Source organism: Poecilia formosa, unplaced genomic scaffold, assembly GCF_000485575.1.
Source record: "Poecilia formosa unplaced genomic scaffold, Poecilia_formosa-5.1.2 Scaffold86, whole genome shotgun sequence".
Lineage (NCBI taxonomy): Eukaryota > Metazoa > Chordata > Actinopteri > Cyprinodontiformes > Poeciliidae > Poecilia > Poecilia formosa.
This window is the reverse complement of record NW_006800025.1, coordinates 130,705-202,793: the sequence shown is the minus strand read 5'-3', so window position 1 is coordinate 202,793 and position 72,089 is coordinate 130,705. Positions and strand designations below refer to the sequence as shown.

The window sequence follows — 72,089 nt, the reverse complement described above, 5'->3', positions numbered from 1 at the left end:
AAACTGGGGGTGTTTTAACAGGAAGCTGATTTATGATGTCCTGCACGTATTTTTTTCTTTCTTTTTCTCTTCCAAGCATGCAGCTTTAGTGTAAACACCCTGACACTGCACAAGCTGGTTACAAGCGAGGCAGATGGTTTCCAACTCCAAGGGAGTTCTGTTTTTACATTCCCCTGTCACTGGGAGAGCTAAAGAATGCATGCTGCACATGGGTAAGGGAGTAATCACTCATAGTTGTTTTATTTTCATGCTGCAATGATTCAGCTTTCATACTCAATCACTAATGTATTAGTTGTCTGTATTGCTAATTAATAAGGGAAGTCTATATCTAAAGAATAAAGGACATGTCATTAGATTTACAACTTTTGATTTTGAACTGCGTGGTAGCTTGTAGCTTAACTTGGGTATCAGATATCAAACAATGACCTCCTGAGATTAAAATGAAAACATTAGGCCTCTGGCTCAACTGTGAGATCTTACATTGAAGATTTATGTGGCAATTTTTTTTTTTTACTAAGATTTGAGTAAGAAGTTGGTGACAAGCAAAGTCTGTAATTCACCACAGTTGAGAAAGACTGCTTAGAAAAACAAGAATTCTGACTGCATTTAGAAAGACGTTGTTTTCCGGTGACATTTTTAACAGCACTGTAGCTTATGTGAACAAAGAGTTAGTTGATCACTTCTTCTGACCACTGTTCTACCAGACTACTTTGTAATATTTGCCCATGCAGTGGTTTTGTAAAAATGATGGCAGTGAATAGAACGAAGTAACAAAAAGTGACACTTTTCACACACATAATCAGTTCATGTCTGAGTCATTATGTCTTAACTAAGCTGTCATGAATTAGCATTTAAACCATATTCTGAGAATATGGTTTAAATGCTAATTTTTCATTAGAAAAGTGCTCCAGTATTTCAGCAAACAGAAAATAATTAATATGTACATACAGAAATGTTGTTGTGATACTATCTATCACAACAACATCTGCGGTTAGTTTACTTATGATTCTATGTTGCTTGGTACTAAAATGTCACTTAAAGCAAAACATGAAGTCAAAACACTAACATGCAATCTGTGGTTAATTTTGATCAGACTTAGAAAAACAAGCCTTGTAGCTAATAATTATGGGCAATACTGCGCCAACAAATGATCTTACCTGAGATGCTTAATTAGCACATACAGTTGTCTGAATAGCCTGGCTGATGACTCACTGCTAGAGCTATTTGTCATAATCATGGTATAATGTGTTGCATCCTTGTCTCTCAGCTCTGGATTGACAATCTGTGTGATGATCTGGGGTCAAAAAAATGTTTTGAACAGAAAGATTTGTCTTGGTTGGTGAAGACTGTCCTTAGAGAAATTAACCTACTTTACCTTTTACTGTTTTCAATCTCAGCTACTTTTTTACTACGTGCAGGATCTTCAGGGAAAGTAAAAATACTCAATACCCCAATATATCACCAGGTATCCACTCAAGGGCTGTGTGGTAGGGCAGTGGCCTCTTTATTTAAAGGTTGTGGGGTCAAATCCCAGCCTGGGGTCATTCCTACTAGAAAGTCATTTTTTTGTCAAGGAAACCACCTGTTTTCTGTTTAAAACAATTGAGAGTCACAGTCTGCTGTTACATGCCCTCTCTAATTTAGGCCCTTAAAAGAACATTTTTAGACTCTTGTAATATTGTTCTCCTGCAGGTAACATATTTTAAACTGATTGCCTCCACATTTTTAAATGCCTCTAATATTCCCTCTGCTGTGCCTGAAGTAATAAAACAAAGTAAAAGGATATTTTGGGTACGGGTTAGCTATAGTTTAAGAAGATCAGCTTTATCTCTTACATGTCAGCACTTGCTTGAGCTCCTCATTTGTAAGGTCAAATTATATTTCATATTTCAGTAGTGAACTTTGATGGTGTCAAAGCATGAAGAGGGAATGCATTAAAACTCCCACTGAGGCATGCAACCTTTGCCTTCCTTTAGTACTTGCTCACTTTTTCAAAGCATAGAAACATAATTTCAGTGATGTTTCAAAAACCTTCGGGACTTAAGGTTTCCACTGAAAACTTTTTGAATCCACTTTTCTCTGCTGACAACGTTCTGGAGTCAAAGAGACTCTTCCCAAATGAAGACCCGTCTAAGCTTGTTAGCATGGGAGTATGTTCCGGTGAGAGGCAAATGACCGGCAGACCTGGCTGCTGTCCAGATGGATGCCTCTGCTCCAGTGCTGTTGACTTAGTCAGCCATGAGTCAACAGTTCCCAACAGAGGGGGACAGCAGGAACGGGGCTTCAGAGGAGAGGAAGTGCGGTGGTGTTGAATGATTTTGTGGAGCCTAAGCTTCTGGGATGGGGAGGGGGCAAACAGGAAGCAGATGCCTGAATGATTCAGAGGGTCAAAACATAGCGATGTGTAGCCACCAGTGTGGGTGGCTGTAATTACACTGCTTTTAGCGTGTTTGTGACACTATTTTGTTGGTGTTTACGAGTACATTTGTCGCTTCTATTTATTTTATTCACACTCAGAATGTTGCCGCATTTAAGCGTCTGATATCTATTTAATCATCTCATCTTTTTGTCTTATACAGCATGGTTGGCATGTTTTAGACTGTATTGTTATTCTTTCACATACGCACAGAAAGCAAAAAGCCACCACTTCACTCACCTTTAACATCCGTGGCCTCGTCTAATTTGACCTGTTGGATCCTGTCCTCAGAATTTGCTGCGAAGGCAACCTGCCCTCTGATTTTCAGCACACTCACTTCCAACCTGGCTCAGGTCCACACTCTCCATCAGCAGCTGCGGAGCTGTGTGATTATCTCGATTACACTCCTCCAGCACACTCCTGTGGGCTCAACTTTAATAAGAGGGAGCGCAAAAGAGTAATGACTCTGACTTACATCTTTAAGGCTGATTTTTTAAAATTTATTTATTTATTTATTTTTTTACCAATCTAGAGCTAACTCCACAGCCGTGGTATCATTATAATATAGCATCATTATCCACAGTAGCTCAATCACTGTGGGAAAGTCCTGAATAGAAGCAGATTGTTTGTTGACATCTTGTGTATGCCAGTTACAATGTCACTAGCTTTTAAGACTGGCGTCTCTGAAGGGCTCACAATTGCCAGCGGTTATACCATTAATCTGCTCTTCACCACATTTCTACTTTGTGTTTCGCTTCAGATTGTTCTCAAGGCTCACAAATACCAGTGAGCGCTTGTAATGTTATTTTATTACTGTCAAACAGCTTGAGCTCCAATATACTAAGAAAATTAGTCAGCAGTGTGTTTATGCATTGGGAATACTAAACTACCCAGCCTTCTAGTCACTGTCTTGTCCGTACCACACCACACATTACAGTTTAGAGCAAAACATGAAGACATGTGAATTTCATTCCTAATCACGCCACAGATTTGCCTAAAAAATATTTTAGGCAAAAAAAAAAGAAAATAACTCTGATTTGTCTTTCCAAACTCAAACATCTACTAAGCCTTCAAAAAACTTGAAGCTTTAGTTTTTCTGAGATATTTAGTTGCGATGCCAGTGCTTCACATCTGTGTTGTGGTTGACCAACTTCCAGCACCTGTAACTGGATATTCAGTGCTGAACAATTGAATCACTCATTCCACAATTCTTCTGCATTTATTGGTCTTGCCTCAGAAGCAGCGTTTCCTCATCCCACAGTTTTTCTGTTGTCTGCTGATTAAGCTTTGGGGATTGGGCTGAATCTTGCTGGTCTGGATCCCAGATGTTAATCACCTACTGGTGTGTTTGAAGTTGATGTCTCTTTAAATTAACTATAGTGCCCCTTTGTCATTGGCATAAAAATCCATGATTTATTAAAAAAAAAAATGGATATGTCCAAACTGGTTCATGTGATAAATTGCCTTGACATAATAGAAACATATCCATATAATGATTGTCAAGTCATTGTGATCCAGTGTGCAGCTTGCATTCAGTGTTTGGAGGTTTTTTATGATAAGCTGTTTAGACGTGATTATTTGATCGCCCAGGAGCTGATCACTGCGCAAGTCTTTGTGATTTTGGTTATTCTTTGATCAATTCATTCAATAGTTGCACTATAACTTGCATTTACTAAATGTTAATGAGAACTGAGAGGGAAAGATTTGTTTTTCTCCACGATTGTCCTGCAGATGTTTGTTACTTGCTGGTAAATTAATTTAAAAATTTTAATTTGAGCATCTTGAGTATAGGACTAGTTCTATTTCTACAAAACAAATACCTAAAATGTAAAAACACATTTTTTTAACATAAAATTGGTTAAATGTGATCAACATAAAAGTTAAACCACGACAATTATTTTAGTTTATTTTTTAACTGTAATGGGCAGCTCACTAAAGTCACATCAGACTTTCCAAGTTTCCCTGTTGACTGTGGGCTAGAAACACTTAAGACGGCCTGTAAGTGCAGTTTTGCAAGATGACTGAACTCGTTTATGTGTAAGCCAAGTGGGTACCTCTGAGAAGCCCTGAAGGCATCTCAGCTGCTCATTGTAGGCTGCATGTGTGGTGCTGCAAAACCTTCTGGTGTATGTGAATCAGTGTTTGAGAAGGCGAAAACATTTTTTTGTTGTTGTTTCAGAGTTGTCTTAGTCTTGTCATAGAGAGATTTACTATGTATTTACACATTCCAATACAATTAATTAATTAAGACATCAGTAATCCCCCATTTATTAAATGAATGCCTCTTCTCTGAATCAGACCAAGTTTCCCTAAAATATTATCTGTGGAGTCTACATTATTTTCCAATCATACAAACAGATTGAAATAAAAAAAATAAAAATAAAAAAACTCTGAAAACATTTTTGGTGCTCTTCTTGATGGCAGTTCATATCGATCCGCAGTGTCATGTGGGCTGATGTCATACAAACTGCTTTCTTGATACAAAAACAAAACATGTTCAGTGGGAACATGTTGAATGGAAATGCGGTTGCTGTCAGTTTGCTGCTAATCTTTGCAGTTCCATATTTATGTTTGAGTGAATGACTGACAACATAACTGGCTCCAGCTCGCTCCAGTATTGATGCCGTAGTGAAACCATAATAACTACCCTTACTGTTTTTAGTGTCAGCCTCAAGCTCAAACTGTAAGTGTTGGTGGCTGTGGCCATGCCTCATAATATTTTCTGCTGCTCTATAAAAACAGCTGTAAACGCTTTCCTGCCTTTGCAGTTTAACGCTGTGTGATGTCCACCAAAGTTTCTCAAAGAAAAAAAAAAAACATAACGTATGGATGATAAAGCTCTGACTTTCAATCTTGCTTAACAAAAGTACCTTTGTAACAATTTTAGTTCTCTTGTTTCCTACAGTCTATACATGGAGGATTCTACTGAAACTGATGATCAGACTGAAAGCAATGTTTTGCTTTACTTCTGAAAATAGTAACCTGTGTTTCAGTGGCTGAGCCTCTCCAATCAAGATTTGTTTAAATTCCTAAAAGAACCACAAACACAGTGCAGCATTGTTCTTATTTATTTTGGGATATATACTTAGCATCTTTTACAGTTTCCTACAGAAGAAGGCCATCATTATTTCTCTTGCACAAACAGGCTTGGAGTTTTGGTGACTATAATCTTTGCTGCAGGCAGGGGAGGGTAGATGTGGGAATAAATAATTAGATTTTGCTTCAGCAGGGCCTTTTCTCTCTTTACATGGTGCTTTTCTCTCATTGCTACTGCAGTCTCACAAAGTGTTAATGGGACTGGCTGCTAATAAACCCATTGTTGGGATCTAATCTGAATTCTCAAAGGAATCCACTGCTGGGCTTTGCCCCCTACATCCTGTGTATCCAGAACTGTAGGATTGTCGGAGGATCATGATCTGTCACATAGTTTCCATCTGTTGGACGTGCACCAAAAGCTATTTTTACATTTGCAAAGGAAGAAGGATTTCCAGCATGCATTTCCAATGCTGCTGCTCAGATGTGAACGTCCCTACAAAAAGGAGCTATTTATAAGGGAAGTTTCAGAGCACTTTGATTCAATTTTAAACTGTTGGAATTTATTCTTTACTCAGGTTGTTTTATAAATATCTAAAAATACCAATGCTGATGAGAGAGAAAATAAAACATAAAATTTAACCTTTTGAACCAAAGACTAACTTAGACATCCTAAACAAACTAGGCAGCTGGTTATAATCTAGTTTTTAATCACTCAGGTGGAAAAAATGTGCAGGTGATGTGCTTTAATCCTCATTATTAAACTCAGAAGAAGGAGTTGGATAGATGGAGGGGAGGTCAGAGACAGCTATGTAACTAAGGAGGTAGAGAATGTCATGTGAAATAGCCAAGGTGTTGAGGTATTTGTTATCTCACCCCCAAACTTCTGCAAGCAGTGACCTCCTCCGCACACTCTGTCTCCGTCAGCCCCTCTGTCATGAGTAACAGAGAGTAGAGAAGGTCAGGGGTGAGGGTAGACACTGGGGGCCTTCTGCTAACACTGGTGTCACTGTCGTTTGCATGGATGGATTACCTCAGTACAATCACTTACAGCTTCCTGTCTCAGACCCCCTACTGGAAACTAAACAGGCCTTTCCATCAATCTCTTTTACTTCAGATCTGCAGGACGTGATGTGTTAGAAGGCTTTCACGTCTTTATTAAAGTCTAGATATTAGTATAATGAGCAGAGCGAGGGTTTCGCTTTGTAATTCATTTTTATTTTGAATTAATTTCATTTTTGATTTTGGTGTCTATGATTGATGCGTTATGATTTATACATGCAGAACTCAAGCACAGTAGTTTTGTTTGTTAATGCAAATTATATAACTAAGGTTCTCCATAACAAAGAGATTAACAAATTTAAGCCACCAGTTTGCACTATAAAGAAAATGTTCATTTGTGCCTTAAAAAAAGACACATTTGGTTATTTTTTTAAGCATTTTTAAATCATAGGATTGCAGTTGAACCAATAGCCTCTTTTACAAAAACACTGTGGTCATAAAGCCACAAGGAGCAGCCCCTTTTTAAGGTTTATAGAACACCAATCAGGCCAGCCATGTCCCACACACTAGTTCTTTCATAAATGAAGCCAGCAGTGCGCACTCAAAGGAAACCTGCAGTGGGACATAGTGGGGTTGATTGTTGAGATTAACATGCGTGTCAGTCATCTTTTTTCTAAACTGTAAAACACACTAGTGGCAGATGATTCGCTCATCAGTTATGTTGTATTTTCAAGCATGAAATATTATAGAATCAAAACTTCACTCAAGGCCTCTGATCTGTTCTGCCACTTGTCAGCACAACCCACAAGAATTCATGTGCGTGATAGTCCTGGACTATTTTTGCCAGCCAACTGTTTTTCTCAGACCTTCCATCATCGCTCCACCACATCCTGGAGTGAAAAAGCCTGTGCTGAGTCAAGTTGAGTTCCTCGGAAGTGTGTTTCTTCGTATAGTTCTGTTGTGCACTTACAACTCCTGACTTCTGACTGCTGAAAAGATAATGAGGTCTTTGAAAAAAAAAAAAAAACTAGCAAAACTATCTGAGGTGATGCCACACATGCATTTTCCTTGTTCACTCTAAATAACAGAACCTAAAATTTACTAAACCTATTTGTTTGCTTTTGTTGTGTTCAACACTTCTGCAGTTGCAGTGACTTTAATTCAACGAATAGATTCTGATTTCCCCCCAAATAAGGCATGAACTTTGCAAGAGCATCAAGAACCCAGTCATGGAAAACTTATCTATTGATCGATAGATGAATACATAATTCATATTTGCATTTCTGTATTTGAGTCCTTTGCTGCATTACCCACATTTTTACGTCTTCACTTGGCCAGAAGCTATTGGCTGCTCCATAAAAAAAATAAATATTGTATCATGGGAGTTTTGATTCATCTTTCTTTTGTGCAGGCATGTTTCTGCATAATCTTTCCTGATTCATTCCCCACCCAGCAGAGGTGAGTGATCCATCTAAATATTTGTCCTTTTGGAACTGAGCATGGATGCTGTGATTGGAGGTTGGGGTGATTCAACCTCTTTCTGGAGCTAAAAGAAAATACTTTTTTTGGCTTCTTTTCTGTCTCGTGTCTACTGTTCAAACATTCTTTGGAAGTTAGAGAGATTTTTCAGACTGTCGCAAAGTGTTTATTTTCATATTTGATTCCATTTTAAGCTACTTCAAAAAATCTTTAAAAAGAAAACAAGAACTAAGTTGACATTACCACGGTCTAACATTTTAGATGGGTGAGAGTACAAGGCTCTGTTTATTCATACAGTCTTAAGCAAATGTATTCATACACAAAAGCATTTTGCCACCACTAATTTCATAGTATTTTGAAAGAATGTAGTCTTGTAGACAACAAAAAGTAGCACACAATTGTGAAATGAAAAGAATGGCTATGTGGCACTAGTTGATTTGCAGTTTTGCTGCTCGTTCTATTCTCAAAAGATAGACTGAACATTTCTCTATAACAGTGCTTCACAAACCTTTTCTCCTGTGCCCTCCCAGTGGTTTCCAAACATTTTCTGGGCCCCCCCCTATGGATTACAAATAGCTGTCTGGTTGAACGACATGTGTGAAGTGGGGCGGAGGGATCTACTTTTTTGGGGAGAAAATGAATGTACGTAGCTGGACATAGACAACATCGGTAGCCCACAGGCTACTTGTTAAGCTTAAGGTGCTGTATTGATATTAGCTAGTCATCTTTTAGCTAACATTACCTGCATCCAACAGCTTTACTTAACTCAGTCAGTTAGTTTGGGGGAAAAACTGTGAAAAGTTCTTTATGTTTTGCTGGTTTGCTGCCATAACTCTAACACACCTGCGTAGCTCTCCCCAGCAGCAGCAGGTCTCCTTCACAGGTGTAAACAAAGCCCGAGCCTCGTAGCGCTCATGTTGCGTTTAAAGGCGGCTCGGAAAAACAGGTTACCACGTGTTAACAACGGATTAAACAGTTTTAACTGCTGATAAAAGTAACAGAGGACACAGATATGGGAAGTGTGGAAGCCTCTACTGTATCAAATTGACATAGGAATAACAGAGAGTTGGCCATTCTAAGGTAAAAACCGAGCATATACAGCGTTCATGTTTTGTTTTGTTTTTTTTTTTCATCTGGACGGCTCCCCCCACCTCCCTCTCCCTGCAATCCCACAGTTTGGGAACCTCTGCTCAATAAGATGCTGAAAGTTTGGGATATTGATTCATAATTTAAAGACGGGCTTTTACAAAAATGATTTTTTTTTTCTTCTGCTGCACAGTGACACACTAAATTGTGTTGATCTGCCACAGAATAAATGTACAATATGTTTGTAGTACTGTATATAACTTGCTCAATCACTTGTTTATTTTCTTATCATATCTCCCGTTAAAGAAAACATCGCCAACAAAAGGAGGGAGAGGAAGATAATTACTGACATTATGCTTAGAATGTCAAGGCATGGACACAAGAAGTTTCAGATAATTCATCAAAGTTAAACTAAATTGAAGCTGGAATTAAGGACTTGGATTTTAAGGGAGTCTTTGCCTCAAAATAAAAGTAGGTTGAAGATTTAATTTATTTTTTTATCACTGCTATGAGGATCTGGTTTATCTCCAATGATCTGGAAATAGATCAACATTTTCAGCCCCTTGACAGATAGTTTGCTTTAATTTATCTAAACTAATGATTTTTGCTCTTAAGGATAATCTATCATGGGTAATCTTATCTTTGTATATATAAGTACTTTTGTGTTTTCTTGCATACTCTTCTGCAAATGTTACAATATTTAGGCCTGGAGTGGAAAACCCCAGCAGGAGAGAGATCAGAGTTATGATCTCAAACCAAACGCCACGCACAGGAGCCCCTTGCTTCCAGATCCCATCTGCCCCATTAAAGCTACTTCTGCTGGCAAAGGCCTCCAGTGCACATTATATGGGGGTGGGTGGGAGGCACAGAGGCCAAACACGGAGACATGTGTTTTCATGCCGTGGAAAGAAGGTGTGGGAAGAACATGAGAACACCGATCTGGATTGCATTAATCTACTGGAGATTTAATGACCAGTTTGTGAACGCCAGAGAGATTGTACGCTGTCAGGCTGGATGATTAGCTGTATTAACCCTTGTGTTATCATGTCAGTATTCTTGCAAGCCAGATTTGCTGTAATATAAGAGAGAAGGATGTACATTATGAAACACAGTCTTCTGCTTTCATGCCACATTTGAATTATGGTAATCTTGCAGGCTGCAGAAAACAAACCTGCAGGTATGTCTTTCTTATCTCAGATCTCAGTTCAGTTTTTGCTTTGTGTATTAGCAGGCAAAGCCTTGACTTTCATCAGGTGTCCATTTACTGTTTATTCACACAACATCCTTACAATTGAAACCACCAACAAAAGCTCTGCATGGCAACCTTTAGAAAACAACTGGGTGAGGCGTCTTGCATGAAACTCAAACTGCAAACACTAATCCATGCGAAAGTCTGTAATTTGTATTATTATGGAATTTGTTTGGCCTGCAATGCTCCACTTCATCCAAGCAGTGAGCTTTGAGGACGAGTGGCATCTTGTTTAAATCTCGCCACCAGCTCTGGATTTACACACCTCACTTCTTCTTTCACCCTTTTCTCACCTGCAGGCGGACCCTCCCCAGTCTGCCTGAACGTATCCCAGCCTGTCCCCACCTCTGCAACAGGCTCTCATCTAGTTACACGCTTTGGTTTGTCATCACATAATCCAGGAAAACGTGTCTTGAAAGTCACAGGTGCCCTGTAATTAGACTTCTCTCATTTCTCTTTTATTCCTGATTTTTTTTTTACCCCTTCCCCTGTCATTTGTGCCCTTCTCTTACTGCGCTTCCCCCTAATGTTTTACCCCATTCGTTAACTTATTCCTCAAACAGGGGAATACAAATCAGCCCCAGGGGTGAGCAGATGTCTGCCAGCCAGTCAGAGATGCAAGCAGGAATATGATCCCTGAAGCAGCACATGGAAAGATTTAAATCCTGGCATGAGGGAGCCTCTACAACTCTTAATCGATGAACCTACCAGAATGGGTTAGGTTTTCAGTGTCTTGCAAGCGTATGTGATACACCAGTGCAAATTAGTTTGTGTCTGGGAAGTAGGAGAAAAACAATGAAACATGCTAAGGTACTCAGCCCCCTTAACCTAAAACATTCGGATGCATCCCGTCTCCAACACATCTGAATGAAATGGATGGTTAATGACCAAGGCTTAAGGAGGTAAATTTGATTCAGGTGTGTTGGAGCAGGGACACATCCGAATGTTGCAGGATATTGGCACTGGAGGAGTTGGGAACACTTTTAAAATGCTATGTGTGAAAACAATTACATTGCGCATCACCCTAAACAAATTATTCCCATTGCAACTCATGGAGATGGAAGAATCATCAACCATTTAGAAGAAAGAACGTACATATGTTAGATTGCTCTGCATACAGTCTGACTGGTCTTGAGCTATTTTGCAAAAGAGAAAAATGGGAAAAATGTGGAAGAGATATGTCCCACTGCTGGTGGTTCTACAAAGACTTTGGGAGACTGAATGTAAACGCCTGCCAAGCTGTTAAGACGCTTATTTTTTCAGGAAAGTACTGAAAGCCGTTTTTTTCCCCCTTCCACTTCAAATTTATGCTGTACCATGTTGTCGCTGTCTGTTACATAAAATCCAAATAACGTGGTTTGTGTTTGTAATGTGACAAAATGTGAAAGGTTCAAGGAGCACTAATGCATTTGCAAGGCGCTGTACTCTGGCTCTAAGGTTTAAAAGAAGTGAGGGAGCAGCTGTAACCCAAGAGAAAAGCAGTGGGAGGAAACCTGATTTGGATTGATGAGCCTGGAAGCCCGGTGGGTGTGTATTTCAGTGTGATTTCAGCTAAACACAGTATATCCAGAGCTTTTCACTGCCTGGCTTCTCAGGTTAGTAACGGAGATAATACTCCACAGCAGGTTGGAACATTGATAAGAGCTCTGCTCCAAAAATGACCCTGTAGGAGAGTAAAACCATCTCTGGAATTTATTACTCTCAGCTTTTCTTCCCCTTTTTCCCCAAGAAAACTGCAAGCAACCCTAATACAAAATGTCACCATGGTCTCTCAAGCGCATGGCTTTAATAAAATTTGGTCGAGACAGAAGACTGTTGCCATGAGGATTTACAGCTTTGCCCACTGAGATGGAACACAGCTGATGAAATGTTGGTACTAAGACCATTTGCAAAGTGGCTGCTGCAAAATGAGATATATTACATATGTTATGCACTTCACGGCATGGTCACCTCTTGTTTGGTCAGTCACTGATGAAATCTGTTGTGAAGACTGATATTTTTCTCTTATGTAGCTTGCAACTGTTTGCAATTAGGATGTCAACTCCTGCAGCACAGCAGCTGACATTTACAGTGATTACATGTTTATGCTGTTCCCAGAGACGCTGCTTTCACCAAAACTGTTCAGTCTTCTCATTAAAGCTGGCCTCTGTAGCAAAGGGAGGTAGTGTGAGTTTTGCAAACGTTTGAAGTCCAAAATATAAATCATAAATTATATTGTAAGCACCATGTGTCACAAAGTTCAATATTAAACCACATGTGTGTCTTTTCCCATGCGTACACTATTTAAAAATGGCAAAAAAAAGAGCATGCAGAAAAAGTTTTGGTGTTGACAAAATACAGTCAGACAATCCATCCATCCATTTTCTTTACACCCTTGTCCCTTAGTGGGGTCTGGAGGGGTGCTGGTGCCCATCACCAGCTAACATTCTGGGCGAGAGGTGGGGTTCACCCTGGGCAGGTCGCCAGTCTGTCACAGGGCAACACAGAGACAAACAACCATGCACACATTCACACCTAGGGACAATTTAGACAGACTGATTAATGTTTTTGGACTATGGGAGGAAACCGGAGTACCTGGAGAAAACCCACGCATGCACAGGGAGAACATGCAAACTCCATGCAGAAAGACTGGGGCTGGGAATCAAACCCAGAACCTTCTTACTGCAAGGCAACAGCTCTACCAACTGCGCCACTGTGCAGCTCCTAAGACAACCCAACCAACCATTAAAAAGTTCTGTCAGTTTCCTTAATGTATTCCTCATCACTTCTACTAAACAATTTCCGACCAATATGGACCTGGCTGAGGAGCCAGGAAATGAGTTTCTTCATGAAAATGATTGAACGCTGTTGTGGCCATGGCATCGGATGAAGGGGGTCAGCAATCCTTTGTGTAGTTTTGAGCATGTCAGCACACACATATGTGTGGCTTTTTGGAGCCTCTGGTCTTCCTTCCTCCTGCGGAAAGGCTGTTGGACCAGCAGACAAACACAAAGCACCACTCAAGGCACCGAGACGTCCAACACACAGGGACATAAGTTAAGGAAAGAGGCCACCAACTTTCAACTGCAGCACATGTTGCTTTGGATATGGGTGTGTATGTCTAAAGTGCATTAGAATTGGGGTTGTGGCCGGGGTGTGATTCCACTGCTTGGTGACATCAGATCTGTCTCCCCAACCCCAAAGCCCTACATGTCTATTGATCTTTAAAATTGAGGTGCAGGACAGGACCAAACATGGCAGATTTGGGACACTGCAAAATACACCACCATTGCCTACAAGGAGGCCCATTGTCTCACATCCCAGGGCCCTCCTGAAGTGTGGTGTTGCACATATTAGGAAGAGGTGAGTGGGTGCAAACACGCTGACACAAGTCTTAGGAACCAGCATCCAACCAGCCTCTATTCATCCCACCTGTGCCCACACCAGTACAGCGCCAGCTGAGGCCCCAGCAAACCCCAAAGACTGCCAGGGGATTGTCCTCATTCAAACTTATTTTCAAGATTCTTTGAGACATTTTTTTGTGATGTCTCTGAACAAGTACTTTTTTATTCTGAACCTTCCTAATGACAAATGTCTATTTACAATCTGACATTTTAAAGTGAATATTTTATGCTTACCAAGATATAAAATGTTTAGAGTATATATTAGGTTGGTCACTGGTTCGGCTTTCACATTTTTAGACAGATAGCATTCCTCTGAACTTATCCCTCAAAGACTTTAACTTGACCTGGACTCACCTCTTAAATACTTGTGCATTGATAAGCACTTCCTTCTTAAATTCTTAGGAAAAAACATTTCCTTACCCCTCAGTAATTTGTGTCTGGACTTGGATATGCCCCTCAATTTGTTTGACACAACTTGGATTTGAAATCTCTGCTTTACGTCAAAACTTATATTCAAAACTATTGTCATTTTTTTAACATTTCAATTAATCCAAGGGCCCCTTAATGTATTCATAGATATAAGACCATATCTATGTCTCTCAGCATTCCTCAATAGCTTTTTATTGCCTTGTACTATATAATGGTGTGTAACCTCGCAGCGCTTTGTTTCATGCTTGTTGCACAGTTCTGCTTTTTCGAGGCTGTTTGTGAAGGAGTTATGAGAGTGTATTTGTCCAAATTAAACAAAGCCTTCCAACCTTTTCTTTTGAAGGTTACAAATGACCCAACTGTATTTATAACCTGACATTTTAAAGGGTTTGATTATTTACCAAGACTCTATTTGTTATACTACCAACTGGCTCAAGTTTGATATTTTCAAAAAAAGAAGAGCGAAACTTGCTTAGTTCCAATAAGAGATGTTGAGTAAAACATGCAAATAGTGTTTTTCCAAAATAAATTCACGTGTGCCCATTGGAACTTTATCTTTTGTAAAATAAAAATAGAAGTACACAACACTACTTTCTTGTTTATGTTTTTGTTTCATCCTCGTCACATTGGAGTCACCATGGAGAGACTTGGCTTATTTGCCTAAGGGTTGCCCTTTTTTCCTTAACAACAAAGGGAAAGCCCCCCTCACACCCACAAATCCACACCGCAACACACACACACGCACACACACAGACCACAGTTCTTATCCCTCCCTTCTTCCTTGAGTTTGCCCTTTTTAGGCTGTTCCTCTTTTTTTTCCATGTGAAGGAGGGATAGTATGACAGATTTCCTGCTCCTTGCAGACCCGAGCCGGGAGAGAGAGGAAAACTCTGTTGCTCACTCAGTCTCCAAGTTTGAGAGAAAGTTACCACCTCTTCCCCAGACTCTGAACACGCACTGCAGGCGGAGACACACACACACACCCACACACACACACAAGCTCACACACAAGTTGTTCAGGACAGCAGAAAGCGTGAAACAGCCAGGACTGCTTGTAAATGTGTTTGTGGAGGGAAAGAAGATTTGCAGTTCGCCGGAGGATCTCGGCGTGGACTGAACAACTTTGTCTGGGACATTTTCCTCTCATCACCTACCAGTGAGTTTGACAGTTTGTCTCAGTGTGTATGTAGTACCATAGAAACCCCTGCGTAACGTACAATGCAGCCCTCTGTTAAAGTTTAAATGCTTCGCTGATTGTTAAAACTGTAGCTGTTATGGAGGCGCCTGTGTTGGAAAACTTCCTTATTCCTGAGGAAAAAAAACTAAACCATGTCCTACGATTGTTTCCACTTGGTAAGCTCTGTTGAATATGAAAGAATTTGGGAGAGTTTTGGAAACAAAGACTCACTCAGCTTTTACATGTGATGCTCATAATAACAACCATATGTTGTCATAGATTAAACTACTGTTTTTGTCAAAACCAGGCATTATCTGAGCAGGATATCCATCCAAACAGAGCATCATTGTGTGGTCCTCCCTTATACGTGTGTTTTCCGTTCGCAATAAGTGAACCGGTGCAAAGAGAATATTGAAGCAGAGGGACAGGCGAGCCTGCTAATGGCTTTCCGGTGCAGCTGTACGTTATTTAATGACTGGTTTGTTGCTGTTTTGATGAAACAAAAACAATCTGTTGTGTAAATTCTCAGGTCAGTTTTTTTTTTTGTTTCTTTGTCAGAGATAGGTTTTTAAAAGCAAGAACTACACTTGTGCACCGCTTCATATGGTTCTGGTTCTCATTCAACTTATATAATCTTCTACAAGCGTTCTTGCACAACATCAGCTGTCCATATGCTTCAGTCAGTTTTCATATCTCCTTCTGTCTGTGACGGATGCTTGTGGTTAGCACCTCCTGTCAGAGGAGACGGAGCAGGAAGGTGATGGGTGGAGGTGGGATTGGGCCTCTTCTCTTCTGTGTCTAATCCAGACATTCTGAACAGGCTGGCAGCACTTTAACTGCATCTCCTCTTCTCAACCTGATAACCCCTCATTGAATGAGTGTTAAAGTCAGGTAAATAATACCTTCGAGCATAGACGCCTGAGGAGTGTTGCCTTCTCTGTGACCTCTTTAGGCTGGTCAAGTTGGCAGACTTTCCTTTTACCCAAAGCCCCACAGTCTCATTTATCACCCGGCATGTCTTATCTGTCCAGAGTCTGGTTGTTAACGTACTTTATTTACCCTGAGGTCAAAGGCTGTGATCTGATTTGACTCGCTTGTCTAAACTCCCATGGTGCCAGCCTGTTTGGAAGGTGATTGCACAAAGTTTCAGTCCAGTCTCAGTCAGGGTAAACTAAGAGAAAAGGGCACCTGAAGACGGCACTGCACAAAGACAAGAGATAAACACAACTTCCTGTTAAAGACGGGGTGAAAAGTGCGCTAAGGCTGTTTGTAATTATTATTTCACAACTGCTCAAGGCAAGACAATTCAGTGTGACAGATTAAGTTTGTCACATATCAGTTTTGTAGCCACTCTACTTTCAAAAGCTCTTGTCGTGGGTAAGAGCAGTGGATCTATTTTGATTTTTATTTTTAAAGATATTGCTCAGTATTCTGCACTTAGGAACTGGACTTAAACCTTCTAACATTACATATTTTCCAATGAGCAGCTGAAATGCAGTAAAATTGGCTAAACGGAGCAGAAAGTCACACCACATCAGATGATCATCAGCAGATCTCTTAGACCCCTAGCTATTGTGAACATTCATCATCCAAATATTTCTTCAAAAAACCATGACTCATGTGTCTATTGCTGACTGTTCAAAGATGGTTTTATTAGCTGCTTTACCCAACATGTAGTCTGAGAGTATAAAAAACTACATTGTTTCTCAGTTTAATATATTTTTACACAATGCGATGACTGAATATACAAATTACATTCCTCCCATGATAATAATGAAGTATCTAAAATTTACTTTGAAGTTTTTTTTCTTTCTTCTGTCACAATAACATGCACTTCTCAAACTTTTTGCCTACATGTACATTTATTAAGATCCCCAGTTTAGCTTCGACAGAATGTTTGACAAGTTAAACCCCAAACGTTTGCCTCAACATTCACCCCTGTTCTTGTCACTTATATGAATACTGACATGGTTAAGCCCAGACATATTCAAATCCCTGACAGATTTAAAGTAATTCCTAAAATTTCAACATGTTTCTCCCGACATGCTAGTTTTGAAAAGGTTTAGCCAGAGTCCCGTTTGAATCGAACACAACACAAAAACGTTAAGGTTAAGGCTCCTGCTGCTCTGTTTCATATTTGGCCTGCCACAGTGGGGGTCATTTTGCCCCTTCTCAGGTCGGTACTTGTGCAAATTTGGTTGTTGCACAACTAGAGTACAAAATAAATAACTGTGATTTGAAGTAAATTTAAAGTGACGTGACTCTAGTAAATATTAATCAATTGGATGTTAGGAATACATTTTCATAGTCTCAGCTTTATCAAATGACAAAAAAAACAACTTTACTGTGAATATCATCAAGTCTTTATCAAAACTTTGCAACAAAACAGACCATGCTACATACTCATTTCAAATAAATAGATGACTGAAATACAAATTAAAAGGCTGTCGCGCAATGTTATCATTAATGACTCTACAATGTTAGGGTTTGAGTTTTAGTATGATTTTGTCTGGATTATAAAAATATCAAGATATTCTGATTCAATTGATCCGAATAACAAATAGCAGTGCTGGAGTTATCCTGTCTGCTAATAGTTGGTAGGCTCATTCAAAGCCACTGACAAACAGGACTTTAAACCATGCTAGCAACCTTAACTGTACTTTATTTACACAAACACATTCCTGCCACGGTGACACTTGTTAAATCTGGAGACATTGCGTCACATTTACAGGTAGCATAAACCGATTTCTTTGGGCCAAGTCAAACAAAGGGCGAGCATGTGTTTTGAATGATAAAGCAATTTTGTGGGTTCATAGATTTAACAAAAGACCTCATGTTTTTATGCTTCTGGATAGTTACCCAGATCAATCACAATAACGTGGTCAGAGCTCTATTTATTGAGCTGTAAATGTGTGAGGATGCAAAGCAAGAGCAGATACAGATGTCTTTCAAGTATTAACATACAGACAACACACGTACCAATACCCGTAAATGTTTATCTGCTCCGATCTGGCTTTGAAGCAATGCAAGCTTAATTCAGTGTCTTAATAAGGTGCGTATGGAGACAAAACATTGTATATCCTCTGGATTTACAAAGTGAAGCATTCAGACTCTACCTCACATCTGGAACACATCTGGATGACATTAACCACTTGCCCTAACCCCCCAGCTCAGTCCCCATCTCTATTACCCTCACATTACCTGCCTCAGCCGGCAAAACCTTCTACTCGCAGGACGAGCAGTGCACTAGGGTACACCCTTCAGGATACAATGGGATTGAGTTCTTTGTTTTACTCTTAGCAAGCTGGCATTATATTAACAACAAAGCATTTGTTGTTTTCATAGTCCAAACAGAGCTAAAAGTCTGGAGTCAAATAACAAATGGAAAAGAATGAATGTCTGATTTGGCTGATTTTGTGTTTGCTCTTGGAAACGTTTGTGCCCTTCAAAGAAAAGCTGGTATTTATTTATTCATGAGTTTGTGTCAAATTAAGTATATCACAAGGCAGAACACAGATGCATGTGAAAAAAATGTGATTATTTAAAAATTCAGTTTTAGTCCCACATAAACAAAAAGAACCCCTTAACTATTATATGCAAATGTGCAGTCCACATAAATGCAATGAAAATTGACTGACTTTAGTATTTTGTGACACTTTGCAATTGCAACTGGCAGCAGACAAGAGCTAACTCTGATATAATTTGTGTTAAAAAATAAACAATTTCATAGTCAGTTTTCTCTAAGTGGTTTAAAACCTTTTATAACAAGTACTCAGTCATCAAAAACGATCATGCTTCAGCATACTTACAGATTTTAAGCACAACATAGACTTATTTTTAGGTTTTGTATATATTCTTTTGTTTTCCCAAATGGATCATGGATCTTTGTGTTTTGTTCACACACTCTTTGAAAGGTTTTGTTGACACTTTATCAGTTATCAGACAGGAAAGTGGGTTATGAGAGAGAAGGAAAAGCAAAGGTCATTGGGCCAGGAATCGAACCCATGACAGCCACATGGAGGACCAACACCTCCATACATTGCTTACACTTTACCTCTGTGCCACTGTCACACACATTTTGTGTATATTCTGTGGGGAAAAAACTATGTTTTATATAACTTTTTTTTTTTTTTTTTTTAAGAAAAGGACATTTTTTAAGTTTTGAGTTAGAAAAATTAAGACAAGTGCCCTAAAGTCATAAATCCAAGTAGATATGCTGCAGGTTTTACACCAACCCTTAAAGTAGAATTAAATAGGGCAGCCATTAATTTAAAGTGCATTGATAGACACCATAAAAAAAAAAAACTATTTTAGCAAGATTTGCAGCCTTGCTGTTTTAGCAAGATCAGAGATCAGTTCCTCCTGCTCCTCTTTATTTTTGGATTCACATTGCAAACCATAACACTTACCCAGGTAGAGGTGTGAAAACCACACTGTAATTATTCCAATTAACATGAGCTCAGCCAACCTGCACTTGACCATAAGTGTGAGGTTTTCACATCATGTGACTGTTTTTTGAAGCCCACATTATTGACATAAAGGCAGACCCAGCGCTGTGTGTTAATCCCCCGTGATGCAGTTTCTTATTAATGTTTACAGAAGATGCAAATTCACACACAAAACATCACTAATTGCTTGCTGTTTATTAAAAACAAAAAGGGATTTTCTTCTAAACACAAGACACTGAGAGGCAGGTGAGTAATAATAGTCTCCTGTCTGCTGAACTGTAATCTAGAAGAGCCGCTGAGGAACGGCAGTCATCTGCTTTCGTGTGTTGCAGTGTGCAATGTTTCTGATGAATGCAGGTCAGTTACAGATTATTTTCAGTGTTAGAACATTCCTCATGCTTTTGTATTATTTATTAAATAGTTTACATTTTATGATACCATAATACTCTGAAAGACACATTTATTTGCATTAGGAAAAAATTGCATATTTTCACTGTTCATCAGCTTTCAGCAGAAAATACAAACACGTCTGTGATCAATCTGTCATGTAACGATGACAGATTGTGTCCAGGTCCAGATTCAGCAGAGAATATAAAATTGTACAGAATGATGGGGCTTTACATCAGTGTGTCAATGATCAAACTTTTCATGAAAATTATACAGTGTATAATTGTGAAACAGAAAGAAAAATGTACATTTTAACTTTTACTTGCGAATAAAAACTTGAAATTTGTAGTCTGCAAATTTGTACTTGGCACCTTTGTTTCAATAATATGTAAAAGGAATTATCCACATGGAAAGGCTAACATGCTCATCATTTTTTTTGTAGATCACCTTAAGCTCTGTCTGATTGGAATAAAATCAGACAGGAAATCTTCCATGAATATCAGTTTTCAACAACTGCCACTCATTTCTTAAGATTAAAATTCAATGCCATTCCTCCTTTGTGAATTGTTCAGGGTCAAGCTCAGCATCTGCACTAAGGCTTAGTTTAAATAAGAACTGCCTTCATGTTTTCTTTCCAAATTAAACAATATCTCTTTGTCTATGTCAGCAACCCTGGCTGACAAGAGGGAAACAGAACTAATATCAATCTCAGCTCCCAACCAAGGAACTTGGAGGAAGCGCATCCCTGCATTCTCCAGAGATCCTTCTTGATAGTATGCCTGGATCTGAAGAAGACAAAATGTTCAATTTGGCTTGTGAAGGATATTACTTTCACCCTGCTGATCTTCATAAATGCTTTCACAGACACTGTAAACACAGAACTTGGTCTGGGCTGCGTTTCAGTTTACAAAACGAAAAGCAATACCTGCACCTTTACTCCCACTAGGTAGAAAGAACTAAAGTTCAATTATATTTGCAGAACTTGGAGCCTCTTCTGTGGCGCGATTATAGGTGTAAGAAAATTATCATGAAATCCTTCCAGCAGATATTTGTTGATAAGGTTTCATATACTTTGGCAGTTCTGAGACTCCTGTTGACATTTTCTCAGCTGTTCAGGGAATTTCATTGTGAATAACTGAATAAGCAGTGTTGAGACACCGCTACGATTAAGTATATTTATTTAAGTGGAACTTGCTGCAGCCCATTTCAGAATGTGCTCTGCAAGTTGAAAATAGTAAATAAATGACCCAGATGACTGCTTTTGATGCCACGGATCATTAAGTCCAGGCCATTTGCTCAGTAGCAGCCAACAAATCAAAGCAGAAATGTTTTAATGAACGCAATCAAGTGGGAAGACACTAGCTGCTATAAATCCTGATGGCAGCCTTTGCGATCTTGCTCACTGGAGAGCGCCTGTGTGTGGACTCAAAACAGCAAAATATGATTTAATGGAAATGCAGCTATTTTCATTGTGTGTAGTTACATTCCAGACTAACCACAGTTGTAGGAGCTTAGCTGAAATTTGAGGTATAAAAAAATACTTCTTCCCCTTCTGTGGTCCAGCATGTGTCATTACAATGGGGAAATAGCCAAGACTCACTCCCTGGTGTAATCTGACCTTTTTATCTTCTGTGTTTAAATCAAATGTGTCTTGACTCTCTGTGTTAATTCACTGAAGGCTTATGACTTTGATTTCTTCATTGTGGAAAGTCTTTGGACAGTTTATGAAATAACTATCAAGGATTGCTGTATTGTATTTTGTGACAAGTCTTTGCTATGACGTGGTTCTCAGTTGCAACTGAAAATCTACTTTGAAAAAGTCAGAAACAATTGTTCTGCATGTCGACTCCAAGGCAGATTTACGGACTCTGGCCCTATCATATGGCAACAACTAAATACATTAAGAAATTTAAACTTGATGATGGCATCTTGCTGAAGCTCAGCCCAAGCATCACAAGGTGACAGAAAAGAGGATCAAAGTGATTTGGTGCCATGATTGCAGGTGCCAGAATATAATGGTGTGGATGATTGTTTTCAATACATTTTGAATCCAGTTTTAAGAAGAGCAGTCTTTGTCTTTGAAAGTTCACAATTGCAGGCTGTTACCTGTTTAATTCATGATTTATGAGTGACAAGAAGCACCCAAAATGGAGATTATTTTAAAGGTTTATGCTCTGACACCGGGGAATTGACTCATGTGGCTTTTGAATGGAGGATGTTTTCTTTTGCTCGTATTATCAGGACAAATGATTTCTATGTTCCTCACTATGCAGATGACACCCAGATTTATTAATTTATGCAGCACAGGAAATGTTGGAGAAGTTTTCTTTCCATGAATTTTTAAGTTGTCACTCATAAATTCCTAAAAACCTTTTTTTAAACCAGTAACGTTTAAAACATTTTTTGATTTGACAGAAATACTAATTTAAGTCTCTTTATTTTGTGTATTTTTATTGCATCTGATTTACTTATTAAAAACTGTCTTCTTAACATTTCATCCTTGAATGTTTTTGTCAAATGATGGGATTAATGTTTTCCATTGAAACATATTTCTGTTTTTGAATGGAATTTTGAAAATTGCTTGCAAGACCTGCAGAGTTTTCTTATTTCTTGTGTTTTATTTGCTCTAAACACAACTTTAAGTTGCACTTCTGGGATATAAGTTGAACTGACCTGATGACCATCACAGCTGACAGCTGTATACAGTAGAAAACTTAGACACTGAGTCCTCCCAATTTTAGACAATAGCTCCAACGGTGCAGGAAATTGTTGACTTGAATGTGTTCCCTTCAAAAAGGGACAGACTTTGGCAGAAGGAAGAGGAATTGTGGTTATCTTGAAGTGGATGACCAGAAAAAGACTGTGCTACATTTGGAGTTTTTCTTCCATGTTGCTCCTCCATCTAAACCAAAGCAAACAGCCCTGGCCAGAAATAGACTTTGACCAGGTTCCATGTCACAGCAACAAAGCTCTAGTTTGGTGCCCATGAACAGCTCTGACCTAAAACGTTTGTACTAATTCAAGCCTGCCATTTGTCCTGGGATTATATTTTGTTTTCTGCTTCATAAAATTTTTATGGCATGTTTTTCAGACTTGGTAAAAAACGATCTCAATGTGTCAAGAGATTCCTAAACAGTCTGCAGTTTAAAAAAAAAAAAAAACTCAGGAAGAGGATGCTTGTGTTTGACCTGCGGATGTGAAATCAGGAAAGAGCAGAAGATAAGCTAGCAGGGGAAAAAAAATCTTTATCGTCACAGGACGTTGCTGCACGAAAGCATGTGTTGCTGCACGTTTGACCAGGTAATTGGAAAATCATGTTTCCACTCCTCTTTCTATTTACGTTTCATTATATTCAAAACCAAAAATGTGCTAAAAGTCGTAAAATTTGAGAACAATTCAGAATCCTCCCGTTTTTATATAACCTAACATGCACAGTTAGAAATAGTTGTTTGCTTAGCTGTAGTTTGCATTTTTAAATCCACATAAGCCTGTTATGTTTCTGTCTTAAAATCCCTGAAGGACTATTATTTTTCTTCATAGCATTTACCGGATTTAATAATCAAAACATAATATAACAAAAACATTCATCAAGTCACTTAGGCATGACCATTAGTGAAAGAGAATGCCTTAATTTTAAGTCTGCAAGGTAGGGCAAAGTTAAAATGGTAAAATAAACACTTGGAAAAAACGAGTAAAGGTTGAGTCATAGGATATTAAACATGTTGCTTGGAAAGAGATTGACTCTGTTAATAATTCCCTGGTCTGGGAAGAAAACAACTTAGCTAGTAAAAGTCTTGACAAGCTATAAGCAGGTATCCATTTGTTATTACCCACTGATAGAAGCTCCTCCTGTGTGGTCAAGCTAAATTTGGTTGAATTCCTGTGTGAGAAGAGGCCATATGAGGTACTACAGGTGTCCAATAATTTCACTTAACCTTAACAAGAAGGATTATGACAAAAAACAAAAACAAAAAAAACAATCAATTCAAAATCTGCTTTTGATAACAATGAATGAAATAAACTATAAAGGAGGGTGGAGATGAGCATCGTAATTTTTTAAATGTGACATAAAATGAAAAATGCTCAAAAGACTTTGTCCAGGTATGTCCCAACCGTTCAGTGGCGAAACAAAAGGTCTCCGTGTTCCTCCCATCAGCGTTGGGGGGTGGGGGGGTCGACTTGGAAAACATGTTGGCACAGTGGCTGCTCTGTTTCTCACCCTCCCACTCCCCAAACACTGTCTCACTCAGGCACTGTGTGGAGAGTCAGCAAGATCAAAATCAGCTCAGGAAAGCAAAGGGTCTCTCCTAAACCAACAGCAGCTGGCAGGGCAGAGGAGTGTTTCCTAAACAGGAGTATAGGTTAAAAAATACACAGCTCAGCATATTTCACAGCATCCTCCACCTGGTGATACGCACCATGTTATGTAGCTTTTACTAACAGCGTCCTGATCTGGATTTTATTTTGCTCTGATATTGATCCAAACCATTCTAGGGATAGCATTTGCCAATAATGTGTCCTTGACATTTTATTAAAATCAGTTCTATGTTTATACTGTTCCATAAGATATAATGACAGACAGTTTTATTGTGAACATGGTGAACTGTAGCATGTTCAAGATGCTGCAGTATTGAGCAGCAAGAAAGGATTCGTCTGTTACAGTGCAATAAGTAATTGCAGTAATTGTAGTGAGTAGTGACACTTTAAATTAAGGATAAAAAGAAATAAATAAATGGAATAAATTGACAAACCCAGATGCAGTTCTCTGAAAGAATTTGAAGTTTTTGTGCAGATCATGCTTCATAAAAGTAACTCAAACACCAGAAATCAGCAGATTTTCCTCCAGTCTCATTCAGGGCAGCATATTCTGCAAAGGCCCTGTCCATGTTTGCATTGCAGATGCCTCAGTGAGTTTGTTGCTAATGTAGCTTGACGTCTGTGTGTGTGTGTGTGTGTGTCTGTGTTTGTTCTCATCTCAGGGTGGCCAAATGAACTGTTTAGCCTGAAGACCAAAGATCATAGGGCCCCGATTCAACGGCAAGGGAGAGAGTGAACGGACCGAGACCACTGCTGCCTCGTTTTGCATTATGAGTCGCAACTGAAGAATTTCTTTAGGGTTCCTTTTTGTGGTGAGTTTCATTTTTAAACTGAACTCTAATGTGTAAATAGGTTTGCTTTTTCTGTGGAATTCTTGCCATGGCTTTTAGTTCATTAGTCGACCAGATTACACATGGTTTACAAATGTGGTTTGGTGTTTAAATTCCTTTATTTTCCAGAATACATCAACAAATAAGGCTGAGTGTAATATAATTCCCAGGAATGGCTAAATAATGAGAGCGATCAAGCACTGAAGTTCTCAGAGTTTTTAATTAAGAGTTGAAAGCAAACGCAAACACTTGGTTTGTGCAATTTAAGGACATTTGATTGACGCACCGTCAAGACATGTGGTTTGACTTAAAGCTCTGTTACTCACACATTTTTTTTTTAAAAAGTATAAAAATTTGCATTCATTTCTTACTAAGGAATAAATTCAAGGCTCCTTTTTGAAAAAATAGACAAAGTCAAAATTTCAAATAGAAAAATCAATAGTTTCTCACCTTCCCCAAACCTGAAAATCCAGTATAGATGCTGCAAGTTTAAAACAGACAGCAACACTAAAAACTGATTTTATTTGCATTTTAGAGGCTTTGTATCTGATTAAATCAGTGAGGTTTTGTTGTTGCTGTTGTTCAACGGCATCGCAGCTTCTGTACACATCAACGTCAAGTAACAGCACAGAATGAACCAACGTGCAAAGTGCTACTGAGTGAATAAATCAAGGAATAGACCCACTTTCAAAATGATGATACACAATGATGGCGAACATAACAAACCTTGTGATTTTTTGAAAGGACAAAAGCTACTCCCTACAAAACACCAGACCAGGATTGCTGGACGTTAAAATTTGTGCTTCAAAAGAGAATGAACCTTCACGACTCCATGGCTTCTTTGTGAATCTTTTTCTTTAGGAATGAAGACTTCCTAAAGAGCGCTAAGAGTCACGAGAGCACGCAATGAATGGACACAAACACAATAGAGCTCGCCAGACTGAAAGGATACAGGAAGGATAGACCACTTGAATGTCAGGGACACAACCTCCAAACAATACGACATGCATTGTTTTCTTTTGAAATTCATCTTGGAGTCTTATCTGATACGTAGGAGATCTGTCTGACCACTTGGAAGGATGAACTTTACCTGATTTACTATGTTTTGAAAGTCATTGGATCTTTTGTACATTTTGTCCCACTACAGTCATAAATTGCACTGTATTTAGGGGGAATGTTAAGTGCTAGGCCAACACAAAGCAATGCACAATAGTGAGGCAGAAAGAAGATTACTTTTTTTTTTCTTTGTTGTTAAAAAAAGGTAATGGAAACCACAATGGTTTCTTTCCATTTGATGAAATGCAGTGAAGTTTGTTCGTGAAACTGGAAAAGTTCAAGGTGCATGAATACTTTTGGAAGGCATTGAATAAGAGCCATGGTTCAGAAACAATTCCCCTAAATATATTACAGTGATCCCACACGAAGCCACAGACTTGGAGGTCTCACACCACCCAGCCCTGAGAAGTCGTGGGTTTGCACTTAGGCATTGAACAGAATGCAGGTCTAGGGGAGGAGGGATTAGGAAATCACCTGAAGGAGTCCAGGTGATTTAAGTCAGATTATATTACAGATTCAGAATAAATATCTTGTGTTTTATGTTTGTTGTTCTTCAGGTTTGAAAAACTGAAGGCAAAAAAAAAAAATGGACGTTAAGAAAAAAGAAATGGATCTCCTTAGCAACAGCATTGCAGCTTTTGCACACATCAAAGGTAAGTCACAGCACAGAACACAGGAGCAAAGTTCAGCATGTAAAACACTCTACTTGGGAAATCATGCTCTGTATGTGTCTCCTCTGCAGCCAACCCGGAGAGCTTTGGGCTTTACTTTGTCCTCGGAGTGTGTTTCGGCCTGGTGTTGACCCTCTGCCTCTTGGTGATCCGCATATCCTGTAAGCCGCGGACCAGGATCGCTCCCCCCACGCCTGAAAAGAACCCCTTAAAAGACGTCAGCGTGGAAGACGAGGAAAGCGATGATGACGAGGATGAGGAAGGGGATGAAGGAGAGGCCTCTGTTCCATTGCCCATCACAGAAATCCCTGTTGGAAATCATACCAGCCAGTCAGACGGCACTCTGAGTGTGAACGTTTTTACGTCAGCTGAGGAGCTGGAGCGCGCACAGAGGCTGGAGGAGAGAGAACGGATCATCCGGGAGATCTGGAGGAATGGCCAGCCTGACATCCTGGGGACGGGAACAGGGACTATTGGAAGAGTGCACTACTACTAATGAACAGAAAGCTTCCAGGAGACCTGAGTTTGTAATGGAGTAAACATAAAAACCTTTGGGCCTGGTGTCCTTTCAACTTGAGAGCTTCTTTTTTTATCCAAAGTGACTTGTGGGACATGAAAATATCAGTGCCAAATTTGAGATATTTTGCTTTGACAAAGCTGAACTTTGAGATATTGCACTTCTTATGTAGCATTATGCATTACTGTCAACTGACTATACGTATTTGAACTAAAAGGTGTCTTACTGGCCTCTGTGGAAATCAAGTGGAATGAATGGAGGAACTGAAGGATTTGTGGAGGTGTCAAGCTGTAAATATACAAGAGGGAATATAGATGTCGAACATGTGAATGTTTTCTCTCAGTTCATGTATTCCTAAAAAGCCCATTGATATTAAATTCACACCAGATGTCAGGAACAACACAACATAAAATGAAATTCAAACTAATTAGTCCATAAATTCCTCTTTCACATACTGTGATCCTCTGTTTTTCAATGGATTTTCAATGGATTTTAATTGGGTTCAAGTGAAGTTCCACTTGCCCAAACATGATGTTTGGACAATCAAAGTGTTATGTTTTGGTCTCATGTGGCCAGATCCTTTTCTCCCAAGGTTTCATTGTGTTTTACAAAAGATCCACAGCAAATTTTAAACGAGCTTCAGCATTTTTTTTTTTCTTTTTTATAATGGAGCCTAGCGCACTTAGTCTGCATGAAAGTCATGACTGTTGAGTGCATTATTTGTAGGTTTCATGTGAAATTTGTACTTGCTAATTGCTGGAGTTTCTGAAGTTCTCCGTTAGTGGTAATTTGCTCTTGTACAACTCTCCTGAATATTTCAGTGACACATCTGGCATTAACCTTCCAAGGACCACTTGGTAATGTATGACTTACACTAAAATTAGTCCACTGTGGAACATTAAAAAGTTTATAAATATATCTGCAACCAATAGCATCAGTTTGTTGGGTAACAATTGGGTTGCAAAAGTCTTGAGAGAGCTCTTTGCCCTTATCCATCACGGCATCCTTGGTAATGAGAAACATTTTTTTTTAATCAACTACACCAGCAGGATATTAACTGGCACTGTTAGAAAGCACTGTTTTTTCTCAATGCTTGCTGATTTCACTGGTTTCCTGGCTCCCTGTGGCTCTGTGCAGCTTCTTTTCCTACTTTTCAAAGTTAATTTCCCATTTCATTCCATTTTATTACACATAACTTAATTTGTGGGCTTATTTGTTTGGCTTTGCTTTTGTATGTGAATTACTTGGGTGGCTAATGACATCTGGTGTCAATTCAATGGCATGCTAAAAGGACCCTTAGAAACACTTACTGAGAAAAATGTTAACATGATCAATACTTATTTTCCCACTGTATTTGGTGCTTAATGTTAAAACAGCAGGTTTGCATATATTAAGCAAAACAATGCAACAATAAAAAATTTAAAGATTTTCTCTCCCAAGCTGTTGTTTTTGATATATTTAAAACATATTTAGTAATTGAGAGGCAATTTTAAACAACAAAATAAGTGAAAACATGTGACTTTGACCCACAAACCCAGCTGAATAAAACAGCAAGACACAAAAATTCAATCTGCCTTGTATCAAGGTTTCAGGCTGCTGGTGCAACTATGGGGCCCAACTGAGCACTGTTTCCATACCACAGCTTACTTGAGTATTGTGCCAACCATTTCCATACCTATATGACCACAGCAACTTATCCTCTGATGATTACCTCCAGCAGGATGATGCACCATGTCACAAATCTCAACTGGTTTCACATGACAAGAAGTTCACATCGTAAACCAAGGGAGCACCTTTAAGACGTGGCAGAAGATTTGCACCAGCCTACAAATCTGCAGTAACTTAATGCTTTGATGCTAATTGTACAAATCTCTGATGATTGGTTATAACACCTTGCTGAATGCTGACGGGTTTCAACCTAGGACCGATGAGGTGTTGTACCCCAAAGTGGTTCATGTGTGTAGATAGTTGTAATGACTTTATTCCACCTTGAAGGATCAATTCAGATTTTTGAAGTTGGGTTCTGTTGAAGGATCACGACCAGTCAATATCTTACCATGTAAAACTAGAGCCACGTCAAGACATTCGCATAAGACGGCTGCTTATATAAAAGTCTATAACTAGTCATAAGAAGAAACATGGTAATTCATGGGCAGCAATAATTCCCAATATAAAATAGTTCTTGAAAAATAAAACATGTAAAGCACAGACTTTCAGAGTAACTGATGAAAAGCTAAAACACTGTAAAAATCAGCAATCCCTTTAACTGATAAAATATTTTATCAGTTCCCATAAAACACAAGAGATCAAAGACATCTATACTGCCAATATAAAGTTCAAATTTAAAGGTCTACTTGTGAAACACAAGTTTAAAAGCATTCTTTCTTAGGTCGTGTGTTGCTTTTGTGAGATGCATGAATGTCACTTGAACAACACAAAGCAGAACGCCTTTCATTCTCCTGTCACTGTTTGTAATTGAGCCACAGCAGTTCTTCACCTTGGGGGGGTAGAAGCTGTTTAATTAAAACACCTTATGGAATTAATGTGTGAGAGTTTCTTAGATGATTGTAAGCTGTCAGAAGTGCTTGATAGAGGTTGGTCCAGATGTGCACCTAGATAAGATGTAGATAAGAATTATAAGTGAGTAACGACTTCTGGGAGACAGTAGTTTTATGTTTAATTTGTATTATTTTGTCATTGTCTTTGAATCATATATAAAAACCTTGTTTCACAGTTTTGTTTTGTTTTATTGTTGTTTTTTTTTTTTTTTTTTACAGAGATCGAATGGGTCCTTTTGGTATATTATTATACATATGCCTGCTGCCAAGGCATGAAACAGCATGACGTCAGTGGCACAAGTATATTCTGGTTTTGTGTTAAACAGTCCAAAGTTGTTGTTTTTTTTTTTGTTTAAAAGAGAGAGAGAGATTTTTTTGGGCATAGTTGCTCTCCAACAGTCAGATTAAAACAGTGCTGATCAGGTTGGTTTATGTTGAGTTTATGGGGGTTTCTTATAATGTTTGACTGCTCACTCTGCTGTCTGTTTAGCTCAGCATGCCTTTGTCTACTCTTCTGTTGCTGCCGCCAATAAACGATTTTAACTCTTATGCTAAAGTTTATGGAAAGCTTGATTACTGCTCCTGCCTAATATCACCCGTCAGTTTCTTTCAATGCATCCTACAAAATAAGTGTTGATAAGAAGATAGTGCTGATCACATGATTGACAAACAGATTTTTACATTTCTTGTGCTGGTGCTCCTTCTGAAGTTCAGCTCCTGACTACACATTCACAGCTGATCCCTGGCACAAGAGCCACTGAGTTCATGCTCTTATTAGATGCGATTGCTCAGTCTGACACACCCGATCCAGGCCAGCCACAAACAAAGATGATGCTCTCCAAATTTTCCTTTTGTTGTCTATAGCTTGTGAGCAGCCCACACATTGTTTCAACACAATGACTTGTGTCAAAGCTCTGTAATGTGGTTTTGGGAGGAGTGGGTTATTATCGTTCCCAAAGCTCTGATGTTCTGAGCTTGGCGGATCCAGGGAATTATGAGGTCAGATTTCTGAAGGCCAATATCACTGAAATGTGACGAATCTGTCCGACGTGAGCAGAAATGATTTAAACTGATGCAACAGCCGATAGACTTGCAGAACCCCAGATGATTTGCCCACACTGAACGGATGTTTGCACACAGTTAATCTTCAATGATTTGTTGACTTCCAGGAAATGGAATTATGAAGTGTTGGCTCAGCAGCAAAGCCTTACACAGAGACTCATTCACTAAATAGTCAGTGTATGGTATTTGTCAATGTTCTTTCTCTCTGCCATATTGATAGAAGAAACGTGTTTTGTTCTTGCATGAAAACACTGCATGAGTTCTTGTTGTGAATAGGGCATAGACGAGAACCCGCCTCTAGTCATCCACAAATATAGACCATGCTGAAGGAGCTGCAGAGCTCAGGTTAGCCTTAGCTGGTCTTCTCTCTGTTGAGGTCTTTCATGTCAGTTAACTGGCATTAATAATGCAGTAAATGGCAGTAGTTTTTATTTTTTTATGTGAACATACATCAAAATTATGTTCTGAATATAAAAGATATTTCATTTACAATTCCAGCTTGAATTGATTTGGGTTTTTTTTTCTAAATATCTGAAATATTTTACATTTCATCACTGTTTAAGCACCCCCTATAAAACCCATTGGAGTTGTTTAAAATTCCACCAATGCACGCTGCTGAACTGTCATCCTTGGGGACTTTTAGTATTTCTCAGACAGAGCCAAATATGTGTAAGCTGTTTACTGTGATTTATTATCGTCCCTGTTGGCTCAACAGCATTCCTTATTGCTGGGAATGTAAAACCGCTTAGAAGATGGTGAAAATGTCAAATCCAGGGGGAATAGAGTTTTATAGAAATGTTACTTTTTCTACACATCAACCTTCACAAATATCAGCAAAAAAGGAGCCTTGCAATTATCTAATCTTTAATTGCAATTGTATAATCTCCTGAAAACTCAACATTTATTGTGAGTATTTAGTAGGGGGAAAGGATCCATGGATCCCACGCGCTGAGGCACAATTGCATTTGACCAAGTACTGTAAGTGCCACAGGTTATAACACTCTTAACCATTACTAATGTTGAATAAAACTGAAGCTCTCAAGTTGATCATTGTCTAAAAATCTTTAGTTTGTTAATTCCATGAGATGTAAATTTGACTCAAAGAAGATGGTTTTGGTTGATCTCAGTCAGAAATAGCTACAAGAAATCAGCCACCTATTATGTGTCCATATAATAAACACATATTGTATGTGTCTATTTGCAATACAAAATGTAAAAGAGCTGAAACATTGACAGACTGCACTGAATAAGGACCCAGGTTGATCTTGTCACCAACATAAGTGAAGAGGATGGGCATCATGGATTTACAAAAATCTCCTTTAGCAAACATTCGGTCTCATCCACATATTTCTTGAATTTGGAAAAAAATGTTCTCAAACAAATTAATGGGAGATGTGTTGCAAGAAAATAAAATTTTAAAACGTTTTTTTTTTTTTGTGGCTTTCATCTTTCATAGAGGCAAACAAAAGCACAGTGGTTCGTCCAACTGATCCGCATTTATGCTAATTTTCTCCAGGTCTTGCGTGAGAGGAATATAGCAAATAATCAACTTTCAACATGGGCTTTAAGAACAGTCTGTTCCTGTGGGCATTTTGGAAGTGGTCTGCGTCTGATAAGCTCCAGGTGTTGCCCATATGCGCTTAACTTTAGGCAGAGGGTGGTACTTATTGGAGCACAATCGTTTCTACCGTTTGGAGCCAAAACCATATCTTTAAAACTTGTGGTGAAGCTGTTTCGGTCCAACTCTGATGTTAAGGAAACATTTTTCCCCATACTGTGATGAGTGAAAAAAAATAAAAATACAAATCTTAATATTTCTCCTAAAGTTGGAGCCAAAGTTATGACTCTCTGATTTATTTTTTCAGTGAGATAAATTATCTTTTCTAACTGGTCAACGTTGCAAACCTCCAAAGATCATTTGCCACAGCTTTAGTTTTCAGTCTGTGACAAGATTTAACTCAGCTACACATCCTCACGTTACTATGATTTTTTTGAAAGCATGGTTACTGCTGCAAGATCGTTGCTGTCAATCCGACATGCACAGGTCCTTCTCAAAAAAATTTACATATTGTGATAAAGTTCATTATTTTCCATAATCTAATAATAAAAATTAAACTGCCATATATTTTAGATTTATTGCACACCAACTGAAATATTTCAGGTTTTAATACTGATGATTTTGGCATACAGCTCATGAAAACCCAAAATTCCTATCTCAAAAAATTAGCATATCATGAAAAGGTTCTCTGAACAAGGAATTAACCTAATCATCTGAATCAACAAAGTAACTCTAAACACCTGCAAAAGATTCCTGAGGCTTTTAAAAACTCCCAGCCTGGTTCATTACTCAAAGCCGCAATTATGGGTAAAACTGCCGACCTGACTGCTGTCCAGAAGGCCATCATTGAAGCCCTCAAGCAAGAGGGTAAGACACAGAAAGAAATTTCTGAACGAATATTCTGTTCCCAGAGTGCTGTATCAAGGCACCTCTGTGGGAAGGATTTAGTGTGGCAGAAAACGCTCCACAACGAGAAGAAGTGAGGGACCCTGAGGAAGATTGTGGAGAAGGGCCGATTCCAGACCTTGGGGGAAACAGTGGACTGAGTCTGGAGTAGAAACATCCAGAGCCACTGTGCACAGGCATGTGTAGGAAAGGGGCTACAGGTCCCTCATTCCCCAGGTCAAGCCACTTTTGAACCAGAAACAGCGGCAGAAGCGCCTGACCCGGGCTATAGAGAAGCAACACTGGACTGTTGCTCAGTGGTCCAAAGTACTTTTTTCGGATGAAAGCAAATTTTGCATGTCATTCGGAAATCAAGGTGCCAGAGTCTGGAGGAAGACTGGAGAGAAGGAAATGCCAGAAGTCCAGCATCAAGTACCCACAGTCAGTGATGGTCTGGGCTGCCATGTCAGCTGCTGGTGTTGGTCTACTGTGTTTTATCAAGGGCAGGGTCAATGCAGCAGCTATCAGGAGATTTTGGAGCACTTCATGCTTCCATCTGCTGAAAAGCTTTATGAAGATGAAGATTTCATTTTTCAGCATGACCTGGCACCTGCTCACAGTGCCAAAACCACTGGTAAATGGTTTACTGACCATGGTATTACTGTGCTCAACTGGCCTGCCAACTCTCCTGACCTGAACCTCATAGAGAATCTGTGGTATATTGTGAAGAGAAATTTGAGAGATGCAAGACCCAACACTCTGGATGAGCTTAAGGCCGCTATCGAAGCATCCTGGGCCTCCATAACACCTCAGCAGTGCCACAGGCTGATTGCCTCCATGCCACGCCGCACTGAAGCAGTCATTTCTGCAAAAGGATTCCCGACCAAGTATTGAGTGCATAACTGAACATAATTATTTGAAGGTTGACTTTTTTGGTATTAAAGCACTTTTCTTTTATTGGTCGGCTGAAATATGCAAATTTTTTGAGATAGGAACTTTGGGTTTTCATGAGCTGTATGCCAAAATCATCAGTATTAAAACAATAAAAGACCTGAAATATTTCAGTTGGTGTGCAATGAATCTAAAATATGACAGTTTAATTTTTATCATTACATTATGGAAATTAATGAACTTTATCACAATATGCTAATTTTTTGAGAAGGATCTGTACTCTAAAGGTCAAACATTCAGTTTATTGGGATGACTGACTTAGACTACCCTCTAGTGGATTTATGCAGCATTGCATAGTTGCTTTCTGTTATTTCATGTAAGAAGCCATTAACTGGAAACACAACACGCGTTTGACAGCCGTCACACATTTTGAAAAGACGAAACGATTACATTAACAGAGTAGTTTTTGTTTAATGACTGAATGATCGGGGTTCACACACACTAAACTGCCCCTGCAGTATGTTTAGACCAACAACTTGAGCCGAATCAAACTCTCGTGGAAACTCTCGCGAGGACGGCGGTTCAAACGGACAAATGTACCAGTATTTGTCCTCAGACAAGAACAGGTTATACAAGATAAAATGGAAGAGATGCAATTTAAAAATGATTGCCTTCGACGGACAAGTGAAGGTTAGAATATTTTTTAAGTATTTACTGAAAATAAATTTGGTTTCTGTCTGAAAAAAACAATATCATGTTTGGACTGGACTCACAGACATTAAGGATTTATCAAATAATCTACATAGAAATTACCTTTAGCATGTGAATTATTTGGTTTATTTTTTACTATGTTTTTTTGTCTCAAATATCCGATCTGTTTATAATATCATAGTATGATTGTCATTAGGTGATTGTTTACTATGCCCACTCTACTGTTGTGTATTTGTGTTGTGGCACTAGCTTATTTTCAAATTACTTGTGTAAACAGTCAAATGTAAATATTAAAATGCAAACATGGACAAAGAAAATTATAAACCACATTGTTTTGGTTTTGTTTTAAATGCTTTATGATGCTTATCTAAGGTCCGTCTTTAGCTACTGTATATCTGTTGCATTCATCCAACATCTGCCCTGTTAGTGTTGAATTCTAAAAAAATAAGGATTTCACCCAATTCTCACCTGACTGTCTTACTTAGCATTTGTACACTTAAACAGTGTAGATTAAGTTTATGTTTTATTTTATTTTATTTTTTTGCTGCTTCAATTAAAGTGTATCATGAAGACAATATGATCAAATTTAGTCTGATAGTATTTTTAAATTCCTCAAAACCTGATGCATCTCCTCTTTTAAAGTGTCACATATCTTTAAAATAAAGTACAGCCATGTGAGTTGACTTTTGTTGTCAAGTAGCCAAATAATTTAGCATCTTAGTGTTAGCAACTGTTCGCCCACATTTTCTGAGAAAACAGTAAACATGCTTGACAAGTTTGAAATTATCCAAGTCTTGACAGAGCTAAGCACTGAAAGGCACAGAAAAATACCTTTAAAAAAATAAAACACATTATTGAAACAAGCCAACAAATACAGAACTTCCCTGTCTCTGCAATTCTTTCAAATTTTAGAATTTTTAATTTATTTCTTTTATGTTGCATGTTATAATTATTACAAAGATGAATGTGGGATGGTTCTGTCACTCTACTAACACGTAGAGTCACTTATTCCATGGAGAGCTGTAGCTGTGATACATTTTAAACTGATTTTGAGATGCTCTCTTGTTTTACTAGCAGCAAGAGAGAACGCAAAGACAGAAATAATGATGACTTTGGTTAGGACATGTTATGGCTTGAGAGCAAAGTTCTCAAGCCAAGATGATCACTTCAAACCAAGATGATCACTTCAAAACACCGGAAGTTTGTGTTTGAAAACTTCAAACACAGAGCTAAACACTTGAGGCTTAGCAGAGATGTTTGAACGGATGGATCATAACAGAAGCACTGACTTTACTTAAAATCTGTTCATCCAGTAGGGCACTGGTTGCTTTTATTTGTGCATTAAAAAAATATTTTAAAACCCTTAAATATTCCTTTCAGTGAAGGATTTAGAACCCTATTTCTTCTCAGATGGTTATAAGCAAAAGTTATTCAGCTGTTAGTGTTTTAGAGAATTTAAAACAAAATGACTGAAAATGAGGAAATTCATCCAATTCTATTTACTTAACGTTCTCCCTTCACAGTGCTCCATCCATGTATCTGGTAAATAGAAGAAAAGTATGATCTTTTGACAGCAGTATTTGCTTTATTAACATTCACAATATTTCATTTTTATGTACAGCTGCATATATTACAAATTTCACAGAGGTATTAAAAGTAGCCTACAGTAAAAAAAAACAACAACAACAAAAACATAGCAGATGCAACAGTCAAAACATCTAAAAACATTTCTTCCAAGTATAACCCTTAAAGGACCATCAGTTATGATTTACAGCATTCAGGTGTGTAAATTACCAGCATGTTGTTTCAAAGTCTCTTCGTGAATACTGTCTTTTCGGTCCAGAACAAGTGAGCTTCTCCATGAGCTCCCCCTCCCCCAACAACAGCTTCCAGTCTAGACAGCACATGTATATTTTCAGTTTAAATGTGTTCACACAATTTCCTTTACTTGGTCTCAGTAGAAAAAAAAAAAAAAAAGACACTTTGTTGTAGTCCAAAGGAAGTTCCCAGCGTCTAACAAAGTTCTCAATCAGCATCTGAATTTAATGCTTTGTCTTCAAACTGTTCACTTCCTCCTGTATGAAGAAAGTTAGTTAGTTAGCTATTTAGAAAATTACAGTTACCTCGAACCACAACTTCTGTATTTTCTTTTCTTGTGGTAACCAGCGAGAAACAGACTGGAGCAAAATATGCCAACTATGCCTTACTGACCTGCAAAGCCAGACGCTTATTTCTCTCCTCCTTCAGTTCTTCTTTCACTTCCTGCATGTCTCGTCTTGTTGAAAATGACAGAAACAAAGATTATTGATGTGGAAAGGTCTAGATGGGGTGACTACACAACAGTGACGGATCTCGCTTTGCTGAAGATGTTTTGACGTATGAAGAAAGAGCAGATTGTCGATTATCTTTGAACACTTTTTTTTTTAAACAAGATTTAATGTATGGGGCATGAAAACGACTCACTCTTGTCGGGTTTGCAGCAGCTCTAGTGCCATCCTCAGCTCTTTGATCTCTGCTTGCAGGCTTGCCACAGTTGGTTCTTCGTCTTTATGGTTTGCAGTTTTATTGCCTGCAACCGCTTTCGGAAAAGCTGGTCGAACTGGAAGCGGAATCTTAGCTGAAAGCTCAGGCTTTGCAGGAACCACTGGGGGTTGTTCTGATACCTTTAAAGATACAAGGGGATTCTTATCACAGTGAACTGCACTTTATGTTACTTAAATACTGAGGTAATGTCAAAAGCCCACTGACGATGCATTTCGAAATATAGAGAATGAGGAAGAGAGAGCATTTAACAGTCAGGTTGGGTCTGAGCATTTCAGAATCTGCCACCATCCAAGACCAAGAGAAAATTTACACTGAACATCATTTGAAAACATCTACTATACTGATGACGATTTCCAACCCTATGTCACCACAGTGTCGACATCTTTCATGATGGCAACAATCAGCTGGATAATGCACCATGTCACAAATTTTAAATAGTCTCTGACTAGTTCTCTGTACTCTGTACTCCAAAGTCACCAGATCTCATTACAGTAGCATTTCGTACATGGTGGAAGGAGAGATCGCTGTTCAAGATTTGCTCGAAACTTACACATAGATTCTGATGCTCTGTTGGTTTGAGAGGTTGCTAAATGTGTCACTGACCAAGTAGTAAGTGGAAGACCGATACGGTCAGAACCTGCTCGCGATTCAACTCCCAGGATGCTTGACTATTAGTAAAGCATTTTATTATCTATATACACTATGACTAATACTTTGGCAACCTTTGAAACAATGAATTGAAGATAATCCCACCTTCCCAAGCAAAACATAGCTGTTTTTTTTAAGTCTAGTGTTAAAATTAAAGTGTGTGCAAACTGTAGTGAGCCTGAGTGTACAAATACATAGAACATGAAGATGCAAAATGTACAGATGCTTGAAGAGTGCAGGAAGAAAAGTCTCAAACTGGTTGGATTTAATGTTCAAATATTCAGAATCCACCAGACGTGTCAGTAAATGTTACAAACCTTTTGCAAGACAGGCAGTTTGTCAGTTTGGGGCATTTTTGGTGATGGTTCTGCATCCGTCTGGTCTGTTGCATTCTGCAATAGAGAATTAATGCAAAAATTCACTCTCATGCTTTGCGATCTTAACGAGGCGTGTCGATTGAGCAACCATCTTGAAACTCAGATGATACTTCAGAGAATTGCTTTGTTCATTTCCCAGAATTAATTTTCAGTCCACAAAGCTCGTGCTTGAACTTGTCGCTCTAAGCTATCAGAATGTTGGCAGCTCATGAGAAGTCGAAGAAAAGACAGCTATTTCTTTTCTAATCATACCTTGCCTCAATTTTTATTTTATCAATATTAAATGTTCATATGAGAACCCAAAAGTTAAGCTAGACAATTGGTCCAGAAGAGGAAAACAGTCCCTCAAAAAACAACAACAAAAACCCATTTATATCCACGTATAACTACTGACTTTGTATAAAATCAGTATACAGAATGGCTAGTAGTCATGCACTCTCCAAATCTGGTCTTTATGAAGGACTGAAAAGAAGAAAACTAGAAGAAATCTCTTTTGCATTTTGCCACCAGCCATGTTGAGGACACTGCAAACATGTGGAAAAAGCTGCTCAGGTCAAATGAGACCTAAATTAAACTAAGTGGTCTACATGCAAAACCCAATGTGTGGAGAACTAACTCTGCACAGGGGAACCATGGTGGTGGCATTTTATGCTGTTGGAGATGCTTTGCCAGCTTAAGGACAGAGAAGCTAGCCAATGTCGACGAGCTAAACACATGACCATGTTGAAAGGCAAAATGAATGGTTCAGGTCAAAGCATTAATGTACTGGGATATCTGAAAGTGCAGACTTAAAATAAATTTAGAATCCAGAATATTTATTTTGAACAGATTCTGTCCAGTATTACTAAAAAAAAAGGGGGGGGGAAGGATGGAATGGAATGGGCATCAATGTCAGTCTCTAGCTATAATTCCAGTGCAAGGTGTCTCTATGAAATGCACTGAGTGGAATACCTGTAATTCAAGACTTCTACTTGAAAACTATTAATTTAAAATCCATTTATTCAAATATATTCAAATGGCTTATTGTCCCAACGAATATTCTGATTTGGAAGCAGTTAGCTTCCCATTAGTGCCACAGGATGAGATTTAAAAAAAAAAAAAAACCCTCATAAATGGTAACATATTATTCATCATCACTGATACGCTAAGAAAGGTGACAATATTCATGGAATATTTTTGCATCTGTACAGACTGCGGTTAACACAACCCATGTGGAACTTTGCGTAAGCCCACATTGCGAAACCTTTGCATAACAGCAGACAAAGGGCTGTTGAAACAAAAATTTGTCTAATACGGAACTCACTTGTGATGTAGCACTCAAGTTTGTTGGTGGCCTCCTTTGTGGAGGCTTGGCTCTATTAGCGGTGGGATGAGTCAGCTTTTCAGTTTGCACATCCAAGCCATCAAACTGGTCGACCGCCTCATCCTCTGGCTGCTTTTGCGAGATGGGAACTGCATCCCCGTTGGTGCTACTGAATATAGTAGATAAAGATTTAAATAGTCAGGTTTTGTTTGCATATTTAAAGGTTTAAATGTAAAGTCTGAAACAATAAAGAGGACAAAAAAATGTTCAAAACATCATCATGTTTTCAAAGGAAAACCAAACTAACTTGAAAGACATTGTTTTTTTTTTTTCAATCTGCAGGTGCAGACCATGCCAGCTGAGGTTCAAAGTGCAAACTTGCTCATTCTTGCACATCTTGCTCATTCATGCATCTGGTTCAGATTCACTGTATGCGTGTGGTTAAGTTTATACGCACGCATGAAATAATTGCTACTCAACTTATCTGATCTTTAAGCTCACAGACTCATCTGATCAGATATTAAAAAAAAAAATTCCTCCAGAATGTACAGACATTAAATGATAGGCAGAAAATACTACAGGATTCTAGAAAGAACTAAAATGATGCATTTTTGTGATGGCTTCCTCATAACGTCTTCAAGGCAGAACCAGTTTTCTTTTGAGTTCAGCGTGTGTGCCTGTTGTGTTTTGTTCAGGAAACAGGAAATGAGCCGTTCTCATCTGTTTAAGTCTGATTTGACTCAGCTGAGTTTCCATTGAGCCACTAAATGGCAAGCATCCTGGCATTCTTCTGTAAGGACTCCAAGGCAACTGGTGGTGGCCACCAAAAACCTGCAATGGGATCTAAAAGCAGGGATTCTGGTGCCAGACCAAAGAGCAGAATGGGTTCCTGACATTTTCTAAAACACCAATTGTGCAGCAGGGTGGCTGGAAACAACTAGCTGCAGAAAGTCTCTAGCAACTTAGCACAGAAATTAGCAATGGAAGAGAACGACTTCTGTGTGACTTACACTGGTAAAAGCTTGTGAGGTTTTTCTTTGATGGGCGGTGGAGAGGGTTTGATTGTTGGCAGCTTTATTTTGGTTGGAGGATTGCTTCTCAAGTCTTTCTGCTCTGGTTTATCATCTGTAAAACAAACACATTGTAATTGATCTATCATCAAAAATCATGTGGTCTAATCCTATATTAGCTGAATTTTCAGTCGCATATACCTTTTGCATGTGTTTGATCATTTTTATCCATTGCAGTTGCTTCTTTTTTTGCTGGAAGAATAAAAAACAAACATTAATTTACCTGGAAGGACTCAAATATCAACTCTGCAGATCTGAGCTGAGATTCAACATTGGGCAGAATTTAATTTTGATTTTCCTGCAATACACTTTCTTTGAAAACGTTTCCCTAATTAAAATCATCTTGTTGCCAAGTTACTTCAACAGTATTTCTCTGCCAGCAGCCAACTTCCCAGGTGTGTTTCTGCTGTGCATGCACTAGCAGATCTGGAGGATGGCATTGCAACGGAGCCAACATTTTCAGCAAAGAGGTCACAGAATCCTGCATGGTGTTTTCCCCATTCTTCCTGTGTGTTAACTGCTTTAGTATTGTGAGTGTTTGAGCTGCTAAAAGTCAGCATGAGAGTTGTCACTTCTGTAGCACAGGGAACACAGGGCAAGTACCTTGCAATCCAGGCTTAAACCCCCTTTCACACACATACACACACACACCATCGAAGCTATGCACGCTTAACGGTGTATCTGAAAAATTTCTGAAAATGTATCATTGATACCCAGATTTTTACCCTTTGGTGAATAAGATGATCAAACAAGGCACACCATGTCACATCAGTATGTCTTCACACACTGCAAGCTTAACTGAGTGAAAACAACCTCGATAGTAAGATCATCAGGTTGTGCACTGCCTCCCTCTTGAAGATTCTCTACTTTTCTGGTTTTCTTTTGTTTTGGTAACTACTTTTGTAGTGCTCTCAGGTGTTATGATATGGGGAAGACTTATTTTCACGAGTACAACCAGTGTACCGTAACTGAGAAGATTTTCTGAATGATTGACTCCATTTATTTATTTATTTTTTGACATGCTAAACATTTAGAAGAAAGTCCCCATCGATACCCCGAGAAAAATCTATGCCACTCACAAGAATAACAAAATGGATTTAATATTTTTTTTGTAAGTAAAAGTTTGTATTTAGTGTTAAAATAATTTGCCGCATAGTGTGGTTTTTAAGCTCGTCTCAATTTCAGGTCTGTGGCTGGATATGAAAATTGTTGTTCATCGACTCGCTGCCGTATTTGACAGAGCTCGAGTTATTTTGTAAGAAAGGTAAAGAAATAAGATATGTTGCACTGGTAGATATTTAATATGCAAAAAGACTTGCAGCACGCTTTTCAAAAAATAAATTGTTAAATAAAAAAGGACAACTATGCATTCTCTGTTTTACACTTCACAGTTATGCACTCACTATTTTGTTTCAAATACTCAACTACACCCCTTACTAGAACTGCCCTCTGGGTAGTGAGCCACATTACCCGCCACTTACACAAAGTATCGGAAATTATCAGTCCAAAAGAGAAGAATAAGTTTCAAGAGAAAATATGTCACAACTACTGTAATAATTGAACTATCAAACTGTTAAGTGTGCAAGAACTGGAGGTGATGTGAGAGAACCTAAACACAGGCCTGGATCTATAATGTTCACCTCAGAAGCACAAAAACTGCTGAGCATGACCAAATTATGCTTCATTACAGATGGAACAGTCGAAATAAAAAGCGGACAACTGCACGGTTTTAAGACAATAGCCCTACCTTGGCTGCTCAGAGCATTGTGCCACATTTCCCTCTCAAGCAAGTCATCCACAGAGCAGTAGTGGCTCAAACGCTGGTTCTATCTGGCTGTAAAAATCTCTGTGACAGAGCTCTCGACTCCCCCTCCGCCCCCTTGTTTCCTCCAAGACTCCTGAACTGTGTCACATGATCAGTTTAACCATCCCCCAGTCTTACTACGGTCTGAGACATCCTGTGAAATTGTGATACCGCCTTGCATGATATGAAATTATGATGACGTATTAAGAGGTTAGTTGGTAAAACTTGTGTAAAGCAACTCGGTAACATGCCTCCTAGCAAATGTTTTAAAGATGTCTCCTTTAAATGTGCTACCATAGGAGAGAGTTTTGTAAACAAACACATTGATCATTTTTGATTATGTGCCACATGTGCTTCAGACCACAGTCTTACATTATAACACATCCTGCTTTGAGGTACCTTGCGATCCAGTCTGTAGATGAGCTTATTTAAATGTGTCTAAATGTGCTCTCATTACTCTGTTGAACTCGCTAAACAATAAAATAATACCCGTATAACCTGTTTAAATAAATCAAGTTTGAAAATTATTTTTTTTTTTCCACCACAGACTACAATACATTTAATTTGAACTTTGTAAGCTAGACAATTATGTTGTTCATATTTGTGAAAAGGTAAAAAATGCACATTTTTTCAAAAATCTGAGTGTGATTTGCATACATCTTGTTATCAAATCTATGCACAACAAAGTTTTGCTGCAATTTCAGTGCCAAGTCTTTTTGGGTACTTCTCTTCAAACTTTGCACATCAAGAGGCAGATTTTTTTTTCTCTCATTCATGTTTGCAGAGTAGTTCTAGTTTAGTCAGATTGAATTGAGAACATCTGTGAGCAAGAAATCCCAACCATTTCCACATGATCATTTAGGTTTAGGATTCTGATGAGACCATTTGAACACCTGAATATGACTTGATCCAAACCATGTTACTGTAGCTTTGGCTGTATATTCAACAACCCTGGTTGTTGTTCTGCTGGAAGGTGAACACCAGCCTTATGTCTTCTGAAGATATAATTTAGTTCATCTTCCCATCAACACTCTGAGCAACTCCCCTGTCCCTGCAAAAGAAAGCCATCCCCACACTGTGATCCTTATAAGATCATGTTTCTTCATGGAGATGGCATGTTAACGTTTTTCCTCCATGTGTAGCATTTTGCATGTAGGTCTGAAAGTTATTTTGCCGTCATCTGATCTGGGTATGCTGTTCCACATTTGGCCTCCCTACGTGGATTATGGTAAATTGGAACTGGAATCTTTTCTAGCTTTCTTCCAACAATAACTTTCTCCTTGTAAATTGTCCACAAACATAAGATAAGTGGTGCGCATGTCTAATATCTCTGCAGCTCCTCTAAAGTTTTTCTTGTTTTTATTTTTTTTGTGACTGGTTCTCTGATTAATGCCTACCTTAATCAACCTACCTGTTTAGACAGAAAACCACGGATTGGCAGGTCTGTAGTCTGATACACTTCAGTCCAACTACTGATGGATTAAACTGAGTTGAACAGTGTATTCCTCAGTCATTATGATGCTTTTCCTTCTCTTACAAAACTGAGTCCATCACAAAACAGCTGTATATGAGATTAAATTGCGTACAGTTTGACTCCTGCATACTTCTGAAGTGCGTTTTGCTTGACCTCATTTAGGGGCATGAAAAGGCTGAATGAATACGTGTTATACAAATATTCCTTGTGTCATTTTCCTCCAACTTTAGCAATGTGCTATTTTGTGTTGATTATCAGATAAATTAAAATAAAATAAAATGCATTGAGGTTTTTGTTTGAAATTCTAGAAAGTATTCTTAGAAAGCTTAAAGGTCATGAATACTTAATCAAAAAATAAAATAGTGTTTTTAATCCCCGATGAATTAATTGTTGGAAGAAAAGTTTATAGATGATTCCAAACAGGAAAGCTCCAAAGCAGCACAGAGAACAACATCTTACAACTTGCACCACTACGTCTCATCTGCACTTTTATAAAACATCATCTCCTAGGAGAATAAAGGAATGCAATAACTACGTGAGTCAGGACTTGTTCTGCAGTCCTGACAAACTGTGAATCTTGCTTCCAAGTTTAACATCTGCTCAGAAAGCAGTTCAACCAGGTCCAAAAGAATAAGCCCACAGTCAGACCCAAATATTCAGAAATATTAACGCCAACTCTCCAAAAAAGTGTCAAACATCATAACGCCAACTCTCCAAAAATGTGTCAAACATCATCTGCTGTTATGCAGCTGGGTTCCGTCAGAACAGAAAACATGCTGTTCTCTTACCTGGGAGTTTTATAGTGTTTCCTCGAACAGGTGGTTGGTTTGTGATTCCAGACTAGAAGAGAAGAAACAGAAACTTAAAATGGGTTTCGTTCTGGGTCTTTTGGTTCGTTACAAGCAGCTGCACAGTTTTTCCGCAGTGGGAAATTTCCAGTGAGTAAGTGTAAAGAGGAGCTTGAGTCATAACGGGCTGCAGACCTCCTAAAGCGACACTATGGATCAAAATAAAGGGATTAAGCACCAATTCCAAACAATAAAACTTATTATTAAACATGTTCATGGTTTCGTGCTGATACAACAGGATGTTTTAAGCCCTTCTGGCTAGACAATGTGGGAAAAAAAAATAAAATCCACACCAGCTGTGATCTGTTTGCTGTGGTTGTGTGTTTACTCACTTGCAGAATGTCTTTTGGTGGTAAAATCATGACAAAGTTGTCAGGAAAGAAGCCGTGGCGGCCGTTCAACTCCCCCTCCCACCAGCCTTCATCTTCCGTTTCCTTTAGAACAAGATTAAAGCGACACATTAGAGCCCCAGTGTCCTTTGGGAGGTTAAATCGCTGAACACAAGAGTCTCAAAAGGTCAAACAAAATACAAATTCCTTATTATTTTATGAGACGGGGGGGAAAAAAATCTACTTTGCTAACTGCTTCATGTCAAAAAGTGTGTCCTGACAAATCAGTTCCAGTAGTCTATATAAGGGCCCTGTTTTTTTTTTTTTTTTTAAACATTACATACTATGATATTTCTTGGTATTTAGGATGTCAGATTGGCTCTTGCTCTGGCTGACTCAAGTGAGTTTCCTGAACTAAATTAAAGTTGCTCTGCACCATTACCCATTTGGAAACAACAGTGAAATTTTAGGACTGCACTATAATTTCACTGTTGCCAACTGCTTTATGATTAGCCAAGCAAAAGACAATTGTCTGATTGCTTTAGAGAATCATAAATAAAAAAAAACTATTATAAGCTCCTAATTAAGTCCAGGAAATTAAAGTGTTCATTTTTGTAAATCAATTACATAGATTTCAATGCATTAAAAATTTTAATATACTTTTACGGAATTTATTTGTTTAATTTTTTTTTTTTTTTAACATACATAAGTCCCAGGCTGAAATCTGTTTATTGTGTTTCAAAGATGCCTTTAAATCTGATTCCCAAGCTCCATCCATAAACAATGGCCATGAACAACAAAGCTGCCTTCCTTGGCACACTGGGGATTCATTTTTGCTTCAAAAAAATGACAGGACACTGGAGAAGACTATTGTTGTGGGCAAGTTGTCCAAAAAGGTGTTAGTGTATCACAGAATATATTCAAGCTGAAAATACTATCTCAATGCTGGACATGTTGCAGCAAGCAGCGCTGATGTCAGTATCCACAATTTCTAAATAACTATTTTTTCAGAGAAGTTGCATAAAAAGTAAAATAAAATCAGATTCCTGAAACACTCGAAAGCTTAAATGATATAATAGTACTTTTCACTACGCTGGTGCATAAATAGCCTAAATAATATATTAAAAATAAATATCTGCTTTTGAGCTCAAATGCAAATTTACTCCAAAACTTGGCAGTAATAAGGGGTTTGAATTGCTTATTCTGTTTTTGATTAAATACTATTAAAAAAAGACCTATTAGCTCGATTAACAAATTTTAATCAAGTCCCACCGCTGCATCTTATTGAGGAGATTTTAAATAACTGCACTGTCTCCTCTTCTCTCAACGATTTCACACTATACTCCGGCAAACATAGCGATACATCAGTACCACCATTATAAGACAAGCCCCACAAATGAGGGCAAACACTTTTCTCTGTTTAGGAAATAACATTTCTTGTTGCTTCTCATCGTTAGACCCACGTCATAGACGGACGAACACTAAACAGTGGAGTGAACAAACTTTGAGAGTCTTATGTGTTTTGTCACCAAGGAAATGCTGAATAGTTTATATGAGAAACAGAAAATAAAAATAAAACCAAAAAAAATAATAAAAGTATCTGGAAGTATCTTGTGTCTTCCACATAAAGACGACATTCACTCTTTATGGAACAAGTCTGTAATAAAAAAAAGAAAGAAGAAAAAAAAACCACTTCCCAACATGTGTATGCTTTTCCATATTTGGTCACATAGCAATCACAGACGTAAATATATTTTCCTCTATTTTATGTGAAAGAAAAGACAAAGTAGCGCCCTTCTGTAAAGTGTGTGTGCATGCGTACTTATTAAATAATTTATTACAAAGAATTATATTGAAACCTACAAAGATGTGTTTATTTTATCTTTATCTCATCACAACTTCAACTCCGATGTTTTCTTTTTTTATATGAAGGTTCCTGTAAATTTTTGTAAAATTTTTGATGAATTGCCAAAAATATGAAAGTACTTCAGCTATGAAAGGTTACAACCTAAAATGTTTTCAGTAAGTAAAAAAGTCTTAATAACTGTTTTTCTTTATTTATTACAGTATTAAACTTGGTTCTGTTTTCTTTTCTCTTATTTGATCTCTGTACAAATAATTTTTTTGTCTCATCACAAGCTTGTCCCCCCGCCTAGGTGTGAAGGTGCCATTTTTATTTCCTTGAGAGAGAAAAAAACTGGTTTTTCCTGTTCAACGTGACAAGTGATGATAAACACAGAAGCTACCACAAAGAGAAACAACATTACAAGGAAGGGAGGACTGCAGGTACACCATGTGAGACATTCTGTGAGGAAAAGGACACGACGCTCAAACCTTGTTCAGAATGGCTACAATGTTCCCCTTCTTCAGTTCCAACTCATCTGGTGCTGTGGCCTTATAGTCAAACATAACCTGGCAATACTCCACACCTTGGAGAGAAACACGAGAGATAACATGATCTAGAAAGCTGAGAATTATTTTAATTATGTGACAGGAAATGAAGGTTTCAACACTGATGACTGATTCCATCCGCTCCCGGAATCACGACAATAACAGCTCAGACTGTAAATGTTGGTGACTAACTGCAAATGAAGGTCATAAACCTTCAGCCTCTCTGATATTTCATTCTGTTGTCTATTCTGACAAATCAAGCCACGACTCCACCTAGATCACACACGAGTGAAATCATTGTCAAAGTTTGTGTCTGACTAAAAATAACCTGTTGAGCTGCTTTCAACTGGTGTTTAAAATAGAAAGTGTGTTAGCCGCGTTTATGGACAAACAAAAGCCTTCAGGCAGCTGGGAAGATTTAAGGAGGGTAGGAACTCACGGTTCTTTGCCTTGTTTCTCACACTGGCTCGCTGGGATATCTTTATAGGAAAAGAAGGAATATAATAATTAACAGAATGACAGTTCACAAAAGTTCGAGTGATCTTATTTGTGGTAGACATACATCTTTGTTAAACACAGCCTCTGACAGTTTAGGCCTGGCCTTGGCCTCGTTTTGCTTCGCATCTGTTGGAAAAATATCAAAATTAGATTTGGAGAGTACGTTAAAAGAAAAAGCATAGCAAATTGTTTGGCTACCAACCTTTGGGGGAAACAAAAATTTCTTTGACAAAATTTGATGGAAATGCTCCCAATTTGCCATTTTTCAGGCCCATCCACCAACCATCTTCAATCTGCCGTTTAAAAAGAGGAAGAAAGGGAACAGGTAAATGTTTTTGATTAATCTTACATACCCACATTGACGATAAATATCTTGTGTGCATTCCAGAGATTAAAATCTGTCCAAGCAGGTTTGTCTGATGATTCCCAGAATTGACACGTACAGATTAAGTTTGTAAATGTAAAAAAAAAAAAAAAAAAAAAATGCTTTTGACTTAAGAATAGAGTATGCACTTTCAAAGCTGTTACAATACAAATACATAATTTCCTATGTTATAATCAGTATAGAATTGCAAATAAATTTAATAGGCATACATTAATCTATTTTAATACACTGAGTCTATGACTTTTCAATCTTAATTATTGTCACTTTATTGTTAAAGGATTTACTTATTTACATGCAGCACTTTTGGACTTCCATAGAAAAATAATTGCCCTCTGAATACCAGTGGCATTTGACACAATATTTAAAGGTTTCATTTGCATGAAATGTTTAGGATTTTGCTTTAGGAACTCACTTGACAATTGTTCTTTTTCTGGGCAGCTAAACAGTAGTTAAAAGTTTTGGGGCAATGTTTTATCCACTTAAAAATATCTTTCAGCTACAGCAGGCTGGGCTTTCAGCCTAAATGCATCATGATAGTTGAAATAAAACATCGTTATACCTCTCTGATGATCTCCAAGGTTTCACCGACTGCCAGCTCCAACTCGTCTTCATTTTGGGGAGTGTATGCAAAGGCGACCTCACATTTCCTGGTCTGAACCGCATTCTTTGCTGAAAAAGATAAGGTAAATAAACAAGAAGCCATATCAGTAATCACAGATTAATTTAAAAAAAATAATCCTTCAAAGTCGCTGCTTGTTTTCATCTTCCCCAACCTTCTCTATACAGTATATTACAATTGGCCTTTGTGTGAGCGGATGTGGCTGCATATATTTACAGACGGCTTACTGCCCTCTCGGTATGACTCTCTTCACCGCAGCGACCACAGTGTTTAACACGTCTTTTTTTAGATTACAAAAGACAAAACTAAACAACTCCACTGCTTTTTCTTCTTGGTTTATTTTAAGTTGACTGGTGTGCAAACTTAGAAAACTGGCATATTTTGGGAAATCAATAAAATCGTTCAAAACTGTCCGACAGGGAGAATTTGGATACCAAGTTAGGTTTTGTCAAATTATCACTGATATTTCCACTAGGTATCACAGAGGGCTTATAGTAAATCCTTGTTTTAGTTGATTTTAGTATTTAAAACAATCTGAAAATCTTCATGTAAGTGAAATACAAGCTGTGCTAGTTAATATCAAATATCTACACTGGACCATTGTCGAGTTTGTAGTTTCCTCTGCTGAACGTCTGTGTCACCATTAGCGCCTGAAGTGGTCGGGTTTGTCTGCCTGGTCAGCTAATTGTCAGTAGGCTACTCCTAGGTAGTTACCAAACAAAGAGATTTGTAACAGCACAGGAATGCTCCGTCCTCAATGCCTTTGCATTTGACTGACTAGTCTCAGTAAATGAGGTGGATAAATACAGTCAGAAGACTTAACTACTGATCAGTTTGATTAAACCCACTGGGTGGTAATTCAAAAAAAAAAAAAAAAAAAACTAGGTCACCTGGAGCTCTGCTATCAACTTGAATCAACAGTACAAATAACTTCACTTAATTGATTCACTATGAAATTAAAAATGAAAGCAGAACATTTTGTTTTGGCAGTGTGAAAATGCTTAGCCAAGAGAAAATTTGGATTAAGCAAATATTGCATTTCTTTCAATATGTTAAGCTTTTTTTTTGTCATTTGACAAAACAGGGAGGGGATGGGGGGGGAGACACTACGCTACCTGAACACACCAGAGAAGTGATACAGTCATAGGTCCTGATTTTCATGCTTCAGAACAAGTTTATTGGGCATATTTGTGTTTTTTAGTGCAATGTCTTTCATTTTTAAAACATTTTGTTTGTAACTCAATGTTAGTTAAATGGATCAAAAGGTGAAAAAAAAGCAAAGTATAAAACAAAGTCAAAAAAGCCCTAGGTGCTTTCAGAACCACTAAAAAAAAATCAAAACTAAGTACTTAATTTGAACAAAAAATTGGACTGAGATACAGAGACATATTTCTTGTTGAGGGGCAAACAGATCAGAGGGGAAACTTTGATTTTGGTTTGACTCTTTTTAAAAAAAATGTTAAAATAAATAAATAAAGCCATAAGTAAACAACAAATTGAGCTTTTTTATATATATTCGGATGCCCTCTGTGCTTCACCCTGGACATAATTGTTAATTTATAAGTAAAATGTTCTTGAGATGAGTCTCATAACGCTACTGACAAAAGTAGGATTTTAAAAATTGCTCCTTGTCAAAAAATAAACATTTAGATGTTTTTTTTTTTTTATGTTCTATATACTTTATATTTGTCCTGTCATGTAGACATTTATGGGACAATGCTTCTTCTGTGTACAGAATAAATACACAACTATTGTGGTATTGTACGCTTAATTAGGTGATTATAAGGAATATAAATATGAGACACTGCTAGCGTGTCTCATATTGATCATTTCAAATGTTAAAAGGCAGACGTACCAATTTTAATTTACTGCTCATCTGTTTTTGACCACAGCAAACATATGTAAAAAATATCATCTTAAAGGGAAAATTGATTAACTATTTTCTCTTTTTCAAATTCTTAAGTGTTTGCAAGAAAAGTAGAACATTTTAATTTCATACGTTTTCTGATGCTTCGTGGTTCCCTCATGCTGTCTCCCATCAAATAGACAGGAATATCCTGCATTGGAAAAGACAAAGTGAAATATTTAGTGCATGTGCAGTTAAAAACACATGCACCCGCAAAATGACACTTCCCAGTGACTCAACATACTTTGGCAAAGGTTGCTGGGAAAATGCCTCTCTTCCCCCTCAGCTCTCCTTGGAGCCATCCGTCTTCGTTGGCCTTGGTGACGTTTGTGACCACTTCGCCCATCTTCACCGTTAGCTCGTCACTCATGGTGGCCTCAAAGTCGACCAGCACCAGCACCTCTGTAGAGACTTCACAAATGGGGCAGAAAATTAGAGGCGTCTCACAATGGCTGTGGCCTCACAGCTGATGCGTCCTGACACTTCAATATCTAGACAAACCTCTTTAAAGCACTCGAGGTTACACAGGAGTCAGTGTGGAGTAGCTGACAGAATTTCTAGGTTTCTATTTTTTTACTTGCAAAACTCACTTTTAATGTTAGTACTCTCCAGCAGCATTAACATGACACATTTAAATACTAAAACACATCAGCGAGAATGATCTTTGGAATGAAATGGCAAAAACAAACAAGTATATTGAGGTGATGTAATGCGGTGTAGTGGCATTTACCTACAGTTTAAAGACTTTAGTTTCACTTGCAAGTCAAATTAAAGTACTTATCTTACATGAGCAATATTTCTTCAACTTCATTCTTTCATTCCTCAACTGTTGCCCTCCATGCTTAAGGCTCAACCCATCCCCCAGGAAAAACTATCCACAAATTATTAAAAAAAATATGAAATACCAATCGGCATAATGGCAAAGCTGACTCACCCATGTTGTTTTTTTGTCGTTCTCCCTGGGACTGAACTGTATAAATCCTTCACAAAGCAGCAAAACAGCAGCTGAGCAAAAGCAGAACCGAAAGGTTGTGGTTCTGGTGTCTGACTGAGATAAATGGAACTCAAGGCCCTTCTTCCGCGTTGTCAAACATTAACATTGAGCAACTTATCCTGAGGCCAGTCATGACAAGTCAGCAGCAAGGAGTAGGACGGATTTCACATGGGCTTTACTGGAGGAGAAAAAAATAAGACAAACAGGCACAACGGGTTTACAGTAAAAAAAAGACAAAAACAAAAAACAGAAGTCATATGGGCTCCATTCAATGCATGACAATAACTTGCCTAGGGCATCTAAAATTTTAAGGCCACAAAAGTTAGAATAGGTTCTTGTATTTTACTCAACTTCCATATAAAATTAAATGAATTCAGGTAGAACAGCATTTAACTAGGTGCTGAATCAACACTACAACGCTTGAGATGACATAAAAGATTTTCCAAAGTATGTTTCTTATAAAACCACATCAATCTCAGTTAGCAGATTGTGAGACTTGCACTTCCTTCTTTGATTGTCTGAAGACAAAGCCTAGATTATCTAGTTTGAAAAAAATCTACTTCAAACATATCTGTATAAGAGTACTGTAGTTGAGACGCAACAACTGTTTCTCCAATTGATGACACTTTTGATTATTGGTATTGGTATCACAATTAGTCAAACCACGGCTCTGGCTTTTATAGGTGTGGCCACACCTGCCGAGGATCATGTAAAAACTTCAACTAGCTCCACCTGGTTGTTGCTTCCCTTTACTGTGAATGAGTCAAGTTTGACCTTTTACTTACTCTGATTATGTTTTTTCAGGTCTCTTAGAAAAGGGTTTACCAGGATATTAGCTCTTGCCCAAGTAACCTTCTTATTCACAGAGGCAGGGCCCAGAAATGCCCAAGATTTTAATGTTTTAGCAACTTGTTAAGTAATGTAGAAAACAACTGCATGCTATATGTCAACATCTTACTTGAATTCTCTTATTTTACTAATTTGGAAATTGTTTCATAAACCAATCAGCTGTGGCTGTAAATACTGATAAATGTGTTAAACATTTGAAGGGAGTAAGTAGTCTTATTATATATAATTACGACATGTTTGCAGCTTTATGAAAACCACTTTAATCATGAGAATGGGTAGTATTTTGAACTCTTTCTCCAGTTGTGCTCTTGGTTGTTGCTTCCAGTTGTGCTCCAGTTGACAGTTTTTTTGTTGTTTTTTTTTTTGTTGTCCAAAACTGACAAGTGGTAAACATTTGTGAAATCAGCAGAGCATGGTGCTGAAAGTTGCCAAAGAATGATGAGTTTATGTTTGAAATGCCAAACTCACTCCGTAGTATGAACTGAAGACAAATGTGAAATGTGAAAACAAAGTCTGCAGCTGCAGTTTGAGGTCATGAAGTGAAGATTTACATGGCAATTTCTCTGGTGAGGAAGGAAAAGTCAGAAGAAAAGTCAATGAGATCAAAGCAAACTGGCAACCTGTGGAGGGATTTAAAAGCTCTCTGTTATAAGCAATAAATACTCCAATTCTGAAAACTAAACTTCTGGCTGCATTTTGATAGATGTAATTTCTGTACTGGTTTTGACTGTCGACTGATGTGCAACAAGCACGAATGGGCATGTCTCTTCCATAAACAATAGCCAGAAAAGCCGACGTTACACTATCGAGTCACGCAGTGACTGTGCAAGTCTCACATTTTTCCAGGTAATGTCTATTTTGCTTAAGGTTGATTTAAAGCAGTCTGCAGACCTCAACAGACATTTTGTACTAACAATGTAAACAAAAAGTAAAAACCTTCCATAACTGATCAAATTTATGTTTGGAAACAACTGTGGCTGCGGTTTTCTGTCTCTTTACTCTCTGGTTATGTCCCGAACTGCGTCGTCCTATTTGCAGTTGTTTAAAACTCCATGAGCAAAGAACCCAAGCCACATATGTTCTTCATCATTAACATTTGTATAAATTTTTTCAGAATACTTCAATATATATTTTTCTATGTTAAATGTGTAAAATGTATTTATATCGTTCCTTTCTTTTGTAAGAGATTGCTAAAATAACTCACATTGAGAACAATCCATTGTACAGTATTTAATGAATTAAATTCAGAGGGTTACATTTTTTAAATAGTCTTTAGCAATGTGTCGTCAGGCCTTATGGTAGTCTTACAAAGAATCAATTGAAGAAAACTTTCATAAATTCTATAAAATGTTGTTCCTTGGAAGAATTTTTTATTTAAATTGACAAAGGCTTGCTTTACATAAGCTCACTTTAATAAGACAAGTCAGCAAAACTCACTTAGGTAATCAGTGTCTTTAATTTAGAACCACAGAGAAAAAAAAAACACATCAAAAACCAGAAAAAAACTGTATTATCAATTAACAAGATCGCCTTTAACCAGTCAAACTGTCATCTAAATCAGCTGGCCTGTAACATACATGTAAGACCTGTGAATTTTATCCTAAACTTAAAAAAGTCACAATCCACAGACCTAATACATTCATTCAAGCACTGAATCTTTTTTTTTTTTTTTTTTTTTTCGTTTGTTACAAACTACAGACAGGACAAATTCACTTGCTTTAATCATATTTAAGTGAGCAAAGTTCACACAAATTACATATCTGGATATTATAGATTCAATAGACATTCACCATAGAAATATATCAAAGACTTAAGTAGCAAAAACTATTTTCTCTATTCCCATCATATTAAAAAGCCAGTCTTCCCAGTTAAATAAACTGGAATTAATTTGCCTATTTTGCAAATCCAAAATGTTTAAGATCAACCAAAACAAACTGTGAAGAAATATTTGAAACCATTACTCCCATGTTTAAATGTCCAGTACCCCAAGAAAGACTGGTGTAACTTTGGTTGGATGTTATGCCTTGATACTGTGCTATTTAAGCTTTAACCCTGCACAGTTTGGTCCCATTGTCAGATCAGGGTCACATGATGGTCATCTCTGGTTATTTGCAAACAAGATGTTTTTATATTTTTGTTTTGTTTATCATGATGAAAGTACTGGCAGTGTAATATTTCCTCCTAAATCATGTACCGTATTTTCCACACTATAAGGCACACCTAAAAACCTTCAATTTCCTCAAAAGCCGACAGTGCGCCTTGTAATCCAGTGCGCCTTATATATGGACCAATATTGAGCCACATCAGGTCTAGCAACTACAGTAAGCAGCCGCCGACTTCATTTTCGCCCATAGAAGAAGACGCGCGTGGTGCATGCTGGGATAGTTGTCAGAACGCTGGTTTGTTAATAAAGTTTGACTGACCCATCTACCTATCGACCTGATAATCAGGTCGTCTGCAGGTCATTTGACCTGCAGATGACCTGCAGGTTGTTGAGAATATGCGCACAGCATGTTCTTCATGAACATGCTGTGCACGATGGGAGAGGGGTGACAATCGTCCGGCCACACCCTGGCCCAGTCGCGGAAGGCTCTCCTCGCCGACCGGAGTCGGACTGTTTTGTTGACATTCTTTATGTCAACAAAATGGCTTTAGACTTCGACTAGGGTTGCCAAGGGACCAGCCCCTATACATTTTCCGCCGGGGGTGACAGACTGCGGCGGCAGCGTGTCGGTTGGTCTGTGTTACCCAGAAAGCAGTTGGGCACAATATCTCAACACCAACACCGTGAATGAAACAATGACTGGGGCAGCCTACTATATAAAGTACTCGGGGACCTCTTTATTATTACACATCCACATTTGTAGAGTACGGAACAAAGGGACGGGCGCAACCCTAACTGTAGCGTCTGTTCTACGCGCCTTATAATGCGGTGCGCCTTATATATGAAAGAAAGTTTTAAAATAGGAGATTCATTGAGATTCATTCATTATAGTGCAGAAAATACAGCACTTCTATTTTTACAAAGACTTATTTGATTAAATTGTGCAAGCAATAAAAAAAGCAATGAAGATTTCATTGGCCTGAATGAGAAATGAAATGTTGCAAAATGCATGGAAGAACTCAAAAAAATTGAAATTTAAATGTAATGGTTATAAGAAACCTTCTTAAACAGTGCTGCTAATAGTCACATAGTGCAACCTAAAATAGGAGATATTAAATGTATAGTGAAAGGAGGGTATCCTGCTGTCTTAAAATATTTTAATCAGCATCAATTAATCCATTCTAGCTGATGCATATATGGATTCCACATGATTGATTATTCGTCTTCTACTCATTTCTCTATCGCTCAAGTCTGTCCATTGACTTCTTCCATTTTGTGGTCCTGATCTGTCTCATTATTAACAGCCCATCTTGCACTAATTGTACAAGCATTGCCAGTTGGTTTGCGGATGATGAATCGTGTCCTTCCAGGAGGAATGGCTCCCCGACCTTGCTCTTGGTTTTCTACCGACGTAGCTTCATTGCCTCTCTCGTCATGCTACAAAAGTTAGGAAGCAAAGAAGATGTTACGAAGAGATATGAGTGGTGAAAATAGCAAAGAAACTGGAGGAATGAACTTTAGAAACAGAGGAATCCTTACCATAAAGTATGTTTTGCTTTTGTCACTGAACTTTGAGTTCCAGTCTTCATTTTTTGTGTTTACTGCCATGTTCACTTGGTCGCTGTGCGAGCTGTTTCCCTGATGGCTGCCTTTGTTCCAGTTTCTTCTTTGGATTTGGATTTTCTGGAGTTAACAAAAAAAAAGATGAATTCTGGGCAAATGCTGAGGAACACCCACCCACTAGCCAGTTCAATAGGTACACCTTGTTAATCCCAGTTGAGCCTTTACAATTATAATCTTAATAATGTGACTGGTGTAGACTCTTGAGTTTTTCCACTTGTTTTTTGGTATTGACATCTTTAAATCTGGTTACCATGGAGGCTGTGGGAGCAAAATATACTGATTTTTGTATATAAACGAAACCATTTTAAGATAATTTGAGGCTTGTGGTGTGGATTATCCTGCTGTTTTCAGAAGATGGTTAGACTCCAGCCATAACAAGATTGATTTGCATTTGAATGATTCCCGAAATGTACCAAGACAATGTCCTCCCATACTATTATACCTTCACCACCATGCTTCGTGAATAACATACTTTCATGTTATTTACTATAAATTTCGATCATACACCAATTGTCGCATCTTTGAGAAAGCAATGTGAATTCTGTTACTGTCTGTTTTTTGTGAGCCTATGAAAATTGGAGTTCTATTTCCTGCTGTTAGCTGCCAGGAGTTGCAATGGTTGAGTTATTCTTCTGCTATTGCGTTTTGCAGCATACCTTGGTTGGTACAAGTGGCTAGTGGAACTTTTATTGCCTTCTTCTCTAGAATCAGTTGAACTCTTGAAATCAGCAATACATTTTTATCCATGCAACTGGATATTGTCTCTTTCCTATACCATTTCCTGTAACCTAAAGAGATTGCTATGCATGAAAATTCCTGCAGATCAGCAGGGCTTAAACCAGTCAATCTGACATCAAAAACCACAACCTGTTGTTGAGTTGTTCTTTGAGTTACAAAGACATGAAATGGTTGTTATTGAGGGAATAATTGAAGCCATGGTTGTTATTGAGGGAATAATTGAAGCCATGCTGCTAAATAAACTCACAAATTCTTCTTGCGCTCGTGCTCCTTCCATTGTTCCCGGTGGTTCCCTCTGTCCAAGCCATGCCTTGCTAAAGATTTCATCTTTAGACTCTAAATTCCCATGCATTAATTCTTCATCATTCTGACAATTGGAGGATGAGGAAGAGGAGGATGAGCTGGAGCGAGACCGTTTCCTGACACTTTTTCTGCAGAAAGAAGTAAAACATCCACAAATTCATGAATTGTCATCTACATGACCCAAATTAAGGAACAACTCTAAAATACGAGGTAGCTGCACATACTTTGACATCTTGTGGTATTTTGAGCAATTTTCCTCTGATTTCTCTTGACCAAAATCTTGGGAATTTCCTGTAACTCTGTCATGCATGGAATATTTTTTACGACGCTCTATGTCCAAACGAAGATCCATCGGGTCACCCTTCAGTTTTTCCCCACCGTCCTGGGCAAATCAAAACAGAGAACAGAACGTCGTGGACAGACTTTGGATTAGCAAGATAATTGTTGTCTTTCTGTTGTCAGTCAATGGGTTGTGCACTAAATGGTGAGGAAAAGGGGGAGGCAGGAATACATCATTCACACACGGATGACCTGAATAAGACCAAGCCACTTCAGAATGAAACTACCAACAAGTGCTGAGTCCAATCAGTAGGAGTACTTATTTTAACAGCTTTTGACTTAGCATTTTCAATATATTGTTGAAATGAGCTGGAAAAAGGGTCAAGATTTGTCTCAGATACACAGTCCATTACCTTTTCAAATCAACTTGTTTCTAGTCAAAGTTTTTTATGCTTTTATGAATCTTGAGCCATCAAACAGCACCAGTATATCCTCCACACTTCACTCGCCTTTCATGTTTCACTGTGCTTCTTGATGTTGATTGCCACATTCAAAGGGCTTTCAGAGCAAACTGTCTGGTAAATTTCCTGTTTTAAACAAACTTCACTTTATTTAAATTCGGTTGTTATACTAATACAATGAACTGACAACAATGCTTGTATGGAATGTGGGATTTAAATTTCAATGACTGGTTCCGCAGTGTTTCATAAGTCATTTGGCGGAATTAAGCATGAATCCAAATAAATACAACTCTGTTCAACATAGTAGTGATTAAGTTTGACCCAATTTATTCACAATAAGTCGGACTCTGTTTGTGGTTCTGTTTAATCCAATACAAATAATTCCAAGAAAACACTGTACACTTTATGCCAATTCAACCTATTTGATCCAATTAAATAAAGACCACACAATACTCTAGATGTTTACGTAAGCTTTAGGAAATCATACAGTGTAAATGCACAACTCATACAAAACCTGTTCAATTTGTTTTTTCCAACTATAATAGTTCATGTTTACCCTAGCAATGTTTGCATTTCCCATTTGCAAGCTGACTCGATGTGTCAGAGCACATGGAAAAGGAAACTGTGATCAATCATGTGTGGAACCAAGTGCAGTTACATTAAGTGCTTACAGTACTTTGCAATAGTTACAACTACAAACTACAGTGTATTTTATTGTGACCAAACACAAATGAACACAAAATGGAAGTGGAAAGAAAAATGGCACATGCTTCAAAACCTGCTTTCACAAATAGTAAGCTGAAAAGTGTAGCGTACATCTGTATTCAGGAACCTTTATCCTTATATTCCTAAGATATAAGGGTGGCAGCATCATGCTGTTGAAGTGCCTTTTCTACAGCAGGAGCAGGGAAGCTGGTATTGTTGGAGAGATTTATGTAGCTATATGCAGGGGAATCTTTAAGGAAAACCAGTTAATCTGCAAAGTCTTGAGTAGATCATCACCTACAATAACGCTAAAACAAAGCCAGAGCCAGGATGATATGGTTAATCCAAAAACATATTAGTTTTATAAGAGAGGTCTAGACCTTAATCTAATTTAAAATCCGTTGCAGGATCAATTGATGTTTAGACAGAAAATCTAAAGTCTCTGGGTGTGCAAAGTTGTTAAAGATATATCCCAAAAACCAGCAGCTGTAATTGCTTCTAAATGCTACATGCTTAGCAGGACAGATAAATGCATGAAACATTTTCACATTTGTACTTGTAAAAAGAAAAACAATTCCTATATCATTTTCATTCCACTTCACAATTATGCACTACTTTGTTTTGGTCATTCACATAAAAAACAAATAAAATGCATTGAAGGTTTGAAGTTACAATGTGAAAAATTGTGGAGAAGGTGAAAGGATATGAGTACTTTTGCAATACACTGTAATGCTGGTTATTTTAGTTTCTCTTTTGTTATTGTTAATATTTTTTTCATTATTTTTTAGAGTATACTTACAAAGACATTTCTTAAGAGTCCCTTGGACAGGCTTTGGCACTTCCATTCCTGACCATATTGCTTTATTAGCCTCAGTCAAGCTTGTGCCCACAATACAAACAAATCACCATGTGAGGTGATACAACAAACAAAAAGGCCAAAGTGCCTTTTTTTCATTTTTTTTAGACTTTGACCATCTCCCCTCATGGAAAGCCAGGGGCTTTAGGAGGGTGCAGTCTAAAGGCATCTGGCTTGCTCGCTTGTCTGCTGCAGTTTTTCCAACAAATGTCATACAGCAAAGTGTTCAGTCACCTTGTAAGTCCCATCCTCTGAGCTTTTCATCGCCTCGAAAAGCTGAGGGTGTTTCTTAAAAGCACTTGGTGAAACATCAATCCGCCTGTGGGAAAGAATCACAGTTAAGGCCAAAAAAACAAGATTGCATGTGGTCGACACTTGAATAGCCACCAAATAAACAGCGAGTTATGCTGGACCAAGAAAGCAACATAAAGTGAAATAAAGAGAAAAAGAACCGTCAGAAAACAAAACTGACCTCCACCAAATATGAGAACAAAAAAAGAAAAAAAATCCATGAAAGTCTGTTGATTATCAGATAGGAAAGGTGAAAGAAATACCTGACAGCTGTTAAAAGAGGACGTGAAGCCACAGCACACTGAAGGTGAGAGGGTCACTCAATAGGCGACTCTACCTGTGTATCTCTGGGCTTTTTCTTGGCTTCATCATTTCCTTCTCTGCTGCTTGCCTTTGGTACAAGGTGAATCGCTCGTTTAGAGTCATGCCAGAAGACGGAAAGTGCTGGGCTGAGAGGGTAAAGGTTCAAACAGAAGAGGCTATGGATATTTATTTCAATTCACTTCTCATACAGTGCCAGTTCATTCTTGTCAATGATTTCTTGATTGACAAGAAATCAAGAAAGTTGATTTCTTGTCAATCAACTTTCTTGATTTCTTGATTGACAAGAAAGTTCAATCAAAATAAACCCAATTCATTGGAGTCTATGTCCAATCACATAGACTCCAATTACATGCCTTTCAACCCAATCCATTATGGCTGTATGGGTTTATAAAGTTGTGATGGGTAATGCAGCTTGTACTGTGTGTCCAGAGAAGTTTCCTAAGTAGATTTCTCAACAAAGACCATTGCTGTTGTTTTATGTTCCTTTTAAGTATGCTACATTATTCTGATCTCATTGCTGCTTCATCATGTTCTGAACTTCAATGACTCAAGTAAAATTCTGAAAAAAACAGAGCCCATCTATTTTTATTACTTCAAAATTCGTACCAGTTGGAGAAACTGTGATAAAACATAGAGCAGACATGTGACTCACCCTTGATGTGGTGAACAATGGTGACAATGTGCTGAGCAAACAGCTCAGATGGGCTTCTCTGTGACTGAGTAGCCTGAACGTGTTGAAAGATGGAGCGAAACTCCTGATGCTTTTTCGATGACTGCACCAAGTCCTGAGACAACTGCCTCTCTTCAGCTAAAATATCTGAAGAGCTGAAATGACAACAGCGCAGTCAATCAGTGCTGTTCTCTACGACAAGGCAGCCTTTCTGTACAGGAACTGTGAGTAAAACTTAAATACAAAAAAGAAATCTATAAGTAATTCAAAATGCAAATGAAAACATTTTCAATGTTTAATTTCAAATGATTATGATTATAGAGGTTTGTGAAGTTACTGTGTACAAAAAAACTCCCCAAAGAATACTGACCTTTCAGAATGCCATCACTTTCGCGATATGCATAAGTATATTTATTAAAAGTCTTTCTTATATTTAGTAATTATTCATAACATTATGACCATCTACCAAACCATGAGCTAGTTCCCAGGCTGTTGCTAAAACACTCGTGACTCATTAGGGTATGGGCTCTACTAAATCCCTGAACGTGGCCTGACATCAATATATTAATAGCAGATCCTTTAAGTCCACTGCAGACCAGGAACAGCACAAGAGCTGCACTTTTTGCACTGCTCTGATCTGATCATCTAGCCTTCACAATTTGACCCTTGGAACACCCATTCAAAACCATATCCATTTCCATTTTTTCCTACTTTTGACACATCGAGTTGGCAACAAAGTGTTCACTAATTGCCACTCAGTAATAGGTGCCACGAGGAGACAGTCATTTTCACTTCCCCTGCCAGAGGTCATAATGTTAGGCCTACACAATTTATTTGCATGAGATAGTTACAACAACTACAACAACCACAACCCTTTTACCGAACTGGCTTACCTGCAGTTCACGTCTCTGACTGAAACCATTTAAATTTCAAACCATGGCAAAGAGACCAGTTGTTCAGAGAGCATAAATATTCATCAGTCAAACACATAATACTTGAACCTGTTTATGGACACTCACCTTATAGTGTCATCTCTTAGAAAATCCATTCTTACATTGCACTTTGGTTCCTGTTTTCTTAACATAAGAGGCTTGTCTTCTCCTCTGACCATAAACAACTCTCTGTCAGAATTTTGCCTCAGTGGTGTTTCAGGACACTGAAAAGAGGGAGATTTGGCTGTCTTCCTTATGTTAAAGCTTATTTCTGAAGACAGGTCCTTGAAATCTCCTGCTGACTCCCTTTTACCAAGTGCAGCAGAGGCTTCTGATTTATCCAGTTTTCCACTGAGATACATCTCCCTTACCATGGCATCGACCTCTGTTTGCCCAAACTGTGCACAAGCTGGATTTTGCCACTTTTTGAAGAGTTTTTGGGCTGAATGAGAGGCCTTGCTCTTTGGCTTTGAAGCCTCATCTCCATTTTGCCACTCTTTCTGGAGTGACTTTAAAGGTGGCCTGATTATCATCTCATCATCCTCGTCTTCCAACTCAGCAGACAAAAATGGGGAGGCCTTCAAAAAGTTTCTCAGTGACATTTCCCTGTCAGTGTCCTCCTTGCGTTGTTTTGGGAAAGTGTCAGAGGTAACTACTGAAGCTTTCCCATTCGATTTTCCTTTTTCATTATCTGCATCACTGGCTTCTTTGATTTTGCCATTTTCCCAAGCAGATTTAGCTTTTTTGGTGTGCTCCTCCAAAAACCTACGGAATAGAAGAGATAAAAAGTTGCATGAAAGAAAAACTCAATTAAATTAGTAGAAAAGTATGTATTTGATCTATGGAACAAAACCAGGTTAAATGAAACATGTGAATGCTTAAACCTCATCAAACATTGATGCAATCTATTGCAAGTTTGAAGACGGAACAAAATAAATTTGTGACATTACGCAGAAAACTTAAAGATAAGCCTTACTTCTTAAAAGCAATGGAGAGGGCCGTTTTATCTCCATCCAGGTATTCCTCAGTGCTGAAGAAGTCAAAGCTGGAAAGCATGGGATTGAGACCTTCATTAGAGGCCTTTCTGACTGAGGAGGAACCTGATGCCACCTCCATCATGGGAGAGCCATTCCTGGTGTCACTTGTGATTTTGATGGGACTTGGCTGATTAACAGTTTGGTTGCTTTGGCCAACATTAGCTTCAGTGTTGACAAGGGGACTGCTTTTCTTTGGACTACTGCAGTCTGACAGGCTGTGCCAGGTCCTCTCAGCTTTCCCACCGCCTGCACCTTCTCTAGCATCTCCTGCCAATAACCCAACATGCTCCAGTGGCTCGTCATCTCCCCCTCCTCCTTTTTGGACTTCCTTGGAAGCCAGATGCTTCTCCTTGACATCTTTGGTGTTTTGATTATTCAGCAGCGAGGCCGCCTTGCGTTTCGGAGAGGAGGAGTGTGACGAGGAAGAAGAATGATGCGAGTGTCTGGACAAGGGAGAGGACGATCTGTCAGATTGTTGAGTGTGACCCTGAGGGGGACTTCCTGAGCGTTTTTGCACATTGTGTGATCGCCCTCTTGAATGATTAAACTGCTGTTGCTGCTGCTGTTGATAATGCTGCTGTTTTTGAGGGTACTGCTTGAAATTTTTCCAGTTCGGACGAAAGTTATTGTTGTTGTAGCCACCACCCCCACGGTGGTAGCGTCCACGGTTAAAGTGGCCCCTTCCTCGACCCCTAAAATTGTAGGGCCTCCGAAAGCCACGGTGATACCCTCTGAACTCTCTGCTGTTCTGGTACGCCCTTGGATATTTCTTCTCCCGGTTGTGAAATGGAGAATGAGATCTTGACCGAGACCTAGAGCTATGAAGAAGCATAGAGAAAAGACAGCATGTGGTAATTTTAAAAAAGCTATAAATAGAAACTCATAATAACGATTTTGAACTCTTTGACTAAACAGATTGGACAGATGGGTATGCTGGGAGTGTTTTCCCAGATAGATTTGGGTCCAATCATAACAGTAGTTAAGAAAAACAGCTGCTCTGTTGATCGGAATGAACCAGCACTCTTTAAAAAACAAGAATTTCTGTCATGCTGTTCCCAAGTTTTATTGTCATGTAAATTGCCATATGAATTGACAAGCTCAACTGGCAAAAGTTATGTGTATCATAAATTAGCATAGCACTGCCCATACCCTACATATTGCTATGCGCTACTGATCAGATGGATGAAAAAGAAAAAGAAAAAAAAACTCCTGTACTTTTCCACAACCTACACAAAATACACATTTTGAAAATTCTTCTGTCCCAAAATTAACAGTCATGGTGCTGAAACGAATAGGGTGCAACAAATCAATCTTATTAAGGAAATGCCATTGCTAAGCCAAAACTGGTAAGCAACACTCCAAAAATGCTAAATATTATCAAGTATTTATCTTGGTACACATGAAATATGAAAAAAACTGTCAGCAAGATAGCAGCTTATTTTGGGTCAATAATTATTGAATAGCAATAAAAAGTACTGGTTCCATTGGCATTTTTTTTTCTTATAACATTGAATTTATTGTTTTCTGTATTTTTGAACTTGTTTTGAAGATGGCATCTTTTGCAGTGCTGCAAAAAATAGGCATATTCTCCTATTTAGCAGAAGAGAATATGCAGGCTGCAGGCTTTGAAGGCCTGACTAATTAACAACCCATCTAATCTAAGGTCTATCTATAGAGCTTTTCTAGTCATTACTGACCGCTCAAAGTGCTCTACAAGGACCACTCACAAACATCCACACATTTATACACTGATATATGGATTGGTAATCAACTTGTGGTTAAGAGCCTTCCCAGCGGCTCAGATTGCAAAACCCTCTTCTTATTGAACGACAGTCACCTGTAATGTAACTGAATGATCTTATGTAATGGGCATCACATTTTTGAGTGTGCAAAGAGTCAGCTAAGATCTGTAAATTCAGATTATTGACAGAGCACCAGTTCCTAACAGTTATTATAATAAAAAGGAGATCTGCTGTAAAACTGGTTAGTGGGGTTTTATCTTTCTGAATTCCTCTCTACCATGACCTGGGTGTGATGCAGACAGACGTGTTGCAGCTCTGACATGTTGGGGTGTTTTTCAGAAATCGTTTTTATTTTACCATAAACATTCCATTCTTAAGGTAGGTAAAGTTTACGTTTGCCTGAAGAGTGGAAAAATAGATATTTTTTATTTATAGTTCTTACAGAAATCCAAATTAACAAATTATGCAGGGCTTTATTTTTATAAATTGGACACTGCTGACCAACACATCTGTACTCTTAAGAACAACAGCTTTGACATAAAATGAGTAAAACCAGTCAAATAGCAGCTTTAACAGGCTCAAGATGTTTATCGTTGGCATGAAAACATAAACACCTTTCCTAAAACCTTAAACTGCAGGATGTGCTTAAAATTTGTTGTGTCTACGTGCTGTGTGTCAGCTAAAAGTGACAAAACATATGTTGGTACGTAACATCTGTGTTTTCATGTTGAGAGAGGGTCCAATAAGAGAGAGAGCCAGAATTCCTCTGCCAAACCTGGCATGTCCACAAGGGGGCTCTGCTGCATTTCCAAATGTGCAGCACACAAACCTGAGGCTTTACCACAGTCTTGGAGTTATGTTTCTATACCTTTCTTGATATCCTAAAGCAATCATTTCATGCAAAAATATGCTTTCTTGAGATGAAACAACTTTTTTACTCTATATCCACAACTTTCTAGTTATATCTTTTAGACTACGAAAGTTGCACATTTTAGACAGCAGTTTTCTTGAGCGACTCAGAGATTTAATCAGCAGAATTGTTTTGTAACCTTTTTATGCTGCTAGAGTTGGAAGTGACAGCCAAGTATTCAATGCTAAAAGGGTTATAAGTAAAACCTTACTGAAATTCATCTAAGTCCAAATAAACGTACATGCAAGGTACAGTAGAGCACAATGCCAAAATGGGTAGGGAAAGCAGATCCACAGAACATGCAAATACATTCTGAATCCATACAATCTGTAAAAGCATATAACTCACCTTGCATGTTTTGTCATTGCAATAGAGAGCGAAAGAGAGACGGCAGCACTCTGAGCAGTACTGCACACTTTACAAGCTACAGATACTCTGGACAGCTGTGGTGGAGCACAAGCAGAGTCACATGGACCGTATAAAGGCAGAAAAAAAAAGAAAGGAAAAAAACTACTTGAATCCTTGTTTGACTCTATGTGTGCCACTCACAGACTCCTCAAGTTTTAAAATGTTATTAAGAAAGACGTTTTCTGGATCTTAATGCTTCAAGTTAGTGACCCCCTTACTTGGTCGCTGACTGAAGTGATGGTGTTTAGTATATAAAATTATTAGAGGTAAGAGTTCATAGTTGAGAGCCTTTTGCCAACTTTGACAGCTTGTGAAAATATTTCCACCACACATTTTCTTTTCCACACAAAACCTTCTAGTTTAGATGTTTTTTGAATCTGTGGGGGGTTTTTTTTAGGTTGACTTGTGGAATATATGCAGTAAAACAATGCGAGAAAAATGTCTCCGCGTTTTAATGGAAATACACAGTTTATACATATGCAAAGATATTCCGAAAGAATGTTTGTTTACATATGTATTAGACTTAACTCTGTAAATATATAAATTCATCCATCCATTTTCAGTTCCTGTTTGTTAAAGCTTATTTGCACATATGTTACGGTGGTTTGAGGTAGAATAAAGCATGAGATTCCTTCCATGTCTCTTCTTTAGGCTAATTTTAATACAAGCTGCGGCGCTTCCAGGAAATTAGCAACCCTGCCTTTTTATTGCAGTGCCACAGTCATTCTGCCAGAAACAGCAAATGCATCAGTGAAGGTTCACAGCTTCTTCCAGGCACACACAGCTCACCCTCATGACTGGGCTTTACTGCTTTCTCTGCTCGGGGAGCACAGACAAACACTGGCTTTTAAATTTAAAGCTTTGACAAATATTGAGATTATTCCATCAGTTTCAGTAACTTCCAGATGATTTTCAAAGTCATGCCAGTGCAGCTGGGCCTGACTAAGGTCTTCTATCAGCAGCTAGACTCCATCTTAAACATTAATTTCCTCTTGCTCTGTTCATATTGGAGTCGTGCTCTGAAAATACTCTAAGAAAGTCGGGTCTTGCATGAAAGAAATTCAATAAACGGATAACAAGAAAAGCTACTAATTCAAATAATTTTGCCATCATTACATAAAATGCAACAGAATATCAAACTTTAAGCACATAAAAGGTAAAGAAGGCATCAGGAAATTTAGTGCACACTTCTTGTGATTCTTTTTCTTAAAATTACACTTAAATCAGTGCATTCTTCATTCATGTATTTAAATGTAACTGTTGTTCTTCACCAGGTCTTAATATGTTAAAGTCAATAGCGTGCCAGCACATTCAACAATCACGAAAAAAAAAAAAAAAAAGCATATGACCTTCACCACAAACACAAGAGTGACCTTTCATACCTGTACCGGTGCTTCCTGGACCGGGAACGACTTCTGGACTGGGATGACGAACGGGACCTTGATCGGGACCTCGAACGGCTACGAGATCTCGACATGGATCTTGTCGACCTGGACATCGCTGTGCTCAAGCTGTCACACAGAAGGATGGTTGGGAAATCAGGGCACTCATTAAATAAAATATCTGTAAAGTTAATTAAAAAGGCCTCTTCACATCTGAAGTTGCAGCAAAAAGAAAATAAAGCCTTTCTGAAGATTAAGTTCCTTAAACAAAGCTTCCAATCATCCAGGTTGCATGTAAAAAGCATGATCTGAAGTCCATGTTGAGCAGCTGTGATAAAGGAAGAAGGCAGTATGCAGAGCAGATCAAACAGAGGCGGTTTTATTTAGTTGCTGATCATTTGCATAGAGGGCCGTCTCCTGTCAGTCATCTGACTCCTTACATTATTAGTCTACAAAACTTGGACAACATGCTGCATGGATTTTGCATCATTTACATTCATTTAATGTTTATATATGTGAATTAGATCTCTCTAGCCTGCCCACTTGCATTGACACTGTAAATTTCCCATTTCTAAAATACTGCTTCAAAAGTATAAAATAATAGAAATATACCTTTGTGTCCCACAGTGGGAAGATTCTGGTGTAACAGCTGCAAAGTGACACCACATCAAGACATGTAGGTTCACACCAAAAAAAAAAAAGCATTACAATATATAAACAAAATTGAGAAAAATGCACTGTACAAATTTACAACATAAAAAAACAGTGCAATTATGAGAAATAACATACACAGATCCAAGGAACAATAAACTGAGTAGGATCATCTTTTTAAGTACATAATGTGTATTTGTGCATTAAAAACACCAGACTGCTTACAATATATTAAAATAAAAACAGAGTATTCAACAGAGATGTGCAAATGCCAGCAGGAATGCTATTAAAAATAAGTACATTTGTGCAAATAACCAGTTTAGTTCTTCAGCAGTGAAAGGTAAATGTTTACAGATGTGGTAAGCCGATTTGCACAGATTTATGAAAGGAAGTAATGAAAATTCCTGTACATTTTAAATGTCAAAGAGACAGTTTACAGAATGAGGATGAAAAGGGCTAATCTGGTGTTTATCAGATTAGGTTAAAGCTTTACTGTTAAACTCATGTCTGACAAGGTCACAGGTAAATGTTTAACAGTCCCTTCATCACACCAGTGGACAAGAATTATTTGGTAATGCCAAGTGGTTTCCTGTACGTTAATAATCTGTTATTTAGATACCAGAGAGCAGTTTTCCTGAACTCGCATGCTCTAAGCAAACAGGTCTGTACAAACTTTTAACTGCAACGTTTTATCTTGTAGCTTCCCTTTATGACCCCAAAACCGTACTTTAGTACAGTACGGCTTTGTATTTCTTGCCAATGTCCATGGGGCATTTTATGTTAGGAACAATTGAGAGTACATGCAAGCCAGGGATCAAATAATTGATCTCTTCTTATTAGAGCCATCTTCAGGGATTTTGGAGGGAGGATATTGCAGAATACACGTGACAGGGAATTTATGCGCATCACACACAATTGCATGGTGGTCCTGCTGTGCATTCTTGTTACTACTTAGGTAAAGAACTGAAATTGTTCTGTTGTCTCCTGCCTCCAGCTCATGCTCAGTGAACTTTCCACTCCTGTTGTACGTTGAGGTTTGTTGTTTTTGGCTCTAGAAGAGCAATTTCCTGCAGAAGAGCCTCAACAGACCATTTCTTTAGCCAACTGCAGAATTCAAGACAAGCGGTCAGATGTGGCCCTTTGCATTATGAATGGCGATTTTCCTAATTTATGCATTTCTATCTGACAAAGAGGTACATCAGCATTTGATCTTTTATGTACTCCTGTGCATATAATTGTTTTAGGAGGGTCATCATCATTTAGTCTGTTTTATGCAATTTCACCCTTTGCTTTCACCCCTTTTTATACCATTTATATGCCAAAAAGTGCTCTCATAAACAAATAGACATGAACAATCTGCCCTGTCCTAGATTATGAAACACTTTAGAGTCTAAGGGAAACGTCACATTTATTTATCTGTACATCTTTAATTCTGTCAGACTGAGCCTTGCCATGCGTTTGGAAAATGTAATGAAACAATTCAACAATATCTTATTTTGTGCCATTCAGAACCAAGTATTTCTTCACACTACAGAATCACATGCAAATCAAACAAATTTCAACATTAGATAAACATGAATAAATAGGGAATCCAATTTTCAAATGATTAATTGATCAATAGAAAAAAAAAAGGATACCAGACCTTATACGGAAAAAGCATTTTACCCCTAAACCTAGTAACTGGTTGTGGCACCTTTAGATATGTCATCTGTTATTAAACATTACTATCACTACCAATTGTTTATCAATCTAGAAACATGTTGCTGCACTCTTCTTTGAAGAATGTCTCTAATTCAGCCAGAGTGAAGAATGTCAAAGCTTGAATGACCTGTTTAACAAATGTATGTCCATCCTTTCACCAGGCAAGTCCAGGCATTTAGAAATGGACTTGCTAGTGCGTTTTGGATCATATGTCTAGCAGCATAACCTAAATTTGGTTTTGGTTATGGTCACAAACAGATGAGGAAATTATTCTTCATGTTTGATTCAGAGGAAGAGAATTCATGCAAATTCATCGAGGTTATGAAGCAAATGAACCGGTGAGAATCACAATACCACCACCAGATTTGATCTTTATAAACTTTTTCTGAAATTTACTTTACCCCCGATGCGAAGTGGGACACAACTTCTAAAAGTTTTCAGTTTGTCTTTTAACAAACCAATTTATTTTTCAAAATTATTTGAAGAGTGATAAAGATGTGTTTTGGTAAATGTGAAAGGGGCAATTGTGCATTTTTTGCTTGCGGTGATTCTTGTCTAAGAGTTGCCAATGGATGATATTTTTAATGGGATCTTAATCTGAATTTAAAATATTTTTGGTGTGAAACATTTTAAATGCTACAAAATATTAAAGCACAAGAAAACTGTACGACTGTGGGTTTGTTTTCACTGCACTATGCATAGATACATTGTGCAACATCACTACAATCCCCTCTTGTAAAAACAACATACACTAATTAAGTCCAGTATAAATCTTACTAGTTCATTGCAAATAATTTATGTTCTACCTGAGAAACTCAGTTATATCTTCAGGAAATTTGTCTCTCTTATATTATATACAAGATCATTTAGGCTACAGGAACTGCATGTCCAAGTACTGAAGAAGCAGCAAGCTAACAGGCATGTTAGGATGCACATAATGTGGTGTGATAGAGATGGAAGCCGGTTGATGGAGGTGCTAACCAGGTGAGGCAAGGAGAAGGATTATGAAACTGCTGCAATTTTGTTAATTGAAAAAAAGCTTATTAAAATATTCCTTGTCCAAACTCATCAACATTTTAGACTCTGTGAAGCATCACTTTTAAACTGCAGTAAATTATCCAGTGTGTTGGCTGGCTGAAGTATTTTTATAGGGATGTAAAGATAAAATCCCAGGTTTTACCTCTGGGTACTGATCAAGTCCCTTTAGGAAGGATAGAACCAGAGTCCAAGCAATAATAATAATAATAAAAAAATAAATAAAATAATAATAATAATAATAATAATAAACACAATTTCAAGTTGCTGCTGCTATTTAACTGAAGTCAAGGCCAATTTCATGTTAGACAGATTACAAACTGCAATACAAGTCATGGTCATAATTATTGTTCTTACAAATTTGGGTTTCCCCTGATAACTTGGATATATTTTCACTTTATTTTCCAAAGTTCACAATTAAAAAGAGACTGTATTGACTGCTGAAACTCAAGAGCTAAATCTGATTCTTAAACTGATCTGCGTACTAACAGTCAGCATAGAACAGAGCTGTAGAAGCTTTTGAATTTCTTTCAGGTACCATAAGCAAACTAATCCACTTGTACAACTTTTATAAACTAACATAACCATTTTCTCACTTGTCAACTCTATTTAATTGTGTGGAAGCTTGATCAACTTCTTCATGCAAATTGAAGCATTAGTAACATGTTTCAAGACTGTCAGTCGGTGTTTCAGTCTGACTGCTCCATTGACATCAGGCAGCAGCAGCAGCCTTGGTGCACCTCCCTGTGTGGT

At 38.1% G+C, this 72,089-nt stretch overlaps 3 protein-coding genes across 4 annotated transcripts in view; 1 reads left to right on the top strand and 2 right to left on the bottom strand.

The window, feature by feature from the left end:
- Positions 1 to 14,993: 14,993 nt before the first annotated feature.
- eva1ba (eva-1 homolog Ba (C. elegans)) lies at positions 14,994 to 28,916 on the top strand. The gene is made up of 4 exons (XM_007557231.2): positions 14,994 to 15,233; positions 25,069 to 25,218; positions 26,850 to 26,945; positions 27,035 to 28,916. Exons 3-4 carry the CDS (start codon positions 26,879 to 26,881, stop codon positions 27,457 to 27,459), a joined length of 492 nt encoding a protein of 163 aa, XP_007557293.1. The 5' UTR covers positions 14,994 to 15,233; positions 25,069 to 25,218; positions 26,850 to 26,878; the 3' UTR covers positions 27,460 to 28,916.
- A 7,791-nt stretch (positions 28,917 to 36,707) lies between these two features.
- sh3d21 (SH3 domain containing 21) lies at positions 36,708 to 52,581 on the bottom strand. The gene is made up of 17 exons (XM_007557230.2): positions 52,276 to 52,581; positions 51,586 to 51,752; positions 51,435 to 51,492; positions 49,376 to 49,485; positions 48,634 to 48,724; positions 48,496 to 48,557; positions 48,373 to 48,412; positions 47,877 to 47,971; positions 45,546 to 45,647; positions 45,154 to 45,205; positions 41,229 to 41,279; positions 41,028 to 41,142; positions 40,018 to 40,186; positions 38,655 to 38,729; positions 37,609 to 37,808; positions 37,357 to 37,420; positions 36,708 to 37,220 (listed from the first exon to the last, which is right to left on the bottom strand). The coding sequence occupies exons 1-17, from the start codon at positions 52,277 to 52,279 to the stop codon at positions 37,188 to 37,190; spliced, it is 1,488 nt and encodes a 495-aa protein (XP_007557292.1). The 5' UTR covers positions 52,280 to 52,581; the 3' UTR covers positions 36,708 to 37,187.
- Positions 52,582 to 56,318: 3,737 nt separating this feature from the next.
- thrap3a (thyroid hormone receptor associated protein 3a) overlaps positions 56,319 to 72,089 on the bottom strand; it is an 18,755-nt gene continuing 2,984 nt past the window's right edge. Inside the window, exons 2-11 of one of the 2 annotated variants that reach the window (XM_007557227.2) lie at positions 67,950 to 68,078; positions 63,447 to 64,325; positions 62,558 to 63,235; positions 61,521 to 61,693; positions 60,882 to 60,993; positions 60,488 to 60,572; positions 58,177 to 58,334; positions 57,897 to 58,080; positions 56,828 to 56,971; positions 56,319 to 56,725 (exon numbers count right to left, since the gene is read on the bottom strand). In XM_007557227.2, the coding sequence (XP_007557289.1) occupies positions 56,534 to 56,725; positions 56,828 to 56,971; positions 57,897 to 58,080; positions 58,177 to 58,334; positions 60,488 to 60,572; positions 60,882 to 60,993; positions 61,521 to 61,693; positions 62,558 to 63,235; positions 63,447 to 64,325; positions 67,950 to 68,065 (2,721 nt within the window). In that variant the 5' untranslated portion in view covers positions 68,066 to 68,078 and the 3' untranslated portion in view covers positions 56,319 to 56,533. Of the gene's footprint in view, positions 56,726 to 56,827; positions 56,972 to 57,896; positions 58,081 to 58,176; positions 58,335 to 60,487; positions 60,573 to 60,881; positions 60,994 to 61,520; positions 61,694 to 62,557; positions 63,236 to 63,446; positions 64,326 to 66,507; positions 66,612 to 67,949; positions 68,079 to 72,089 lie in introns of those variants that run through there. The other variant, XM_007557228.2, reaches the window with a different exon arrangement.

What these genes read in the sequence shown, in the direction of transcription:
- eva1ba (XM_007557231.2), top strand. Translation starts at nt 26,879, where the DNA reads ATGGACGTTAAGAAAAAAGAAATGGATCTCCTTAGCAACAGCATTGCA. An exon ending in AGCTTTTGCACACATCAAAG is followed by an intron (nt 26,946 to 27,034) that starts GTAAGTCACAGC and finishes TCTCCTCTGCAG; the next exon opens with CCAACCCGGAGAGCTTTGGG.
- sh3d21 (XM_007557230.2), bottom strand. An exon ending in TTGTAGCCATTCTGAACAAG is followed by an intron (nt 45,648 to 47,876) that starts GTTTGAGCGTCG and finishes CTTGTTCTAAAG; the next exon opens with GAAACGGAAGATGAAGGCTG. An exon ending in AACTGCCTGTCTTGCAAAAG is followed by an intron (nt 37,809 to 38,654) that starts GTTTGTAACATT and finishes GTATCTTTAAAG; the next exon opens with GTATCAGAACAACCCCCAGT.